The 72089-nt window shown below is 37.1% G+C and overlaps 2 protein-coding genes across 2 annotated transcripts; both read right to left on the bottom strand.

The window, feature by feature from the left end:
• Positions 1–1530: 1530 nt before the first annotated feature.
• On the bottom strand, positions 1531–7628 carry LUM (lumican; the record flags this gene model as incomplete). The annotated part of the gene is made up of 2 exons (XM_084275851.1): positions 1531–1685; positions 6752–7628. 2 exons carry the CDS (start codon positions 7626–7628, stop codon positions 1531–1533), a joined length of 1032 nt encoding a protein of 343 aa, XP_084131977.1.
• A 21102-nt stretch (positions 7629–28730) lies between these two features.
• DCN (decorin) lies at positions 28731–63836 on the bottom strand (the record flags this gene model as incomplete). Its single annotated transcript, XM_084261245.1, has 7 exons — positions 28731–30243; positions 31253–31391; positions 35432–35525; positions 36650–36763; positions 36948–37161; positions 47434–47546; positions 63632–63836. The coding sequence occupies 7 exons, from the start codon at positions 63834–63836 to the stop codon at positions 30049–30051; spliced, it is 1074 nt and encodes a 357-aa protein (XP_084117371.1). The 3' UTR covers positions 28731–30048.
• Between the last annotated feature and the right edge of the window lie 8253 nt (positions 63837–72089).

The following is a 72089-nucleotide window of genomic DNA, read 5'->3' as shown; positions in this document are numbered from 1 at the left end:
TCTAGCTTACCTGTAACAAAGGTTTCTTTCAATATTTTCTGTATGTGAGTAAAAAAAGCAACAACACTTATGGATTCCAAAATAACAAAAATGAAGACAGAAATATTTCTATTATCTCTTGCTCCTCACCCTTTTTTTTTCAGTCCCAGGTTTCTTTGTGAATTGTGTGATGGTCCTGAACATCTGGAATTGGCAATGTGCTGAATAAATGGCTTGGTGTGTGTGCTTATTTTTTCAGAGATGATATTTTCTGCTTTTGCTATAGAAACTAGAAGAGTTTCTGTTTGAGTATTTAATAGTCTAGTAACTGAAGGGGAAATAGTACCCGTGGGATGATCTGTTTGCAAGCAAACCATTTATGGCTCTTGGTTACTAACACATTTATTTTAGTGTGTTTTTCAGGATGCTGACAATATTTGTGCTATCCATTCCCAGATAGAATATACTACTACCTCTCTACTGTGAGTAGTTAGGGCTCCATTTTACTCATTGCCTGTGGCTTCTTTTGACAGCAATGAGAAATTAATTTGCACTGTTTCATAGTGTTGTGTCTCCTATACTGCAGACTCCATAAAGCATCAACTTAATGGCCAACACAAGTTCAGTGGAGTATGTTAAATAATGTTTACAAATATATTGAAACTTGAAAGTAGAGAAAAATGTTTATTTAACCTTACAATAAATTTTAATAATAATAGAATAGCTTAGAATGTCCTGTCTTAACCTGATTTTTTTTCAATTTATAAAAGACTGCAACTTAGTTGACAATGATATGGACACAAAAGTACTATTTGCTATGTTTTATTTTCTACTATCTGGTTAAAAGTGGCATGCAAATAATTGAATAAAAATATTTCTATATATATATGACTTATTTTGAAATAATTATTATACCAGCAAAGGATAAAAATCTTGTCATGAAAGTTTAAATGAAAGTATGACAAAAAAGAAGAGTAAACAATTTTTAACCTGAAATATTATTCTTACCCTGTTTTCTTTCACATATTCCATTAATTTAATAGTGTCATGGGCTCTGAAAACATAGTTTCATACATTTTTAAACTGTTCTTAGATTGATAAAACATTTTGTAATTGATAGCAATATGAAAAAGATAATTAGGACAGTTGGAATGGCTGGAGAGGAATCTCATATTTACACAGGCTAGCCCACACTGCTCAGCACTCTGATGAAACCTGCCTGACTTCATGTAAGCCTGGTACCAGCTGACATGTTTGGATGCATGGGCATAGGTTTCTATGAAGTTGAATGCTTTTTGTCATCTTATCTAGCCAGATGAAGGCACATTTTGCATCATATGTGGTCATTCTGGTCCTTTCTAAACACAACCATTTGTAAAAATATTCACACATTTCCTTAAGGTTGCCAAGTGCATGCTAAATATTAACAAACAGAATGGATAATATGCAGATTGACAATTTTTTAAAGGCGTATCCTAATTTTAAAGAGCTAACATGATGTAATTCCTGTAGCTACTGCCCCTAGAAGAGAACTGGATGCTCCCAGGTATCTCACTCCAGTGAAATCTCAGCAGCCACCCGAAGGCAGTTGTACATCTCCTGTGGCAGGTCAGCCCGAGTGAGATTGTTTCCATCCAGGCGCAAATGTGTGATCTTGGAATAGGTCATTGGCCCAACGACCTTACAGAAGCTGCTCAATGGGAACTCTGAAACAAAATGAACATGAATAAAAGAAAGCATGAATAATTAGGACAAATAGCACAAACCCATTCTTTTTCTGCTTTTTAAATTTTATTTTGAAATTGTGACCTTAAATTTATTCTACCATTTTTCAGTATTTTGCATATCCACTGATGTAATTCCTCATGAGTTTACTGGATCTTGAGGGGCTTATGTTAGGAGATGTTCTTTCCATTAGTTGTGAGAGGTTCAGAATTTCAAAGTGAGTTTTTGAAGGGGTATGTCCTCCCAGTACCCATTTGATTTTCAAGATTTGAGATATTATATATACATACATCTATACTATACATATAGTCTTAGATTTAGAAAAAAGGAAGAAAAAATTATGTCTGGTAAAACGAGATGCAGAGGGAGGAATCAATCATGCCAGGTACATTATGATGGAAGGATAAAGCAGTGCTACATAAGATATTGAAGGAAGTAAAAAGTTTTCTGGAGAAATTGAAACCATGACACAGTCTGAGAGGCTTGTTCATCTTTGGATCAGTGATATAAATTGCATTCACACAGATAATCTCCTTTAATGAACCATTTCACAACTATTCAGACAAATTTCCTATCTTCGTTGTTTTTATGTTGCAAAGGACTAGCTCTCATAATCTCTGAGAAATCAAGGAACTGTTCTCAATATTGGATGACATTTGAAGTACTAACTATAGGTCATTCATGAACTTTTGGAAACACAACTTTATATATCTTTTCTGCATGACTTTTTAACTCATCTAAGAAAATATGATCACTTACAGCATGTTGAAGTATAGTACTAAAGGAAGTGGAGGAAGTATCTGTGCTATCTCCACTTTAACCTCAATTGATTATTGTCTTTTGGAACTGACTTTACAATGATTTGTTATTATTGATGAAACATGGTTTGTGTAAAGTAGGTTTTAGCACTTAAGGTCCACTTTACTAAGTGTACACCCATGTGTACAGACAGCTCTTTAAAACGAGTAAAGATTTGTGTGTCTTTCATAAAATAAATTCTTTGGAGTAGGGATTGAGGAAAACTATTTCAAATGTTAGACTTGATCACCAGCTTGATTAAAGCAAATCCAAAAACTTTTCTAGATTTTGTATATTGCACAGCCTTCTTTTGCAAGGTTGGGAGATAAAATTCACCCTTAATGGTACTTTCATTGGGAAGTCCATTTTGCCATATAGTGTAATTTTAAGACTGCAAACCAATTCTCATAGTCTTTTGATTCAGAATGTAGCAGCTGAAGTGAACTAATGATTCTTATGTGTTACAATCATATAATATGAGAGATGTTTGTAAGATTAGACCTGTGTGGAATTTTTCTGAATCAAAACATAAGTTCCTGAGATTTCAAATTTATTTGGTTCACCACTAACTATTTACTTCCAGTTTTCCTCAAATAGTTTGGGTGTGATTTGTAAAGATTAAAATAAACAGTTGCTCTAATGTAGATTTTTTCTTTCATTTTCTTGTTCATTCCAGAACAACATGGTCAGTATATTTTTGCTGAAGGCAGACATTTTAAAACTTTCTGAATGGAATTATTTGGTTTTTCCATATTGTTATTTTTTAGCATAAATCCTAACATTTGGTTGCAAAACAGCATATGCTGATACAAGTTAGGTAGATGCTTAACTATGCAAAGGATGTAAACTTCATGCATGTAAACTACAAAATTTATCTGTGTTACATAACTCTCATTTGTGCTGACTGTTTATGAGACCACCTTGGAAGTAAGTGTATGTGGATCTAGTCATCACAGAATTCAAAGGAAGTTTGTCATGAACTTCAGTGCAATTTGGCTGCAATATTTGGTGCACACTGTTTCTACTTTGGTATTATTCTTTTTTAATATGTATTTCATATAATTTTCAGTTGTTAGAAGCATATTAAAAATATTTTTTTTTCTAATTGCAGTCTTCACTCACAGAAAATAAGTGTCTTTTGAATGCACTTGATATGCTGATACCTATATGATCTGTATGGGAACTATTATCAGTGAGCCTAGAGTACTGAAGCACAGTTGTGTAAAATATGTCAGTAGCTTCCTTGTCCCTCTATTACACTTATTAATGTTGAAGGTGTTAAAACATCTTCCTGAATTTATAATATTCAGGTTCAGAGGCAGTGCACTTGGAATTTTGCCACTAGTATGTCATTCATATTTTCCCAGCACAGAGTTCCAACATGAGCCAGACAATAAGAAAGATTGGGTGAAAAGTGGATTTTCATCTGAACGATTGTTTTCTCACTAAAATCATCTGCTATCAGAAGAATACCCGAATATTTGAAATATCTGGGATAAAAAATCAGTAACACACATCTCTCCTCTCTTGCCCTCTCCCCTCCTCTCCTACAACTTCAGAGCAAAGTGGGAGCATAAAACCAATTATTTTTTAGACAGAATTAATTATGTACTATACACTAGGTGAGAGTATATCCCTTGTACATCAAGACTGTAAGTGTTCTTTAGCTGGGAGAAAGTACAAGTACAAATGAAATATGGAGAAGCCCACCTTTGGACCCTCTTCTTGTGTCACTGAACCTCTTTGATTCCTGTACTTTTTTTCACCCTATAGAGATTCATTTTGCCTTAAGGAGTCTGTAAAACAAGTGTGTGTGTGTATTCGACATAACAGATCTGCTTTAATTTATTAGACAAAGATCAGAGGAGTTACTTGGAAATTGTCTACTTTGTACATAGCTCCTCACATCACAGATGAAGAAAGAACATAGTGAAGTGAAACCAATTCTGCTACAATTTTTCTTAAAATGTTTATATTTATCGATTCCTGTTTGAAAAGCTCAAAGTCACTCAAATGAGGGTATTTCTCAAATAGTTAATAATCTATGTATGGCTATCTATAAATATCCATGTCATGACTGTACCTCATCCTGGATGAAACTAATGGACAGCAATAGAGAGAAATATTTCCTTTCTTTCTGGCAATATCAAAAAGGTTGAAATCAGGTTACTCTTTTTTAGACAAATATAAATGTTAATTGCTTGTGTAAAAGTACCTGCAAGAAAAATGGAGACTGTAACAGATTAAGATCTCTGGAGAAACATATTTGTTTTAAATGTCAGTATAAGTAAAAACTTTAAGATATGTAATCATGATCTGAAAGATTTCACCTTTATCTATATTTTAGGCCAAATTATCATTGTCTGTAATACTGAAGTCTCTCTCTCTCACAGTATATATTCACCAAGGGCCACGGTATGGAAGAGAAGCTGGCCTTGCTTACAGTCATCCTTACATAAATCTATGGCAAATTATAATATTTTATACATAAAAAGAGTCTAGTAATTTGTTTGAGGCTCAAATTTTCAAAGGTCAATCGATTTTTCAAAAGACTAAGCACAGCTCTAGGTCAGGTGTAATGAGTAGTGAACAGCAAAGCTTTTGATCACCCTGTATCTGGTACTTCATTAAAATGAGATGTTTATTGCTAACTAAATTTTCTCCCTCATTGCCAATTAGCATCTTAGGAAACACAATATTATTCCTGGGAAATCAGACAGTCAAGAAAATTTATTATTGAAGTCTGCTAGATTTTATGGTCAGGCAAAACCCATTAAATCAGCGTCCACTTGCATCAGGCCATAGGGTAGCAATGACGTGTAGCAGAAGACAGTGAAGTCCCATTCCTCACACCATACCCCTCTGCTGCTGACCTGGGAGTAAAGCTTTCATTGAAAATTAAATTGGTTTTAAGTCTCCTTGACTCAGAAGTACTTGGAAATATGAATGGAAAGTATACGCAGTACCTGGGTATCTTGCAGAGGCTCAGAACAACCACTCTAGGAAGGATAAAATGCCTCATCTCATGAGAAATTAAACTTCATAATTGTTAGATCTTTTATGAGAGGGGGAGTATTTGATAGAGATCTACAGATATGTGGTCCCTCAAGTGGGAAACATTAACTCAGTGTTTCCCCTCATCAAAACAAGGAACTGAGATGTAATAGGAAAAATAAATCATAGCATTGAGGAAAATGTGAAGCAGAGTAAATACAAAACATTTCAAAAGGTCTTGACTGTATGGTAGGATCTACACTAAAATATTTGGTTTTAAATGCTACATCTGTGTGGAGTTAGCTAACACTGATACCCTAAGTCCCTGATGGATGCAAGCAGGCAAACAAAAGAGAGGATTTTACAGTTTAGTTTATGCCAGCTAGCAAGATGATGTAAGCCCTCCTGCAGAAACATTCATGTTTGATAGATATGCCTCTCCATCAGGGACCACTTCTGACAGAAGTGCAGCTGACATGATGATGAGGCCTCTCCGGCTCTCCAACACCTTCTTTTCCTCCCCAGGATTAGGACTGCCTTGTAAAAGCTGTCTCAGTAGAAACCTCCATGATCTCATGCAAGGTGTGACATTTATTGACTTCAAAAGGAAAACTTTTTCAGATCATGGCTCAGTGGAGACAAGCTCACCACCTGATACGGCACATCGGAATGAACAGGAGCAAACAACAGGAGCAGCTGTTGGGTTCGGAGAGATACCGCATGAGAAAGGAAAAAAGACAAAAAACCCCATATACATTGTTTATCTTTTCCACTCTTCCTTGTGCTTGATACCATAAAAATTTGTTTTCTTTTCCCTCTCTCCTCCATCCAGCACTTGCACTAACAGCCCCTCAATGGTTATGCATACCATTGTCAGATCCTCAGGTGATACCTGTCTCTTTTTGATGACTTATGAATTCTTCTATTCTGATCAAAATTTTTCCAGTGTTTTTCTTCTCAATTGTATAAGACTTTATGGAGTTACTCTAATTAACATGAGAAGAGAATTTGACTAATAATGCCTAATAATTTGACTAATAATTTGACTAATATATTAGTATGAAAGCAGAAAGTAATTATCAAATAAACATCTTCTAACTTTAATGTGGACAACAGTAAGAGAAATATAAGTATGCCAGCAGTCTAACCAGCACCATTTCTTCAGAGAGGTTAATCTACCCTTTCAGATACTTTCATTGACCATCAGTGTCTAAACTGTGGTAGACACTAATGAAAACATACAAATTTAACTCACTGTTAATTTTGTTGACTTGGAGGTAGAAATTTTCGAGGTTCTCACTGACAATTGGAATGCTCTTCAGCTGATTGAAGGAGAGATCCAACTCAACCAGTGATGTGATATTGAAGACATTGCCTGGTATTCCAGAATCTGTTAATTTATTGTGAGATAAACGTAAATATTGCAGCGTTTTAAAACCTTGGAAGTACTCGTCAGGAACATTGGAGATCTGGTTATTATCAAAGTACAGCATGAGCAAGGAATGAGGCAGTCCTGTTGGTAACTTTGTAAGTCGATTGAAGCTTAAGTCAAGATACAGAAGTGAATTCAGGCCTTTAAAAGCTCCGGAAATAGAATCTGCTTTCAGCTGGTTGTTCTGGAGGTGAATGACAGTCAGGTTCACCAACCCCTCAAGTGCACCAGGATTGACTTTTGTGATCTTGTTGTGACTTAATTGCAGGTCATCCAGAGTTTTGGGGAGTGGTCCAACAGCTTCTGTCAAATTGTTATAGTTAATGTGAAGTTTCTTCAGATTCTTTAGTTTAGAGAAGACTCTTCCCTTAATTTTTGAATTTTCCAAATGGTTGTGATCTAGGATCAGCCACTGTAGGTCTGTTACATTATCAAATGCGTTCTCTTCAATGCCCTCAATCATATTGTTCCGAAGATAAAGGTATTTTATTCCACTTGGTACAATTGGAATGGTTTTCAGTTTAAGATTGTCACAATACATGGCAGTAGGGTAGCTTAAAGGACAATTACATTCTGGGGCACAGACTGCTGAGGATGGCATAAAAGGATCATAACCATAATCATCTCCAGGACCATAGTCATACTGGCAAAAAATGCCACTAATCAATAACAGAAAGATGGGTAGGTAGTGTAGAGTCATCTTTGCAATGTGTCTTGTCCCTGCATGGTGAAAGGGAATAAAAAAGTTATAACATTTTTGTTCTCTCTTTCAGCAATATTTGAAACCACATAAAGATTATAATTAAAAAACGAATTCATTTAGGCTTCCTCTTTAAAGTTATCAGGAAAAAATATACATTAGTTTTTAGTATTGCATTGTTACAGTTCTGTCTTTTTATAGTGTACCTTTGTAATGCAAAAATGCAGGTCGTTCTGTTGTAAAACATTCCTTATATTTTCCTGTATTCATTCATTGTCACAAGAAAGATGATAAAGTCCAAGTTTTTTTAGCTTGTCACAGAAAAGTTTTAAGTTTTTCTAAAGGCCATGTTCAGAGCTAGTTCTGACATTTAAATTCCACCAAACATTCCTAATATACTGAATTGTCTCCTTTCTAAATAGCCTGTGGTAATTTGACATAAGCTTGAAAGAGCTGGAGAAGTTACAAACTGAGAGTAATGATCTGCTAGAGTGTTACAATGCCTGTGACTTCTCATGGGTCATATCCAGGAAAGCATGGTCCACTAAGTTTCATGTTCACCTAAAGAACGAACTAATTGAAATATATAGCATATTCTTCTGGGCACATATACAGTTCTACAGTGGATCTGAAATGGCTGAATTTCAGAAAGTGCAAATGTTCTTGCACATTCTATACATAAAAATAACTGTGTTGATTACATTCTAAGTGAACACTACAATAAAGCACTGGCTTCCCATAGTTGGACTTCCAGTTCACATACAGAAAAAGGACACTCAGTGTCCTTGGGGATGTTTTGCTGTGATCCAGTATGAGTGGTCTCATGTTCTAAGGGATTACCTTTCTCTTCAAATAATCCACAAGCTGCTCATCTGTGAATATTAGTGTCTTGTTTTTATTTCTTACAACCTAGATAGATGTTGTGTTGGAAAAATGGGTCTAGTATCACTGAAGTCAGTGAGTTTACTTTGATTTTACTCCAGTAAAAGACAAGGCTTGGTGTACTCAGCTACTGTTCTGAGAGTGAGATGATTAGGAAAATCATTAGAGCCTTCTTGTTCCAAGTAATTTTAGAAACTGTGCTGTAAACAGACCAGCAGACATTGATCTTGGATCTGGGCCATCTTCCAGCAGAGCATGTTAGTCTTGCTATTGGCATTCTTTAGTGTTACACAGACTATACAGTGTTAAAATGCAGGACCACAGCTGGAAAGTCTTCCCTAATTCCAAGTTTCCTTGTTTCTACTGTCTTGATAAAAGCCACATCACATTCTAGTCAGCCAATAATCAGCTAAAGCACCTCTAAGCAGTTAAAAAATATATTCTGATGTTATTTCCAGTCAATCACCTACAAATTCCCTCTGCTAGTTATTAAGCTGCTGTTCCTTGAATAAGGAGGGCAATTGCATATCTTTTCCATGGTGTTGGTGTACCTAACTACAGACTGCAGGATAGAGCAATCATTGTAATATGAGTTATCAGTGTAATTTCTTTTGTCTGTTCTCCATTTCTGCATGAGAACATGCAAACTCTACCTTCAGCCCCCAGCTGCTGTAAGTTCAGCTCCTCTGAAAGCAAAGACACTACAGTGACACAATTCAGCTCAAAGTCTGGTCCAATTTAAACATTAAAGATGGGGGAACTAACTGCTTCTCTGTTCCAAGTATGGCAGAGTGTATTGAACTTCTTGGACTACACTCTTTGGCCTTACAGTGACATTTTTACATATGTGCATCATTTTATAGTCTTACTGATAAAATAGCATAAGCATCCTATTTTAAATTCAAATTCTATTGTACTTCTAGTTTCAAATTATATTTGTAATGATAAGTTTTATTATTGGTATTATAGGCTGACAGTTCTTTTAAACAGTATACTGCTCTGCAGAACCTAAGAAGTAATTTTAAAAGTTATATACAAGTGTTTTGAATTAGTTTATTTTAAAATTTTGATGACAATTCCATAATGCAAGGACATATGAGCATATGTGAGACACGGTAAAGTACATTCATAGGGTAGTTACCTTGCTTTTTTCATTGATTTTTTGTTCATGTCTCTAAATGTTTCTTTATCAGAAGTGTAAAAGTTATATAGATAATGTGCACATGCTTGTTTGCTGCACTGGAATATATGAATCCGAAATATAAAATCAGAATAAATTCTTAAACATTTATCTCATAATATAAGCATGCTTTAAATAATTGCCTGTGTTTGTTCTAACCAGTTGTAAAATACCTGTGAAAATATTTGTTGCTCAGACAAGTTGCCAAATCATACTCAATGATAAATCCACAATTTCAGAAAAATGCTTACTACAGTAGACAAACTATTCAAACTGTTTTGGAGCTACTTAGATGCTACATTAATTCTAAAGATGTGACATGAAACAAATCAAATGCAAGCTTATCTTTCATTCAGGCTGAAAATAAATATACCTTAATTCTGCAGCATAACATCTTACACAGTTTGCAAAAGATTTAATTTATTAAAGTTTCAAAGGTATACTTAAAATGTGCTTTAAAATTAGCTATAAAATAAAAAAACAACTTCATCATTTTTACTTGATTAATTACTTAAATGTCAGGACACATTGTCTTTTTGTAAAATGAAGCAAAATTATTTCACAAATGGAATCTCTAGAGCTCTTACTAATAGGTTATGAATGAATAAGCAAGCAGTGAGTAGTCTTACAAATTTTGTTGTACTGTACATCAACTCTTACAACAAAACAGGCTGTAGAAAAGAGCAACACTGATGCACAAAATATGTGAGGTTGTTTTAAGGAAACTGAGAAAGCAAGTCCAGAAAGCAACCGTTGATTTGCGTTCAATTTACAAATTGGCAAACTTATCCTGACATGTTTTCACATTCCCAGTACAGTTACATTGAAATAGCCTAACATTACGGTTAAAACATGCAGCACTTACTTACCTTACTGCCTTGAAGCTACTTTCCTTAATTCCCAGAGCAGATGCAATAAGGGACTGTATCAACCAATATATGCTGTAAACAGTGTTAGGAGGTAAAACTCTGCCAGATCCTCTGTGTTACAAGAGAAAAAAAAAAAGGGGGGGGAAAAAAAGCCCTAGTCACGCTGTTCTCTGAAGCTGCTATGTCATCATGGTGATCTTGTGGTGTGGCATGTACAAAAATGCAGCTCTTTAATGAAGTGCAGGTGGATACCATATTTTGTGCAAGGACAACCCATCTATTATTCCTGAGGGATGAGGGAATGCTCGGTGTTTCACAAACCTGAGAAAGTTTAGCCCACTAGCCATAGCCTTATACAAGGAATTTCTGTATTTTAGAGGGAAAACATTTTAGATTGTAAAAGCAATTGCAAACAGACTTTTGTTTTCCAGCTTATTTTATACTGCTAGACATGAGCTAACAAATAGCACTCAGACCTCAATGCTGCTGTGCTTCTTCAGCCAAGTGACTCATTCATTTTTCTGCCTTTCTTTTTAACTATCTTATGTCCACAGTAAAATTAAAAAAAGCAAAAGCTTAAGGTTCGAAACCAAAGATGCAGGATTATCTTTGAATTATAACCTTTTCCACAACATGAAGTATCCAGCTCAAAATTTGTTCCAAACAGCATTGGAATTTATTTGGTCTGGAGATTAGGTCTGTATGTTTAATAAAAGCACATCCCAGGCATAGTTTTTCAGCAGTTACTGTAAACGCACTTTATATATTTGTTCATTTTTGTACTTACAGCTTTCTCCTGTTTTCAGAATCTGGAACTACTCAGCTTTACGTTGCCTGTTTCTTATTCCATGGATGTAGTTCAAGAATGCATCTTAAGGCTTGGATGAGATGTTATTTTCACCAAGCAATGCCAAAAAATAATGCACTAAGACAGTAACTGTTTAAAGTGGGTTTTAACATTTCCATAAGAACATTCCCTTATCTCTAAATTGTGGATGTCTTCCCTTTTTATGGGATGCAAGCTCTTTCTTACAAAGCTGGATGGAGACTAATGTGAAATGTGCATACAGAAAGCATGCACAAGCCATTTTGAAGTGCCTTGTGTATTTAATTGTATTTGACTGTAATTGTCATAGGTGCAGAGCAAGGGTGGGTTTGGACTTTAAAAAAAATTCTTTGCCATTATCAGCCAGCTATCTTTATGAAAAGTCGTGGTACAGGATATGTCTGGGCTGGAAAACCCTAGCAGCTTCCCGAAGAAGAGGAGTCTGGATGTGGGCTTCCCTCAAAATCTGCTTCTGATGCATCTGGGCCTCCATGCCAGTGCAGGTTGCTGGCAGCAGGGAAAGACACAGCATAATTCAGTGCTCCTCACCAACAACAGGAAAGGTGCCAAATGTTTACAAACATCTTTGCTTCCACAGTAACTTAATTAGGAAACAAATTTGCTCAAGACAGAGTGCCAAGTGCCACTGCAGCCCATAGGGCATGAATGTTATTCTTTTGATGTTCTGACATCATGCCTGTCACCCTGGTGTGGGAGAACCATTTACACCTTAGGAAACATGCTGATGACAGACCATAACTACATTACTATTTGCATGATGCAAATAAGTGAATGTGAAGCAGTGGGATTACAATAGTGAATTAAGTTAAGTAGGTGAAGTGTGCATGGCATCAAAACTAGAAAACTAGAAGTGGACAAAGCTGTTGTTGCTCTGCCTGTGGACAAACAGAGACCAGATGGGTTTTCTCATGCACAGTATGATACTTATCTGAAAATTACTTCATTATTTTCAGCAAACCAAGGAAAACCTAAAATGTAGCCTTGACTACAAATGGAGCAACAAACAGGAGCATTCAGCAAAAGATCAACTGAAATAAACTTGCCCTTAAAGGAAATGCTGAGGTTTCGTATACTCTGTGGAATAAGGCACATCCAGCTGAACAGTGAAGCATAATATTTGTAAAAAGAATTTCAAATTCACATGAAAGGCAATAATTGTGTCTTCTCTGATTAAGGATGAAAAACTCACATATTTAATATGTATTAAATAAATACGTATTTTGATCTTTTGAAAATAGATGTAGTTTTACATTTGCAGTATAATAGAATTTTACATTTGCTGGAAATACAGGATAGTTCAGACTTTTTTTTTTTTTTGGCTTATTTATATTTATGCATCAGATTATTACATTGATTTCTGTAAGTCCACCTTCTCATTCTATAAACAGAAATAAAAGGTATCTTTATAACTTGTAGAAAAATCATATGAAACAAATGTGCTGTTGTTTTGCAATTAACATATGGTAAAACCGTGGGTCACATAAAGTTCAGCTGAGATTTTTTCATTCATAGAGTTCCTGTCTGGCTTACTGGGTTAAATTAGCTTTATAAATCACACAGTTGAGATAAGAATCACATGCCTTCCAAAGCTAAGATGTAAAACTTTCCCTTTAATAAGATTTTTGCCACCCCTCCACTGTTACTTAATATTGTCCATTCAGCATTGTCCTGGTTTCAGCTGAGATGAACTTCTCTCTAGTAGCTGGCATGGTGCTATGCTTTGGATTTAGTATGAGAATAATGTTGACAACAAACTGATGCTTTCAGTAATTGCTAGGTAATTGTGTATGCAGTAAATTAAGGACTTTTCAGCTTCTCACACCCTGCCAGGTGCAGAAGAGTTGGGACAGTACAGCCAGGACACCTGGTCCAGGCTGGCCAAAGGGGTATTCCTTACCACTTAACATCATGCTATGTACATAACTGGGGAAGCAATATGAGAGGCGGGATCACTGCTCAGGAACAGAGTGGGTGTTGGATTGGTTTGTTCCCTTACACATGTGGTGACCAATTGCACTTGTGCATCACTTGAATTACTATTATTATTGTTGTTGTGGTGGCTGGTAGTTGTTGCTATTATTGTTCCCTTCCTTTGTTTTCCTATTAAAATGTTTTTAACTCAACCCATGAGTGTTTTTTCATTCTCATCCCCATCCCCTTGGGGTAGTAGGGGCAAGAGAGCGACTGCATAGCACTAAGCTGTTGGCTGCGGCAAAACAACATCATTTTATATGCTTTCCTAATCTTACTTTTCTTACTCATGAAGCACTCTACTTCATAAACATCAGTTTGGGAGAGCAGGTAGGGACCAAAGCCCAGCAAACTGAGGTATGGCTTCTTCTGCAGTGAACAGTGTGAAAGTGGGTTGGGGATTTCTTCTTTCTCTCCCTATTTTTGGGGTGGTGGTGGTAGTTTTTTGATAATCTAGTTAATTTTCAAGAAAATAATGTGTAAATTTACCTATGATACTTAAGTTGAAAAACAGTTACGAGTATGCAAAATTCTTGACAATATAGAATATTGATATTCCAGCTTTATAAAAACTATGCTCCTAATTAAGCCTTTTTTCTTCCTTATTTATTCATTTTTGTTTGGGGAAATGTGACCCCAGCTTATTCTCAACTAGTTTTCTTCAATTTGCGATATATGAACAGAAATATTCATTTAATTTGATTCAAAAGCCCTCTCTTGTTAATTCATATTTTCATGGCTAGAGATGGCCAAGATGCCTGAGAGGCTGTAGAGAAAGAAAACAAAAGCAGAGCACACTGCAAGTATATATTTTTGCAGTGGGTGAGATCTAGCCTTCAAATATTGTAAAATTACAGTGTCACTATTTTATATCTTAACTCTTCAGTAATATAATTTCTGCCTTTTCTCTCCTATTAAACTATTGTTTTGTACTTTTGATGCACTTCTACATAAGTGGAAACCCATCCCAATGTGCTTGCTTTTAATCTCCTTTTTTCCAAAAGACTAAAATTAGTAAAACCTAATATATATTATCTAAACCAACTGCTTCCTTTTAATCTTAAACCTGTGTACACATCTGATACACAGATATGAACTAACAGAAGCAAAACATTTGGATGCCCAAATTTAGGAGTAGGATAACTGGGTCATAGGAGCCTATAGCCCCAGAAAAATTGCTTGTGGAACTTTACCCTTTGCCATGTAAAATGACCAGTAAATTTTTACACTGATCAGTCATAATTTAAAATAAATGTTATTTTCAAGATTAAATGAAGGCTAGTTTATTTTAATTGGCTACCTGACAATTAAAGGCCATTCCATGGGCATCATATGGGAAGTTACCTAATAAAAAAGTAATGCAGTGTTAACGCATTGTTTTCCATGTCAATAAATAGTGAAAATATAGCATGTTAACCTATATACAATGATTTTACAAAAATACGATATTGACTCAGATCTCCAGTAATAATTAGTTAAATGTTTTTGTGAAGTCCTGCTTCATTTTGAAAATATTACTTAAGGCTGACTCATATCAAATGAGTTCCACTAAAAACAATTCAGTTCCAGATTCTGAAGACTGTAGGTGCTTATTATTTTTTCATCTGAAAACTTCCATTCCTCTAAATTGAAATTTTTGTTTGTTCAGACTCTACACCACACTTACATGTTAAATGGAAAGTGTTTGAGCACATAGTATAAGCATTACAAAATTTGTGGTGATCCAAATACATTTTTTCCTTTCTCCTAAAAAGGAAATAACAGTTTTGGATATTTACAAAAATGGTAATAGTGGTACAACATATTAGCAGACCGCAACAGATATTTTAGCTGAGCATAAATCTTTGTTTTTGTCATTCTGAAAAATTGCTCACTGTTTAGCTTCAAACTTGACAGTGTCTATATTCTAGTACAGCAAGCCTCCTCTCCGTTGCTTTTCAGACTGTTTTTGTACTAGATTGCACTTAGTTTGATTAAAAATATCAGTGGTAACATTCCTTTGAGTTGATTCAAAGCTTGACCAAACCTCTTTTATGAGAACTGACAGATGAAGGTGAGATGCTGCTTTGAAAACAGATTCATATGTGTATTTACATACTGTACTTGGTGCTGATTAAAATGTGCTGATCTATGTATAAAAGAAGGTAAGGTGGCCCTGGAAAATGAATCAATTCAAATGATTCCTAAGGCAAAGAAAGTATGAAGATCTTAAGGAATTGATGGATTTGTGGGAAAGTTGTGCTTACAGGTAAAACTAATGGTAACAGCTCTGTATTTTAAACAGTTTATAGAAGAAGAAGAGATTAATTTGGCAGACTTGGCAAGCTCACTGTCTGTTCTTTGTATATACTAGTGCTGTCTCAATGTAGACCTCCTTTAAAAACATTGGGAGCTAAACATCTTCCCTTAATCCAAGCATTAACAACCTCTTCCTGCTTTCAGATCACTTTTGTTTGAGGTTAGAAGGGATATTGCATTATCTACCCTGACCTGCTGTATAACACAAACCGTTATACTTCATCCTGTTGCTGCTGTACAAAGTTCAACAAAACACCTTTGCCTACTTACACTCCAGAAAACATATAACCAAGTTTAAGACATGAAAAGTTTGGGAGTTTTCTAGTTTGGTGCAAAAAATCTATTGATTTTTGCCCAGGCTGGTTTCAGGATCTGGCAGGTTATGACAGGCACTCAGCACTTTCCCATTCTTGGGTAGAGGGATACATCTTGGAGTAGCAGTCAACATAATTTAGACTGGCAGTTGAGTAAGGCTTATTGATCAGTTTTCATCCTTATGCCTGCTAATGTGTACTTGCAGGCAGCACCCAGAAGTAAAGAGCTGATTCCCAGGTTGATAGGAAGGAGGATCTGCTCAGCACAGACCCAGGGCATCCCCACTCAATATATTAGTCATCTTCTGTTTCTCCCTGACACAGAAACATGAGGAAACTTTACAGTTATGAACTCAACAGGGTTGCCATCTAGTACAGGAGCAGTAGTTTCCAGCTTGAAGGGTGTATGGTGAGACCATGGGGAGCTGGCTGCTTCTGTTTGTGCATGCACTTGCAGTGGGCAGCAGCTGCTGGGACTGTGCCCTACAAGACCTCGGCAGGAACAGGAACTGCACAGCTGGTTTACTGCATCATGCTGCTTTTCTATGAGACACTGTCTCCCAGGGAGTTGCTGCAACACTTTGCCTAAATTGATACACCACCATGGTGCTATAAGGTTTAGTTTTAGGTAGTCGTGTGAGGAGCAGAGAGTTGGACCCAAAGATACCTTCCAATTTGAGAGATTCTATGCTTCTGTGATTCTGTGCAGAAAGCAGCAATCTGGAGTGCAGTGACATACCCCTTAGCTTTGAGTGTGATATCCAGACAACAAGCACATAACATATGTAGAAAAATCTACTGCTACTACAGAAGATCTTGTTACTCAACAAGTTTATAACCTCATGAGCAAGTAAAGACTTGTATAATATCTGCTATATCATTAATTAACTGATAGTAACTTTTCTGACATTAAATGTCACTCCATTGATTACCAACTGAATGCTGTATCAGATTTTTACACTATCTTTCCTGGGACTGATGGCAGGTATAGCATCTACCTGTCCGTTGTTCACGAACAGCAACAACACACCAGTGTTCTGCTATGCCCAGGCTCATGAAAAGGGACTGTAAATCAACCAACAATCTCTTACATGGCTTCCTAAAATATTTAAGTAGAAATTAGCGTGACAATCCAATTTAAAAGTATTTATCACTAAAAAATGTTATTTAGGCTTTTTCTCTTTAGAAAGAATATATAAAATATATAATAAAAATATAATAAAATATATAATAAAAGTACACCATTCTGGCCAAAATGCATCAGTATACTCCTTTTTGAAAGCAGAGAAACAATGGTGACTCTTTTTTCTGTGCATATTTAATTTCAACCCATTGGCTTGTGTCTGTTTAGAATCTATTTTCCTCACCATAAATTTCATCTTCTTCCAACTATCTCCAGCCATGCTGGAGCTGTTACTGATAACTACAATTCAATTCAGGTCTATTTTTTCCTTATTACTAATATGTACAGAGATACTACTATATATGCTTTATATTTTCTCATTCTTCATGTCTCGTACTTTTTCCACTTGTAATTGTCTTACTTTTCTACAGCAAAAAAAGCAAGCATATGGTTAAAATTAGCACTTGTTTGTAAAATCAGGAGGGAAAGGTATTTGAGGACAATCTCTTAGAGTCTTTTTAAGTAGAAGCATTCTTATTTTTCTTCTAATTTTTTCCTTCCAGACAAATTTACTCATCCTTTTCCTATTTGGGATCATTGACCTTCTCTGTAACACTGGCTGGAAATATGCTTTTGACCATATTAAATGGTCAGCTTTGGCAACCACCAGATTCCAATCCAGTGATTAACTTGTCTTTATTCATCATAAAAAGGTCCAGAGTGGATTTTACCTCATGTCATATGCAATAATTTTTGCTTTGGTATTGAGAAACTCCACTAATGCTTTATTATGGTCTGTGTGGCACTGTTAGCAACATCTCACAACATAAAATTTCCCATTACAAAGCCAGGTATTTAATAAATTATTCCATCTTATAACTCATTAAGATTACCTTCACTTCTCTGTGAGATGCAGACCACCTTTTTTATTAATGGCCTCACATGTTGTATCTCACACTTTGGTCCTGAGAGATAGACACAGGTATCTGCATGTGTGCTAGGAGTCCAAGCATTCCTCAGTATCACTTACTGTTTAGTAAATAAGTATGGATCCTAAGGAGTGCTTCAGCTCTTTGACAGACACCATAACATTATTCCGTTACCTAAATATAGGGATCCAGTATCATCTGAGACTCTCCAAGCTATCTAGTTCATCTGTACAGGTTATGAGAAAGGACTTAAAGATCTGTCTCTTTTCCAAGTGTCAGCTGATGACAAAGCACAGTACTCCACAGTGCCTAATAATCAGGCATCTGCCTTTAGGCAGTTGCCTGTTGTCCAGAGCCTTCAGTCAGCTGGTGATGGCGAGGCATCTATGGCTGTCTGATATGCCCTGGACTGTACAACATATCTAAGTGAGGCTGGCTGCTACAGCTCAGGATCTTGAAGAGACCTGTCCTGTTCTGAAGTAGTGACAGAAGGCCAGGCACATCTAAGCAATCTAGAGTTATATTAGACACACATGTTTTGGTACTCTTGAAGATCCAGTACAGGAGATAGCCAGTCTCCCAAGTGAGGTAATATCCTCACTTTGTGTAAACTGTCTGCACAGTATTTTCTCCAACAATTTTCTGTCTACAGTTCTCTTAGGTAAATATTCAACACAATGTCTGCAAAGAAATATCACATAAATAAAGCCAAGCAAAATGAGATGCAGTAAGCCTGGACACAGTCATGACCTATTCCCCCACAGGTATTTTCCATTTTCTTGCCACCTTTAAAATAGTAATAATAATAATAAAAAGCAAAATAGGGCATTTTTTGAAAGGTCAAATAAAAATTTCAAATACAGTCCTCAGCTTCCATTAAATTGCCACCTGAGACCACATTGAACAGCTTTGTTTCAGTCAAGCAAAGCTTTTCCATAGATTTCATATATAACTCTATAAGTTATAGATGTTGGAAAGGACAGAAACAGTTTAAGAGGTTTTGTACCACAAGCGTTCACAGACTTACTTTGAATTGACATAAGAGTGCTTAACATCTGATCTGCTCTCCATCCAACCCAAGAAGGGACAAGCTGGAGCAAGATTTCCCTCATCCTGTGTTGATTAAGGAGAATATGTCACTTTCCAATTATTCTTGTTCACTTCACTTAGATCTTAGACCTCTGTCTACTTGCATGCCTCTTTGTTCTTTACCCCTTTGCATGTTCTTGGACTTCAGTAAACACTTGTATTTGAATAATTACATTTATACACATGTATGCCTGTTTGCTAAGTGGCAAACAGTCTTGACCAAAAAGTGGAGTCAACATATATCCCTTTAGCTTCCCAGCAGTCTTTTTCATGTTTTCTTTGTATTTAAAAATACTTTTGTTTATATAGATACATTATGCTACAAAACAGAATAGCATTTTCAGAGATACTGCACTTTTTTGGAATAGTGATATGAAAGTAACCTAGAAGGAATTTCTTTCCTTCACTTTTCAAATAGGTAGCAAGTAGGTAACAACACTGCCAAAATTTGGTTAGAGCAGTGCAAAATATTAATGTCACCACACAAAATTATTGTAAATAAGCAAATGGATGACTTACTTCTCCTTTAGGCTCCACCTATGCTAGTAAATCACATAGTGCCCTTGGCACTGCCAAGTAATTTTTTTACACTATTAATTTATCAGAACGAGTTTTTCCATGTTGCTAGCCTGAACTGAACATTTCTCAGCCACAATTTGTGACTTACCACTCTCCAAAGAGAATTTAACTAAAGACATCCTTTTTCATGGTATAAGACAGCCTTACAGTAGAGATGGGGCTAAGTCATGCTAGTTCATCCAGAGATGCAAAATGGCACGTTTCCACTTAAGAATACAGATGTGGCTTCAGTCTCTGGAATATAACCTAGGACATCAATAAGAAAATAGACATTCGGGTCCTAATGTCTGCTGACATTGGCTGACTGAATTTGACTTTTCTAAAATTACAATATCATTATTTTCACCACTTTCTCAAAATTTATCTGTCCTTGCATGTGTTCACATGTGCCTTTGTCACTCTTGCTTTACACTGAAATTTTGAAGAAGGTACATGAATTATTTTTAATTTTCTAAAGAGAAACAAGTATGTTGCAGAAATAAGATCTGATTCCAAGTTTTAGCAGAGTAATAATTTTGAAGTGGAAAATCTGGTTTGTTGTGCATAGAACTGCTGATGTGAACTTAGTTACAGCAGTACCGGTGAGCAACACTATAATTTAGATCATGTTCCTATACCATAGATAACTTAGATAGTATGGCTAGCCAGTTGTGGTATAGCAAAATCCATTGCTCCTGTTCCAACCTCATGAAAGCAGAATGAGAGACCTTCTTGTTTCCAGAGCTGAGCGTCACACATTTGTAATAACTTTGCTCATGAATGGAAAGGGATTACCTTGTATTTTAACAGTTAAATATTTGCATTTATTATGGAACTTGTAGCACAACATGACCTGAATAACCCTGAGAGTAGCTGGTGTCAGAAACCAATATAAACAGGGCAATTACATTGGAGAGACCCATATCTTCTGTAAAATAATTTTGGTGAGGCTTTTGTGCTTTTTTCTGTCATATTGAGGTTTAAACTTCCCCCTTCCTGAGACTCAGTAAGGTGGGGTTTTTTTGAGGCATGCAAATGTTGATGAATGAACAAGGTGGTTCTGAGCACATGCATGAGCCAGCATCATGTCCTTTGCATCCAGACCCACCAGATATTTGTGATGTCTCAGACCCAGGGAACCCACATGAGGGTCATTCTTTCAAGCAAGTGGAGAACAGATGTGCAGGTGACAGCCCGTGACATTTTGATTCAAAGCGTGGTGAAGAAAAGGTGTTTGCTTCACCAATGAGCATGATATCCTTCTCCTGAAAGCCACCATTAATAACTTTTTGCATTTCACATGACAAAATGTTTTCAGAAATGGGCCTCGCAAGGTCTTGGAAAACGATCCTAATTCACTCAGGTGATGTTGAACATTTTACTCCATGCCTTTGTGCCTCTCATCCTAGTAAAGGTCATCTTGTCTGTGTCTGAACTGCCTGTTAAGCTTGGAGCTGAGAGCATCCTCAGGGAAGAACTCAGCTATTTCTTATATTTCAAGCCTACAAGCAAGGTTCTTGGAGTGACTGGGAAATTTGCAAGCTCTATATGTAACAACTTATCACGTTCTTGGCCTAGAGTACACCAGCAGGCTCTGACTGTCTTGGCCAGCCTTATTCAAATTCTCCAGCCATACTGCCTCTACTCATTGGCCCAGCAGCTCAACCCCCAGTTCTGGTTGTGTTAGGAGTGTGCTATGCTTGGGATTGTACCTGGCATTATTTTATTGACTTGATTAACAAGCTTGAAATTTGTCACTGAATGGTTGGCCAGTCCTGGTCACAGTCATCAAACCAGCTCCACTCTTCTTCATTAGGTGCTGCAGGACTGTGTACCTTGGTCATGAGGTTGCTGCCCTGCCTTGTGTAACTGCTATCTCCCAGCTTTCCTTCCATTGCACAGTGCCCTCTCTTGTTGAACCTCAGCAATAAACTGAGGGAAAGGATAAAGACCTAATCTTAAACCGCAGCTCCTGACAATGAGTGGTACTCAGAGGCTCTGGAAGAGTACAGTCATGGCAGCAAAAGTCCCCTGGTGTACTGAGAGCCCTGGTAATGCATATGTAATCATAGAACGTTTTGGGTTGGAAGGGACCTTTAAAGACCATCTAGTCCAACCTCCCAGCTATGAACAGGGACATTTTTCACTACATCAGGTTGCTCAAAGCCCTCTCCAACATGGCCTTGAGCACTTCCAACAATGGGGCATCCACAGCTTCCTTTGACAACCCGTTCCAGTGCCTCACCACCCTTAATGTAAAGAAAGTTCTCCAAACAAACTCTACCCTCTTTCAGTTTAAAACCATTACCCCTTGTCCTGCTTCTACAGGTCCTAGTAAAAAGTTTCTCTCCGTCTTTCTTATAAGACTCCTTTACATATTGAAAGGCAATAGTAAGATTTCCCTAGAGTCTTCTCCAGGCTGAACAAACACAACTGTCTCAGCCTATCTTCATAAGAGAGGTGCTCCTGCCCCTGATCATTTTTATGGCCTTTCTCTGCATAGGCCCATGGCTTTCTTGTACTGGTGACCCCAGAGCTGGATATAGTACTCCAGGTGGGGTTTCATGAGAGCAGAGTAGAGGGTCAGAATCACCTCCCTTGTCCTGCTGTCCCACACTTCTTTTGATGCAGCCCAGGATTCAGTTGAGTTTCTGGATTGCAAGTGCACATTGTCAGCTCATACCAATTTTTAACAACCAGTATCCTAAAGTCTTTCTCCTCATGGATGCTCTCGATCCATCCAGCACCCAGTCTGTGCTGATACTGGGATTGATACTGGGACCATGTACTACCCCACATGTTTTTATACCAGCCCAGAATCTGTCCATGAGGCAGCTGAGTGGCTAGAAACTATTTTACCTCCTGTCTTGAACTGTGAGGTAGGGTGAAGGCAGGTGGGACACATCCTCAGCTTCCTCCTCTGAAGGGGAGACCTTCGGTAAATGGGACATGTCTTCTTCAGTTCCTGTTACCTCTCTCATTTTCCTTTTTCAGCTCTGCAGAACAATCTAAAATTGTTGGGCAGTTGTATTTCTTTATAGTGTGAGCACATTCCCACTGCCTAAGATTTAGGGAACAAAACAGACCTGTGGGTCAGAATTCTGACAATGAAGTTCAAAAGGAATATTACCATTTCCCAGTAATTTAGTCCCTTGACAGCAGTAAGGAGCCTAACTACTTAACTTCTTTTTCCATAACAATGCATTTATCTGCATCTGTTGAACTGAAATTCATACAGTTCTCTCTATCTCCCTGTAACCTACACATGCAGTGGCTCCTATTATATATCAGAAATGATTGGCATGCCTTGAAAGAATTTGGTGCTGGAAATGAGCAGTAAGGGATACAGGAGGGAAAAAAATACCCAATATGTTAATCTTTTTGTTTAATTTTGGTGATGGCATGATGAAATATTAAATCACCTGAGGTTTACAATCTCTCAATCGCTGTCCGTTAGCCAGCACTTCAAAGACAGTGCTTTGTTTAAAGACTCCATTGTGACATAATCACTTTCTCCTTCCACTTTAGAATGATGTGTATGGACAAATCTCTGAAGGATTATTCTCAGAGGAGAATAAGTCTTTTGAAGCATTTCAGTCATCTAGAGTTTCTAACACAGCCAAGCAATATTTAGAATGATTCTGTCTTTCATGTCAAGATTACTTTATGCATTTTGAAATTCCTTTTTTTTTCCCCCACTCTGGAATTTGGTTTATAATCTTTTGATTCCTGCAAATATGCAATACCTTGAAATTAAAAGATGAAAGGATTCATCAGCAGCATGATTAGCTTAATTGGTTTTGAGTCTTCCTGTTGAAAGGACTTTCTAATGTGCATTTAGTAGCAAACACATGGTCTCTATTTTCCATGCCTTTATATTGGCTTATGAACACTTTCAAAAAGTTACTATGTGGAGAAGCACTAACCTAATTCACCTCGATTAAAGACTTCATCTGGAAGCAATAATGTAACTTATCTAAACCTGAAGTTTGCAATAATAGTAAGAAAATCCTTAAGGCTTTTTCATTCAAATACAACATGTAGTTTAATATATTAGTTGAAAATTAATAATTTATTCTGAATTATATAGTTTAATGATGTTGAGTCAGTAACATAAAGAACTGGGGAAAAAGATCCCTGGAATTTTGTTTGATTTCATGATAGATATGAAAATATAAATTGTTGTAAAATGTAATAACTTCTACAAAATAATATATATTTTACTGTCCATTCCTTCAAAGGCTAGGAGCAACTAAAATTACTGACTAATATTTGCACATATAAGCAAAATATCATGCCATTTATCATTTGAAATCATAACTTGCAAGTATTTGACTTCTCTCCATCTGAGTGTGAGCCAAAGACAGTACCTGGGACAATTTTTTATTATTAAACTTTTCTGAATGGGGGTAGTTTACACAATTTTCTGTTTGCTTCTTTCTTTCTTCAAAAAAGACTTAGACTCTGGATGGCATCTTTTGTTTAATTTCCCTTCAAAACTGAGTGACCATCTGTAGGTGTCATTTCCTTTGACTGAAAGCATTAGAACTGTTCATGTGGGTAAACGTTTGCAGATGCAAGGCCTACAATATTTGTTATTTTCCACAAACTTCACTGCGTTGCTTGCTGTACCCATATATGTGGATTCCGAAACAGGACCATCACTGCTTCTCATCCCACTGCAGATTCCCTGATTTTTTTTATTAATTCCCTTCATTTATTTTTTCCAAAAATATTATGTTATAATCTAAAAGGCTGTATGCATATCTATCTATCTATCTATCTATCTATCTATCTATCTATCTATCTATCTATCTATTTATCTATAATCTATCTCTCTATGATTAAAACAATCCAGTTTTTCATAGTTTTGTCACTTCTTTCTCAGATCTAAGTCCCAGCTTAAGCAGACAGTAACAGACCATTAACATTTTTCTGGTCTGCTGACTTAAGACACCCACACAGAAGTAATCCCCAAAGCTTTCAAGCGGCATAATGTACACTAAGAGAACAGCCTGACAAAGCAGTTTTAAAGAAACCACATCTTTGTATCTCAGAAAGGAAAGTGGAGAGTTTAACAGGCAGGGTAAGCAGCCCTCTGTAGTGGCAGTGCCAGGGACTTCGGCACACTAACAGCCCTGAATTTCCAGAACAGGCAACCAACGGCAACTTCAGGTCACTCTAAATGTATCCATTGATGAGTCTAGCTGTTGAAATGTTGGTGTTGACTTTAATTCAAACACTAAAACAGTTCTTGTGCCTTTTCAGGAGATGCACAGATACTGACTATTTTTTTTGCAGCTGGAGATGCTGGACCACTCTTAGTGTAATGTTTTATGCTGAAAACTAAACTACTGTTATTTCCTCTATTTCAGTTTGAAGATGATGTACTTAATACTGAACATTTCACAACCCACATTTCTCCTTCAGTGCTGTGCAAACTTGTTGCTAACATGCTCCTTTTTTTTTTCTTTTTTGAATAAACTACTTCTGACTAAATTAGTACCAACTAAACCCATTTGGTGGTTTTATACTTGTAATGGAAAAAATCCCAACATCCTAGCAATAGCTTGGTAATGACCACAGAAAATAAGGCCACCTCTTATGAAAAAACCTACAGAGCTGTAGGTCAGATGTAGCAAAACTGACTTCAGAGTGATGTGTGCATTCAGAGAGAATGAGCAAAGACACGTCAGTGGGTAAAGCAAAGAGTATTTGACTATGGACATGCAAAAAGTCTTTTGATTTCACAGCTATGCAGAGGAAAGGAAAGAAGGAAAGGAAAGGAAAGGAAAGGAAAGGAAAGGAAAGGAAAGGAAAGGAAAGGAAAGGAAAGGAAAGGAAAGGAAAGGAAAGGAAAGGAAAGGAAAGGAAAGGAAAGGAAAGGAAAGGAAAGGAAAGGAAAGGAAAGGAAAGGAAAGGAAAGGAAAGGAAAGGAAAGGAAAGGAAAGGAAAGGAAAGGAAAGGAAAGGAAAGGAAAGGAAAGGAAAGGAAAGGAAAGGAAAGGAAAGGAAAGGAAAGGAAAGGAAAGGAAAGGAAAGGAAAGGAAAGGAAAGGAAAGGAAAGGAAAGGAAAGGAAAGGAAAGGAAAGGAAAGGAAAGGAAAGGAAAGGAAAGGAAAGGAAAGGAAAGGAAAGGAAAGGAAAGAAAAGAAAAGAAAAGAAAAGAAAAGAAAAGAAAAGAAAAGAAAAGAAAAGAAAAGAAAAGAAAAGAAAAGAAAAGAAAAGAAAAGAAAAGAAAAGAAAAGAAAAGAAAAGAAAAGAAAAGAAAAAGAAAAGAAAAGAAAAGAAAAGAAAAGAAAAGAAAAGAAAAGAAAAGAAAAGAAAGAAAAGATGATTTTGTGAATTTGTGTAGCACCATAAACTTCCTTATAAACTTATTTCCTCTTAGTTTTCACATAACTTTGTTATTGTCCCCCGGTGACACTAGATGGCACTTCAGAGTAGTGGTGAGATCGGAAAGTATTTTGTAACCTTTTCCAGTTATTTTGCATATGATGTTATAGATGCATGAAATCAGTGTTTGAATCGAACAAAAGCAATTTCTCAGCTTTCTGCTAATTTGTATGTATGACTTTGAGGTACATATTGTTGTTACAATACTCTTTTTACAAAGTAGCAAACATTAGCTGAACGAGATTAGAACAGAATGGTTCACTAACCAAAAAAAAAAAAAAAAAAACCAACCAAAACATTTATGGACCAAAGAACTGTTGCCAGACAGTGGGTTTAGAGGCTTTGAGAAGCAATTTGTGAAAGGAACCAAAAAATAAAAAATATATAGTTTGGAAATCAGAGCAACACATTGATGCCAAGGATTTAAGAGTCCATCCATTCCTGGAAATGAAATTTGTTTGTCATTTATACATCAGTAATCAAGTATATGATGACTGTCCATAACCTGGCACACTTTAGGAGAACCAGGCCAGCTCCCTTTTGGCCTTTAAAGACAAGCATATAAGAAGGAGCTAAGTGATTTGCAGCCAAGTTTTTTTGAAAAGCAACATACTGTATCATTACATGGTTTTGCTACGAAAACAAATGTGCATGTACTTTTGGAAAGCCTAAACCTGTGGGATATCATTATATTAAAAAAAAATAAGGATTCTACAAACACAAAATAGGGGTTACAGTATTGCCATCAAATTGTAGTAAAAACTTAAAGAAGGATTGCTTCTTCAAGTGTCTATGTCTATTTCCTGATAATATAGTGAAGTCACTAGAAAACGGAAGGGACTATTTTCTTTAGTTAAAAATCCTCTTAGAGGGATTTTAATTAACATGTGAGATTCATGACTAGGGTAAGAGAGATATCAAATTTAGATACCAAAAAGTAACAGAAAATATTGCCCATAATTCTGAAAGCTCTTTACACAAGCAAAAGGACTGTTTACTCAGCCATGTTCCCAAGTAATATGATGAATCATAGGCATTATTAATTGTCTCTTATTTTATTATTTCATCTTCTTTATGAGAAGATGGAATTTAAAAAATAATATTACAAATTTCTCTTTCTTTCTTTCTTTCTTTCTTTCTTTCTTTCTTTCTTTCTTTCTTTCTTTCTTTCTTTCTTTCTTTCTTTCTTTCTTTCTTTCTTTCTTTCTTTCTTTCTTTCTTTCTTTCTTTCTTTCTTTCTTTCTTTCTTTCTTTCTTCCTTTCTTTCTTTCTTTCTTCCTTTCTTTCTTCCTTTGTTTGTTTCTTTCATTCTCTCTCTCTCTCTCTCTCTCGTGCTGTCTTCTAAGTGGAAGAGCCATCTTTTCTGTATTTATATGAAAACCAGATTTAAAAACATAGGACTTCACACTGCATTGAAGTCTTTGCAGATGCTGTACATGGATAGGGCCCTATCAGACATTATAGGTATGGCTGCATAATTTATGGGAGAACAACACCGTGTTTACGTTTTGAATTTGTTATGATCTTGCTGAGGTCTCATGTTATAGGATTTGCTTACTCTGTTTTATCGTACAGGACTGGGAATCAGGAAAGACCTGTTGTTTTTGCAGCCCTTTGCTGTTAGCAGAGAACATATTTTATGAGGACTAGCTTGTGCTTTAGCACAGAGGCAGCAAGCTTGGTAGGAGACATACTATGGGTATTACAGAGGCTGACCAGACTCAGATATTTTCTTCTAGACTTAAAACTAGCTTCTGGTTTGAAAGAAAAGCCTTATTATGAAGGGATTTTTAACCATGGACCAATAAATGGGAAGATTGTGTCTACAATTATATTTGTGTTATTGATCTTATATTTATATATGTCTTCCTGTAAACTGTATCTGTATATTCTAATTTGTGCCTGTGGATTTGTTCATGCTAAGGCAATGCCTTTGTTCTCTACTGAAATGCCAGTGCTTAACTTTATACATGAAGTCTTTTTCTGAATAGTATCAGATATCCAGCCAAGAATTAAAGGGAAAAAAATCTAACGGCTGATGTTAGAATCATAGAAACACAGAATGCTTTGGGTTGGAAGGGACCTCAAAGATCATCTAGTTCTAAATCCCCTGCAATGGGCAGGGACACCCTCAAATTGCCCAAAACCCCATCCAGCCTGGCCTTAAACACCTCCATGGATGGGGCTTCCACAAGATCTCTGGGCAACCTGTTCCATATTCTCAAGGGTTTTCCCTACAGAAAGATACTACCTACTGCTAGTTTTATTTAAAAATACTGTTCAGAAAATACTGTTTAGAAACCTAGAAGAAAAAACATGCAAATGGGGAAAATGACTGTCTATTATATGAAGAGAGTTAATAAGAGTGAAAACATGTTTTTTTCTGTGTAATGGCTTTAGTGATTTGCAATTCTTCCCAATTATCTGCTATCTAAATAAATGACAGTTATAATGACAATATGTTAATTTCCTAGAAAAAGTACCTATGAGTGCTAGGTATGAAAAAATTTCTTGAAGGAAGAGTATTTCACAGACCTTGTTCCTACTTTCACCATGCCAAAGATCTTAAATTTTCAAGACTTAATCAAAAAGTTCTGACACACTCTGTTATGCTATCAAAACAGAAAATAAAAACAAACACTTTGGAGTTTGCCTGTATTACATTATTCTTTAATATAAATGACATATAAGTTTTACAAATTAGAGAGATTGACCTTGGAGTATTAAGAGGCTGCAGAAGATTCTTTTAAGGTGTCATTTTAATTGAGTATAAGTTTAGCTTTGTAGATTGACAGTAGAAATGTACAGCCTACCTTTGATGTGCCTGCTACCCACTGGTATGGGTTAAAGAGTCCCAATTTGCAGAGGGCTTCAAATCACTCTACGATACTTCTATAAATGATGTGCCAGAAATGTCCAGCTAGGCCTTGCAGTTACTTCACTTCATATTATGCTATACTTATGACTTTGCTTATAATCTAAATTCCAAAATTTCATCAGATGGAGAGCCTGCCTATCTCTACTTGACAATGAAAAACACTGTTTAAAAAAAAAAAACAGTAAAGGATGCTGACAAATGTACAATGCAGAACAAGTGAACGGTGAACTATTACTTTTGGATTAGATATATACATGGATCGATGCCAATCACTAAACCCTAATACCATACTCTGCAAGGCAGTCTTGCTGAAGTCATTAAAACTGCTCTTGTGACTAAGGTGAGAGGGATTTGCCCTAGAGAAATTTAGGCATTGAGCTCCAGACATAGGTTACAGGTTTTCTGCTGCAGACTACTCATAATTTTGTTCAATAGGATTATGTTAAGCTATTCCTGAATAGCATTGCTCTCTAAGAATGGCAAACTTTGAAGAACTATGTGTACAATATGATTTTTTTTATTTTTTTCCAAAAGAATGACATTAGCAACAACTTTATTTGCCTCTGCTGAATAGATACATTCAGAATTAGCTTAGTGTTATAGTGAATATTTTTAAACCTCCAGGGCTTGAAATAAATTTAAAGGAGATAACTCTCACCTTCTCAAGTTTCAAGATGATTGGAGAGTCTTTTTTTTATCTTCTACTATTTATTTTTATGTGTGTGTGGCTATAAAAATAACCTCAATCACTATCTTTTTTCTTTATATCATAGCTTGACAAATATTTACTCCGAATCTCATATACAATGGAATCTGAAAACCTGTAGCATTCAGCAAACTGAAAAACACCACAGAAAGCATGCTGGAAAAGAAGGCTGAAATAAGTCAGTTTAAAGCACAGTTGGCAATTCTTTTTGATGGTATGCCCGATCTTGTACATCTGTAATGATTCATTTATTCTACTTCAATGTTTCATCGCACTTTAAAGTTTCTCTTATATGGCACTAATTTTTAGCATCAATTTTTTGAACAGGCCTATTACAACAGGTACTTTAGCTGAAACCCAACCGAACCCCATCTTTAGACATCTATTTGTAATTTCCAATCTGTACTGCGGAGCGTTCATGGATACATCGGAAAGCAGAGGGCTGGATTTCCCAGTATTGCACAGGGTTGCTGAAGAGGCTCACGCCGGAATAACTAGCCTTTTTGGTGTTGTAGCCAAGAGGGCAAAAGTCGTTGATGCCAACGGAAGCAATTTTGTTGTTATGAAGATAGACCACCTGAAAAGCAGAGAAGCAGGGAAGTGAGACACAGAGCTACCGTGGAAATGAAGACAAAGGATTTCATGTCAAATACTTGGTATGTATTGTGTAGTGTCATACAGAGTAGCAACACATCCTTTCTTCCAAACAAACGCTTGATTCTGCTTACCTTTTGAAATATATAGACAATACCCAATTAGAAATAATTTCTACAGAAAGAGCAGAAACCTTGCGAAGCAATCTAATATTAGCATCATTTTATCATAATGCAAACAAAGCGGGAATCAAAGATGTTATTAATAGAGTTGTGGTTCATAGCACGTGCTGTATATAAAGCGTGTATCTGGTGCTAACTGGTTTCTCTCCAGCCAAAGTAATCACTAATGATGATTTAAAATAGCTGTTGAATATTACTTTGCAACAGTCAGCATTTCTGATTAATTTTCCCAAGCTACATGCACGTGGTGATATACATTCAGGAGTCTTCATCTTTAGGAGCTCTCTCTGCACTAAAATCTTAGTCGAAGTGAAGACAGATTTTAATTGGTTCTGAGGGGCCATATTTCTAGCTATCCAGCCACACAAACCTCAAAATACTGCTGATGTGAAATGCATATTGTGTCTCTTTGCCTTCTTGAAGGCAGAGCTTGGTGAGATACTGAAGGGAAGTTTCTTAGGAAAGGTTACAAAATCAACAGAAGAAATGTTATTGAAAGCATTTTTTGAGTGAAGAGGAAATCAAAGCACACAAATAATCCCATATTTGTTGCATACCCTCAGACACACAGAGATAATGAATACACACCTCCAGATCTGTACACCTCCATAGCCACATCCACACAAGAATCAGAGTAAGTCTTCCTGCTGTATGCAATTTTTCCATGCCTCTTCAACAGTTTATGAATCTTACATCAAGTTACCTTTTGCACAAATACTGTATAAGTTTCTGTTCAAGACTGAATAACCACACAAATACCATTTGGAATCTTTCAACTATTCTTCTCTGAGGGAATATGATAACCTTTACCTGGATATATTTGTGATCACCCAGCCCTCCAGGTACCCTGACAAGTTCATTGTTGTTTAAATGGAGCTCTCTCAGATGAGGTACATTGTTAAGAGAGCCATTTTCAACTGAAGAAATACTGTTGAAGCTGAGACCCAATCTGAAAACAGACAAAAAAAAAATATTACACTTGTCCACATAAGCAACTTTTTCTCATTTTGATGATATCTCCACACTATTGTTGTAGAACAAACCAGGCAAATTTTAAGAATCATGCATGACGTACAGTCATCACTGAGAACTACTTTAGATAAACATATTTAAATAAGTTTGACATCTGATGCCCAGTATCGTAATTATTATGATATCATTCACCTTATGCTCATGGTACTGCGTACTTTCATGAGCTATATGACTGTATCCCACTGTAAATAGATACCATGTACCTCCATAGGCACCCGTCTTGCTTTAAAAGCTGAATAACCTTCTCTTCCTAGTCTTCAGGAGCACTGGCTGTGTCTTTCTTTGACAAACTATCCAGCCCAGGGTGACCTGGACTCTTAAATTAGAGCCATGTTGTAGTTTGGAAACAGCAGATGAGTCATATGTAATGATCTGTTCAGCAGCACAGAGAAGCAGGATGAACACGGTTCTCCTAGGACCCATTGTAAAGCTTTCATCACAAAATCATCTTTCCTGCTTTATACATGAACAATCTGGGTTTACTAGCACAATCTATGCCCAATTTGGAAAATCTGATCCTATCTGTGTATTTCTGTGTTAATATTAATTTGGTTTGCAATTCCCAAACTACAGAGTTTTTCAAAAGACTCATAGGTTGCAGCACTCTGTGTTGCAATAAAGAATTCAGTGGTAATTCCACAGGAGTTGTCATTAGCAGGGGTGTTCCCCTTTGAGAAAATAATTTCTATAAAGGCTAAACCTACTTAATCTATTCAGCTTTATTTTTTTTAAGCAATCTTTTTTTTTTTAATTTGGGAGGGGAAATGCTCTGAGATTTATTAATTAGCAAATCAATTAAAGAATTTAATAAAGGTATTCAGAATCCTTGTGATAAAACGTTTTGTTACGGATGACTATTTTTAAAGAAAATCTTATTAACACTAATCTACCATTTGTATTTATTTGTCACTTGTGCCATCTTCAAAAGTCAGATTGGGCACCAATATATAATTTTCCTTTTAAAATGAAGAGTTAAACATCTTGTTGACTACTATGATATATATAATAAATAATATCATATTCATTTAAATATTGCAGTTATTTGAAACTATTAAACAACAAAGGAGAACTTAACGAGATCTCCCACTGGCATCACCAGGGATTTATTTCACACAGAAATACATTCACAACATCTTATATCTTTGCTAGAATTTGGTGAGGAGGAGTTTTCATTTAGAAGTTATTAGAACAAGATTCCTTTTGAGTAGAATACATCAGAATTGGGGATTTAATCCTACAAAGTAATTTGGTCTCAAGATCTACTGAATGTCTACAAAGGACTTTTGTGACAGACGCTCTTAGTGAATGTCTTTAAAACAGTTGGGGGGAAAAAAATTGGCAGAAGCTACAAATTCTTGGTTGACACATCTCTAAATATATGTTCACTACATATGCATGTCTACAAGCAGATGTGTCACACCTAGGGAGAGCAGCATGAACCAAAACCAAAAGCAGGTCTAACTTTCATATTGCTTTATTGAAGCAAAGGTAATCCTGTTACGCACCATAGGGATGGACAAGATCCAACTCTGCATTAGCTCATGCAAGGAGCCAGTAGAAATGTGGTTCTAACTCCCACGAGCAGTGAAATTATATGTAATTACATCTCAGTCACTTGGGACTATGTTTACCAATGAAATTAGTCAATACTAGTATGTAAAATACAAGGTGATTAAGTGTGTTAGGGAAAAATATGGTCTTCATTTCTCTTGTGTTTCCCATGGGGGAGAAAAAAGGAAGAATTCGAAAACTCCATCTTGCTTAATATATAGCCATATTACTTCCTTTTCTATTAGTGAATAGGTAACATTTTTGCCAGTGTTTTAGCTGATCTAGGCCAGTGTTCTAAAGCATCGAATAGTGCTATCAACAACATATCTATAACTTGAAGAAATTCTCAAGTAATTTTTCACTTTCTTCTGTCTCCAACACCCCTGATGGCCCATTTCCACTTTTTTTTTTTTTTTAATAAACTTCATGCTGCTAAATATTATCATTATTCTAGGCCACTGTATGGAGCTAGATCTTTTCAGTATACTTTCAAGGAGTATAGACACGAGTAACATCAGTTGTGTAATGTGTATATCCTCCTGTGGAACTCATTCCTGCATGTAACCAGTGAAGTGTTTGTTTGGTTTACAGTCAAGAGATTATTTTCTTTTTCCGCTGCAGCACTATACAAAGATACTTGAAAGATGTAAGTGTAATTTAACAAGGAAAACAAAAAGGACAAATATTGGTGGTCTGCTAGAACTCAAGAATTCAATAGAGTGGCCACTAGATCTACCCCAAGACCTTGCATGGAATATTTAGAGTTCAAAACACCTCAACACAGCCAGACTTGTTAGACTTGTTTCTCCAAGTCTAACTACGCTTTAGGGTAGCTATTTGACTTTTGAGCATGAGTTCACATGATCCAGAAAAAGAATGGTTTGACCATGTAGTGATGTTCCTGAAGACTGAAGTGTACAATTGACAGCTGTTTCTTGGTAGCTGGTTTCTGTGGCATAAGGACTGTGCTTCCCCTTAGATCTATCCCATACACTGTCCTGGAGCTCTCCATGCTTTCTTCAATTTTCTGCTCTGTTATGTCCAATGCACTCCTTTTTTGACAATCTGTATTCTGCCTTAGTTTTCAACTTTGCAGAACAAGATTTCCCACTATGCTTAGGTCACGTGCTTAAGTATAAACCAGATTCAGGTTTAAAACTTGGTGCCTGCTCTGAGCAGCTCCAAATTTGGACAGCATGATCAACAGAGTATTTTATTTCTCCGTAAAGTACAGTAAGAATAGAAGCAGTCCAAGGTTAGATATTTTTAGAAGTCCATCAGCACTTGCTGGATAAAACTTTTTTTCTTTTTTTTCCATTTTTTAGTGGAAGGACTTTCAACAATATTGTCCACACGATGTTGCCTCCCTCCTCCAGTAAAGGAAATTACTCTCTACCTGAATAGATACAATCCGGTTTTGATTTTGTATGTTTTCTTCATTATTTTCTGGAGGATGTTACATTTTATACTAAGCCTCTATGATAAACAATAACTAGCTGCTTCATAGTCCCCTAATCCATAATTATGGTTTAGTTGGGATTTGTTTTGTTTTGTTTTTGTTTTAATCCAGGAACAGACTTTTTTGAGCAGGAATGAATCTGTGATCAAAGATGAACATTGAATATGTGTTGAAATATCTTACAAGCTCTGAAAAGTTATTCTGATTTATCACTTAAAATTGCCACACTCGTAATACTGCATATTTCACTGCACTAAATTGCTGCCCAAGCTACTATAAACAGTGGCAAACTTAAACCTTGCTTTTATTTCTTTTTTCTGCCTTCAAGCAGAATGACTAAGATGAAGATCCAAGAATTAGAAGCAGTAATCTGATTAACAGTCTTTTAGATCAATTACACTTCCATTTTCATTAAAAAGTTTTGAAGTATCTTAGTACTAAAATGCCTTGGAGAAATGGCTCATTATACTATTTTACCTAATGTGAACTAATCCCCAAATAATTCTGTATGTCTATAAATTCTCTTTTGGAGATTTCCACACATTTTTCTACAATTAGAGAAACTTATTCAACAACATGGTTACAGATTCATATTTATATATTTATATATATTAAAAAAAATATATCTTTTTATATATATGATTTTTTTTTCTGTCATGTTCCTGGATTCATTGCAGACTTGCTTCTCTTAACAAAGGAAACATTATTACAAGCAGTTTTAGTTCCCATGTTCTTTTTCCCTCCAAAATTGCATGAGCATTGCAGTGTCCCAGGAAAAAAAAGGCTTTTTTCTCTCCCTAAGTCAGTACAGAAGTCTTTGGAAGCTTTTATTGCTAAGTTATGTACTGTTTCAATGATGATAATGCTCATGATTTATGTTTTCTATTCATATACATGGTTACTATTTCAACTAAAATGTTATGTGAATAGAAGAAAGGAAATCTTACTTCGCCAGGTTGGTGAGTCCAGAAAGACCTTCAGCATCAATTTTGCTGATTTTGTTGCCGTCAAGGTGAAGTTCAGTAAGGGATGGGGGAAGGCCTGAAAGAGAGAACTCCATCAAATTACTTTTGATTCAGCTGCGTTATTATCTTTTTAAAAGGGACTTATTTTATACTGAGGCTCTTTTACAGTAATGAAAGATTTCTATTTGATATCGTCAAGAACAAGTCACTGAGTAAAAGCAGGAACTTTCACAATCAGGGAAAATGAAAACATCTACTAACAATTTAATTGGTGTGAAGTAAGACCTAGGTTCCTAAGGTCATAATAGAACAGTTAATTAGTTAAAAAAATAGCTAAATTAAATTCTTCTTAGAAATGAATTCTAGTCTTGATGATTATATAAATGGGACATATGTAACAGAGTAAGGGAAAGAGACTTCATTTTAGTCAAACTACCCACATACATAAATCTACATACATTTTGCACCTAGATATTTAAAGAAAAACAGCAACAGAAAATGAAATTATAAAGATGAGGTAGAATACTTTTAATGTTGTTTTAGGTAGGGCACATACTAGTTTTCAAATTCTGTTTATCAGAAAAAAAAATATTTTAACTACCTGAGGTCTCTCAAAAGAACATCCAAAACAGGAAATGTGGGAAGAAAGAAATAACAGCTAGTTTTAACATTCAAAAAGTTTTCAGCCATTTCAAACCAATCTGCTGGATGAAACATGAGTAAATTGAATATAATTTCCTCTGGATCGGAACCATTCTGGGTTTTTGTTTTGTTTTTATAGGTTATATTGAAGTTGTTCTTATTTTGTAGCAATTTGCAGTGAAGTACTTTTAAAAATAGCAGATGTTTCTGCTTTGTGTGGGAATAGTATTTTTTAATTCAAACCCACGGACTTGTAGAGAGCTGATTTTATGCTCATAGAACTTCAGTCAATTACACGAGTTTAGTTCTGTGTAATGTTGATCAGGCTCACCAACGGTTTACTTTTGACAGTGCACCTCTTGTGGAGCTTCTCATAAGCACAAAAGCATATAAACCCCAAATTCTCCAAACCAGTAAGTCAGCTAGCCAAAAAAATGAAGTAGCCAAGTAATGAGCTAAGCTCAAAAGGCTTCCATAATGATTTTTTTTTTCCCAGCTATCTAGAAGTCACTATATTTTTCCTTTGCAAGTATCTGAAATATTACTTGAATTTCTTACCTTTTGGGATGCTAGTAATGTTGGTGTCTGCGATACGGATGTAGGAGAGCCTCTTCATCCCCTGAAAAGCTCCATTTTCAATGCCTGAACTCTTGATTGGATTGGTGCCTAGTTCTGCCAACAAAACATGGTCATGAGCTGTGCTGCAGTGTAGATACCTATATCCTTCAGGTCAAAGCTAACATGGAGGTACAATTTATTGGAGCATTTCTTGCCTTTCTACATAACATCACTGAACTAAGAATAACATCATGAAAAAACACTGAGTTGATTCTGTTATAATTTCTCATGCTCGTACCTAAGACAATCACTTGATTCAGTCCATTAAAGACAGCTTTCCTCAACTTGGAGATCTCATTCTCATGAGCTCGTATCTCCTGAAGAGACTTCGGCATGTTTTCTGGGAGTTCCTTCAGGTTGTTCTTGGACAGATAAAGTCTTTCCAGTTTCTTCAGAGGAGCAAAGGCTAATGGGCTTATTTTGCTGATTTTGTTGTTAACGAGGATCAATGCCTGTGAAATAATGATGAGAGAGATCTCAGATGATCACTAGGGAAATTATTTTATGAACAAAACATTTTAAAATAATTATTCTTTTCTCATGTCTGTTAATGTCTTTTGAGAGCTAATCTAGGAAACTGAAGAAAACTCAATGCAGTACTAAACCAAAAGAACTTTTGAAACAGTGAAAGATAAGTGAGACCTACATAACAAATACAAGTGTTATTTGATTGCTGAGGTATATGAATCTTCTGTTAACATCCATAATTTAAACCCAAGTACAGCCCTTCCATTTGAAAGCTGTAAAAAGCAAGACATTCACATGAAACTAGCATTATCAGGTTTATTTCCTATTTTTTCTGATTTCTTTATTCGAAGGATACCTTTATAACTTATCCATCATCACACAACCTTCTTAATCAGATTTTCCCAAACAGAAAATTCTATTACTCAATACAGCAAAGGCACAGTATAGCTTAATAGAAATATGCATATCATCACCTCTTTCCTGCTAGTCTTTGGCAGGGTGGTTGGACCCAATGATCTCTCAAGGTCCCTTCCAACCCCTACAATTCTATGATTCTATGATTCTTACAGGCTGTACTTATTATATTTCTGTCTGATAATAGCTTCATTTTTACAGAGTTACAAGGTAATTTTTTGTAAGTGTAACAGTATGGAAGGGGAGCAATTTGAAGCATCATACTCCAAGTCCTGCAGTTAGGGATCATGGACCATATTCATTCTACCTACTATGTAGATTCCTAATCTAGTTGTCACAATTGTGATACCTAGACTAAGCAAATTAATCAGAGGAGAAAGGCCTCCATGGGAGCTGTTACCTGTAATAGGTGGTCTTCCTATGCCTCTGAAATTTTAAATTACTGTTAACTTCCTTATTGATTAATGACCATGACATAAAAATGAAAGTCCTATTACTGTCAGAACAGTAATAGAGCTAATAGAAAGATTTCAGATATGATAAATATCAGAATGAAGCTTATCATTCCATCTGTTTGCTTTCAACTTCTTTTCAACTTAGAGTGCTCCACGTTTCTGCAGTGAATTAGGTAGAATGGGATGTATAAATATAGATATAATATCTATTTTTGCCAGAAAATAGCTATAGAGCATCCTTGTTCACCAACTCCACTATGCTGTTTTCAGAAACAGAAGACAACAGTTATTGCTGAATCACGATTTTTTCTATTGCATATACTATAGTTAACATTCAGTGCATTTTCATACACTTAATATTTTCAGAATGACACTTAAATCCGTTTCTTGGAGGAAAACTGAGAATTCAACTCTTTCCACAATCATTAAATGTTAAAACAGCATCCATGACAGTTCTTCTTCATCATGAAAACCGAAAGAATGATGAGAAGATAGTTTAAAATTATATTTGATGTGTGTTTTGTTCCATAATGGGCTCCTCTTGCAGGTCACCCTGAGACACGCAGCAAGCAGTGTGTTCTGTACATGGTTTCACTGAGAACACGTAAAACTGAGCGTATCTGGTTTTAATTTTGTATGCTAGCTAGCAATAACACGTTTGCAAGAGGAGGTAGAAAAGGTCACTCACAGTTCAGCAGAGTATTACCCTAACAATCAGCCTCTCCCAAAATAAATACATTGGTCAGTGGAAGCCATGGCCCCAACTCCTTTTTATTTGAGTCCAAGTTATAAGAGCTGCCATGCCACCCCCTGGGGTGGGGTCTTCTGAGTCATCATTGCCAGAATAGTGATACAGATGTAGATTCTGCATGTTGTGTAATACAGCTACCTGCACAACATTAGGACATGGGAAACATTCCAGTTATTATGAGGGGTACAGCTTGAATTATGCAGATGAGCCTCACTGTTTTTACTGTAACAACTGAAGAACCAAATGTGCTACTGCTAATCCTTTCTTTATTTTTCCCTTCTTATTTTTACCATGGATTTCTTTTCCATTTTCTAAGTCAACATTGAATGAGTTTAGACTCATCAGCACTTGATTTTATTTTTCTCTTCCTCCTGCTTTGTACTGTTTGGTCATTTATTTCAGCTAAACATCTGCTTTATCTTTTTTTCTATTTGATTTGTTTCAGCTTTGTTGCCTTTAGATAAAAAGTGTTTGGACTATGATTATCACAGCTGATGATCTGATGTGAGGTATTTCTTGCTGCAAACCACAGAATCATAGAATGGTCTGGGTTGGAAGGGACCCCGAATTCCAAGCCCCCTGCCACAGGCAGGGCCACCAACCTCCAGACATGATCTAGACAAGGTTGCCCAGGGCCCCATCCAACCTGGCCTTGAACACCTCCAGGGATGGGACATCCACCACCTCTCTGGGCTGTCCATTCCAGCACCTCACCACTCTCTCTGTAAAGAACTTTCCCCTAATATCTAATCTAAACCTTCTCTCCTTTAGCTTCAATCCATTCCCCCTTGTCCTGCCATTGCCTACCCTTTTAAAAAGGTGATTCCCCTCCTGTTTATATGCTTCCTTCAGGTATATTCACCTGAGTACACAATGTAATTATTCTCTGAGCAGTTGATGCTAAAAGGATTGTTACAGGTCCTCAGAGCAGAACTGCTAGCCCTGACCAAAACCATAAATTATCTAGGTATCTAGGATTAATCTGTTCTGCTTTGCCAATGCTTTCTCCTGAATATGATCATATTATCTTGGGGAAACACAGAAAACTGTTACTTTATTCAAGCATTCAGAAAGTCTCTCACTTACAGTTGACAGTATCTGTCAAAGGTATGATCAAAAACCACTGATGTCACAGAGGGAATGTAGGTATGGTGGTGTAAGGTGGGAAGGTATCAAAAGTGTGTAGTTTTCAACTTCTTTGCACCAGAATATCCTTTCCCATTTTCCCACTCTGCAAGGCCCTGTTCCTGGCATTTTAAGCCTGCATTATTTTTCCACACTGTTGTGCCATTGTAAAGGGGAAAAACTAAACCCCCTACATCAGAATTTGCAAGACAAGTTTTACTGTCTCCCAGAGCAACAGAAAATGATGAGGATAACACACAAGCATAGCACCTGGCAAGCCATACCCCTGGGTTCCTTTCCCACTTCACAATAACTCTATTATATGCAGGCCTTAAAGAACTAAGTTATTAGCCTTGGAGCAATGCTGTTTACTCTCCTCAAAATGTGCCCCGTATGGTTTGCGTGTAACAAAAGTTAAAACAAAACAAAATAAAATTGAAAACTCAGGGGAATTTAGAGGTCAGTGAAAACAGGAACTAGAGAAGAAAAACCTAGGGAAAACATCTGCAGGCACTGCCTTTGCGGAAGGGATCTTGGGCAAAAACATACCACATGGACTAGCTATCCTGAATAAATCCCAGATGGCATGATGGGGCATTATATTCATCCTGTTAAAGGTCACTTAAAAATTTTGTACAGGGCAGGTACTTGGAGGGAAAAATAAGGGTCAGCCTGAAAGTGCTGAAAGTGCTGGAGCCCCTGGCCAAAGATATCTGCAAGTATGAGATGATTTGGCAGAAATCTGACAGCCTACAACAGAGCCACAAGAATTTGTGCTTTTATTCAAAAATATATCTTCTTCCATGCTTGCATTTTTAGTGAAGGGAAAAAAGATATTTCTTTTAAAATAAATATATTCCCAAATATAAAAAAGAAGAAAAAAGAAAAAGGAAAGAAAAAAAAAAGAGTTGAAGCATGGTGCCAATTCATAATACATAAGGCTGAGGATGTGAATGTGCAGCTTTCAGCATAACCTGGTATGAGAGCAAAGATATTTAGATATAGACAATAAAAATGGCAAGACAGAAAGAAAATGAACAGGCACAAATGAATCAAGTATTAAAGATGTCACTTAGGTTAAGAGGGTTCATAGCAATTTCCTATGGAGAAGAAGAAAAATTAGCTCATATCCTCCTTTTCCTGAGATAAAGCCTTTTTCCCTTGTCATATATGGCACGTAAACATCTCAGGGTAAACAGTGACTGGTTTAATATTGGCCTGTGGTAATACCTACTGACCATCTTATCATGACCAGCAGTTTTAAATGGTGCTCAGAAAGGAAAAAAAAAATCCAAGCTTTGCTCCAAAGATGACTTACTTTTTACTGAAACACCTCTGGTATTAGCGTAGTCAGGAAAAAAACCCCAACACTGTATGACAGGAATAGATACTGGCTCTGTCGAAGTCAGTGGGAGTCTGGCCATTTAGCTCACTCTGGCCTGGTTTCTACCTCAAATATTTATTCCCAAAACAAAAAGGAGGATTCACAATTCAGGAAAATTTTGGAACAGTAGTTGGCAAGCTTTTGTCAAATTACACCCTGACAAACTGCAGAGGAAGCATAGGGTTGTTCTTCTTGGGGTTACCAAACCTTGCAATTTTTGCCCTGTGCTGAGGTGGGGAGCAGGGAATTGTATTTTTTTTGCTGTAGATTCATTATATGAGAATCTTGGGGGATTGTTCTGACAGGTTTTCATCCCTACTTCTGTCCTTCTTAGTTTAGAATAGTTTGAAGCAATAGCTTTGCTAAAATCAGAAGTGAACTATAAAATGACCAGCAAATTGTTATCATCCATAATACACGGTGATACATCTGTTTTGCCAGCTGGGGATGGTACTATTACCTAACATCAAATCTTCAATGATGTATGCGTCCTTCAGGGTTTAAACTGAAAAGTCAATCCGCTGACCCAATGGAATTTCTTTAATTTCCTGGGTTATGTATTACATTATTACCTGTTTTTTATTACAGTTCTGCTAGGAACAGTAATGCCTTAAGAACTGTAAGCTCAGCAGTCAGGCATCTGAATAAAAATAACAATGAATTTTGGTTCTTATTGTTTGCCTTATGTTTTGAGTTGTTCAGTCATACTCATAACCTGGACATATAGTCAAGCTTTTCTGCCAAATTATTAGGAATGGATGTATGCTTATGAAAAAAGAAACACAACAAAACAAAACAACAAAGAACATCCAAAACCTACAAAACAGAACTTGACTTTCATCTGTAATTGTGTTATGCCAGGGGACAGAACTCTATGAAACAAATATTCATTGTAAAACTCATTTCAAGAATCATAAACATTGGTAAATTTGAAGAAACTGATAGCCCTTGATTCTAAGGAGGTCACTGAACAGAATTCCAGTTGTTATATCTCCTGAAAGGCCCATGGTCTACAGCTAGGACAGGAAAAAAAAAAAAGGTGTGAAAAAGCATGATGGTGCAATTATTCTTTATTTTTTGTTACTTAAGTTCTTTAGCAGGGTTTGATAGTAGGCCTGCAAAACCTAGAACCAAGTGGACATAGCTAAGTAAGGCAAGGAAAAAGGGATGGGAAAAAGGAGGGAAGACATGAATGTGCTGTGAGGAAATGGGATTGCGAGGCGTTGAAGCAACAGCCTGACAGTATAAAGGAAAGAACACTATGGAAAGGAGTTTGATCGCATCCACCAGTACCTTGTTGAATAACTTCACAAAACCAGGGATCCTGCTGCAGATCCACTTTTCATGGTATTTGAGCTCTCAGTGATCTGTCTTGTATAACATGACTTACATAAATGACCAGGGAGCAGCTGACTCTACATTTTCCTGCTCCAATAAAAAATAATCCTAATGCTTTGAAGTTCTAGAGGATCTTTCAACCCTGTCCTTGTCCACTGAGGCATGCATTTCGGTGATTTATTTTATCATGATTCACTTGTTTATTTTACTGTTGTATTCTATAAAATTTCCTTTTTTTCAATTAGCTTAGTAAACTCTCTCCAGAATTTTAAGGACATCAAAGCATTTTCTTCTGTTGTTTTTCCTCACACAAAAAGATATTTACCATTAAATGCCTACTGCGCGCATTTGGTGCGTTGCACACTTGTTGCAGCAGAAAACCTCACCGTACATTAAGCAAAGGAGAGTCTGAGGAAATGGCAGCTCTCTAAGGGAGTGCTACATTTCAGAAAGACTGTTTTTTTTTCTTTTTCCTCAGAACATTTGTTAGAAATGTGCAGCTGTACCATGTGGAAAAATAAATAAAAAAGGTATCTCTCAGTCCTGTGGAGAATGTCTGCCACTGATGGTAGTGGGAATTGAGTTCTGAGGGAGAAACTGAACAGAGATATCTGGGTTTGGTTTTTTTACAGCATGCCAGTAGTTCTTGATTCTTCATTCCGTGATTTGCAGAGCATTATGTTTGCTTAACTTCTCTTTTAATTATGCCAGCAAAAGGGGAGCTGAAGCTGTTATGAGTCATCAGAAGACTGTGTTCTTTCATTAATGTTTTTTGATCTCTTAGGAGCTTTTCTGTATCCCTGGAAGATGTTCTTAGACTTTTCTTCAGTTAAATCTGGGCTATTTTCCTTCCACAGGGAGCCTTCTTTTGATTAAAAAAGGAAAAAAAAACCATGTGCACGAAACATTTCTAATGCAATGCATTATTTTTTCTACTTGATGCTGCTACAAAGAGTGTTTCAATTTATGTGCTCATACGTTTAGTGTTGATAATCCCTTAGTGTGGATGTGGTCATAACCTTAAGTCCCAAGTTTAAATCTTTTATCTCTTTCATGCAGGTCTTTTCTTTCAGTGTAAATACAACTGTTTTTAGCGCTGTTGTATGCACAACTGTGGCTTTGCATAGTTCTGCCAGCTTAAATTAAGCAATGTTCTATTTGATTTTGGGCCAATAGCACATTTGTCTTCTTTTGCTGTCTTCTTTTGCTGTACTAACACTGTACCATTGAAAAATTCCTGTTGGAAAAGCATGCAGTCACTATTCTGTTGTTTGTGCTGTTCTTACAGCGATCTAATAACGAGCAGTTTCTTTTACTTCTTTTTTTCCAAGTGCCAGGCGTTGTGCTGTTTTGCTTTGGCTTTGCCACACAGGATGCAACTCCATGTGCTGTTTTTGTAGACTCCTCCTTCACTCTGCATGAGGGCTTACTCATGTAGTATTTTGGATTCTTTATTGTGTCCGTGGGGTCAAAGTGCTGTACTCTATCCAGAAGTGTCAGTCTGCCTGGAAAATCCTGACAGTTTCATAGAAGACTTTTTTCCTGGCTTTTCCAATAGTGCCTCTCTGATTGTTTTGCCACAGCTTTAAATCATAAGCAAGTTTTTTACATCACATCAGACAGTTCTGTCAAACCACAAAACTTGATCCTCAGCCCTTCAAAAAGACTGTCTTCACTATTTTCCCTATTCTCCTCAATCATCTGGTAAAAAATACCTCTTATCTTTCATTTTTAAATAGCATGAAGTCTCACTGTGTTCTTACTGTACAACATTAATGGTTTAGCAACCTTTTTCCTGGATAAATTTAAAACTACAGAAATATTGAGTGCACCAAAACTGTTGACTCCTGTGTTTTCTGGCAGGCATCAATTATTTGCATTTAAGTATTCCCTTAGACGCACCCTTTTTATAATTACTTGATATATTTCCACAGCTGCAAATTTTAACTGCTCTTGTACCTACTCAGGAAAAATTTCCAATATGGAGAATATTTTTCTACGTACTAAATTCTCTTTCATTTCTATTTCCATGTGTTATGAAATCAGAGCATAAGGTATTATGCTTGTACTAAAAGAGAAGTCGTGGTTAAGTCACAGGTAGATCCTTTCTTTTCTCCTTATTTAATCTGGTTTTAGTAGAAGTTGAACTTCAAATTCAACCCAATTTATCCATGCAAATCTCTTCTAAAACTACTGCACCTATATCTGGTGATGTCTATAGGAATTAGGAAGGAGTTTAAAAGGAATATGCAAAATGAATAAACTGAATGTACTGTTCAATTTTTTTCAAGATCTATGAAAACAGGGCTTTAAGGAATTGTTCCTTAAGTGATCACGTCATGCAAGTGATCACTTGCAAGTATCATGCATTTGCTGATAACTTTAGATTTTGGAACAGCAGTCCTGATACTTTATGTAAATCTTCCTGGTTTAGTAGAGTATAAGAAGGCTTGGTAAAGTCTAAGAAGTCTAGAAACTTTTGAACATCACACTGTCAAGTGTAATGTTAATACAAGCCATGTTTATAAAGGAACAGGATTAAAAAACATCTACACACACATTCACACATGTGTCCTTAAAAGTGACAGTAGAGCTCTGCCAACAGCAAATTTTTTGAGTGATATTTATCTAAAAACAATATATCCCCTTTCACTATGACTGTGAAGAATATTTAATTGCGAGGTGGGGAATGGGAATAGTTCCCATATATTATGCAAGAAGAATGATGCCTGCTGAGAACAAAAATGGTGACTAGTTACATAAATGTCCTGCATGACTAAATTATTATTTTGGGGAGACTTAAGAGGATCATTTTTTGTTCTTGAGTAAATCCAGGAAAACGGCATTGTTTCGAAGTTAAGTGTGTTGCTCTTGTCACTCTTCTGTATGACTTCCGCTGGTCCCTAAACATATACCAGGTACTTTTGGGAGTAAGACAATCAAATAATCTCTTCCCTAAAGAGCTTACCTATTTAATTCACTATTAAATTATATCAGCTGCAATAGAAGGAAAGAAATCCATAGAGTTAACCTCAGGGAGATGACAATAACATAATGAGTTCACAATAACTTAAATCACATCAGGATATATAACAGAGTCCCAAGCTGAGTGCCAAGCAGATGGAAGACAGTGGGAGCAGTGCTTTTCACCTGCAATACCATGCTCTAACTCATTTCATGCAGAGTTATGAAGAAGGATTGTGAAAAGTTCAATTCAGAGACAAAATTCTCTTTTTTAGCACCTTGCAGACGATCTTCACTGAAAACACAGTTCCATCTTTTCTCCAAGGTGGAAGAAAACCAAAACAAATGGTGGGGTTTATGGTGTTGAATCTGTGCAGTAATCAAGCAGTGGAATTGGGAAAAAAATCTGAGACACAAGTCATCTCTTTCTAAAACCAAGTAACGTGAAATGTGGTGTAGAAGCACATACTTCTTTTTGCTGACTGTAGAGGTTATCTATGTAACCAGCGGAGGTATAGACATCTATACTAAAATCACAGGAACTGTATCATGATTTATTTGCTCATGCAACTCCCTCCACTTTGGAAGACTGGCATTGTGCCTATTCCTAGAATTTTTAAAAACTTCTATTCTTGATGTGGTCTTAAAACAAAAGTTTAAGTGGGAATTTGGAAGTAATTAAGGATATAAATATTTATAGGGGTTGTTTTTTTTTTTCCAAGTATGAGTGGCTGAATGAAGATTCTTGTTTGAAACAGTGCTTGTTTGAGTGATGGCATTGGCATCATGAATGGATAAAAAGTGGGAGTTGGCTCCTTGGTTGTGAATAAAAACAATAGAGTAGAAAGAGACTGTGGAGAGCCAGGAAAGCAAAGCCAAGTAGTTTATACTAGTTATAATCTAAAAGGATCAAATAGAATAACACACAGAATAAATTGATTTGGTGAAAGGCTAGAAAAATAATATTTTCAGAAATATGCCTAAGTTGGGGTATTACTTTCAAAGGCAGAGAAGTAATAGCCTTTTTCTGAACTGGAAAGAAAGATATTTCAACAAAACTGAGGCAAGACTATGAGGTATGAATTTTAAGATGTTGATAAAAAAGTATAGAAATAAGGGAGGAGAACCTCAGACAGAGAAACAGAAATTTGGAAGCAGAGGAAGGTAGCTGTCTGATGGAAACTTGGAAAAGAAGAGATGAACTAGAAAAAAAGAGCAGTCACAGAAACCAGGGAAGGAAAATATTTCAGCAAAGAGGAAAACAGAGATCAGTGTTGGAAGAGATTGACAGGTAACGGAGGATGAGGATGGAGGTTATTGCAAAAATGAAATGTAGTTCTAGTGCAAGGGGCAGAAGGTTGATTTGAAAAGATTCTTGGACTAAAATACTTGACTGCTGACAAACGGTGTATACAAATTTCTGCAAGCTCAGGGGTAAGAGGGGAAGGAATACATTAAGTGAGCTAGGAGGCAGGGTTTAGATGGATCTGCTTTTTAGATAGAAATAACCCAAAAGGTTATTTCAGCCAAAGGGACTGAAAACATGAGTAAATAGGTGAGAGAAGTTATGATGGTGATCAGGAGACTGAATGGACAGGAGACAGGTATGAGGAGCTAAAAAGAAATTAGAAACTTATGTGGTATGAGAAGAGAGCTTGCAGGAGAGGAATGGGAAAAGAAATAGACTGGGCTGGCAGAGGGATATCATAGAATATTTAATCATTTTTCCTAAAAACCTGAGTACCCATCCAAAACCACATTTTCTTTCCCCCTCCCCGCATTTTTTTTTTTTTTTTGGCAAATGCTGATTCGTTTATACACTTACATGAAGATTCTTTAAGTTCTTGAAATCTCCTTCTTTGATTTCAGTGATTTTGTTGTTCTGTAAGTCCAGCAGAGTTGTGTCAGGAGGAAGGTCTTTTGGCACTTTTTCCAGACCTAGGGACAGTGAAAAGAATAAAGAATTTACTTTAAAAGAAACTTTAAATAAGAGTCAGTACTTCTCTTAGCAGTGTTTACCTTTCAGTAAACAACATTTCTAGAACTCATTTCCTGAATAAGCTTATGAAGACTTATCTGAAAGTATTTCTGTCTCCAGCCAGTCAAAGGGAGTTTTATTTTCCTATGTCAAATCAAAATTTATTTATTCACATTTCCAATATGCCCTTTTCTGAGAATGCATCTGAGTTATAGCTTGAAGCAAGGGATTGAGTTTGGGAAAGTTATTTCTTACATGTTTAATTCCACTGAGTTGTGTGAATTAAAATTGCCTTCAGAAAGAGGTATGGTATTTATTAATTTCACCATGTGTCAGCTTTTGTGTACAAAGAACACTTCCTGCTCTTTAAAAGGTAGTAGGTTTTTTGAACTAAGTTTGATAGTTAATTATAATAATTTCCAGAAAAAATACTGTTTGTTTGACAGTAACCGAATAACTTGCAGTAAAGTCCACCTTAAAAAACCCGGAGCCACCTCCCCCCTTTTCTTTCATCTGAAATTATGTCCAAGTTTTCTGGAGAACAAATCTCTTGGTTTCACTACAACTGCCAAAAGAACATCAGACAGTTTAAATTAAAGACTCTCTTTGGGACTATTTTCTGAATAGCTGATATGTAAGTCCGATGAAGTCATGGAAATGAAATTATTTAGTGTTAAATAATGTTAAAAGTTAAATAACACTTGCTTTACCCAGCTTTCTTTTCACACTGTGACTTGGAATAGAGCAAGTCTTCTATAGTCATTGAGATTTACTACAAAATTAAAATGTTCTTTCCTAATTAGTCTTTAAAAAAAACAACCAAACAAAAAACAACAAAATGCAAAATGTTAAAAGAATGGTTGGTTGGAAAATTTTATAGACACTAATAAAGTCTCTATATGGTCACCTAACAGAAGTGGATTTCTCTGGATACAATGGTCATTTTTACCAGTAAAGCTGTTAACAAATGTTTCTGAAGCTGTATTTGAAGTCTTCTGTGTAAAATCTCTCTGGAAGTATCACCAGTATCTCCCCAGTATGATGATAGACTGCATGATTTCATTCTTAGATGAAAGATATATACCTATGAACATTATGATTTTTGACCTACATATTTTAATCTAGAGCATAGCATTGCAAACACTGCGAGATATGCTTGCCCAGAGATAAGATGTGCTTTGTCCACAAAGGTTGTGGAGTCTCCATTCTTGGAGATATTAAAAAGTTGACAGGATGTAGCCCCAAGCATCCTGATGTAGCTGACCTTGCTTTAGTAGGGGGGGTGGACACTAGACAATCTCAAGACATGACCTCCAAACTACTAATTCTGTGATTCTGTGATGTTTAACATTCATTGCAAATGTGTTTTTATACCTGGAATGTAGGTACCTCTGTCAAAATCCAATGTTAAGCAAAACCCCTTCTTGCTCAATCCTTTTTAGAATATATATACATACGTGTGTGTCTGTGTGTGTGTAGAGTAAAAAAAAATTTGGCTCTTATTTGGAAGGATTATGGCAAACCTCCAAAACCAGCACGATTCTATAGTTACTACTATATATCTTTACCATAGACTCTAGAGAGGTGTATGAGAGACTAGAGACTCTAGTGATGTGTACTAGAGGTATTTGACTACAATTAGTGATGGACTAAGAATTCACTGTAGACTTGGCCATATTCTTAAAAATATTTGCTTGTAGATGAGGCCTCCAAGTTATCTTTAGGTTCCTGTTGTAAACCTTCCACAGTGCCAAGCATCTTACAGATCCCACTGGTGTCTCTTACTGCTGTTCAGTGCTGGGTTTTTTTAGTTATCTATATATGGGTGGAAAAGACCTAAAATTTTGAAAAGTGTTTTCTTCTTTTAATCTTACTTTAAAATTGATAATATTAGTTTGTATAGAGCATATTCCATTGTCCTACCATTACAAAAGTTTGGTTTCTGAATTTAAAAAACATCCTAGACACTCTTCATAAATTATTTGCCCAAATATGTTTGGACAAAAATTTCTAACATTAGTTTAAAACATATTAAAGTAGTTGGATTCAATATTTATTAAAACTAAGTATAATATAGATTAATCTGGGTGAGTTTCTATCACACCAGCATTCAAATTCTTTAAAAAGCACAATCATACAGCCTGGGATGAATTAGCAACAGCTTCTACCATATGTAAAATGGTAAGAGCCAAAGCTCAGATCTCACACTATTTACCTTACTGATATTCAGTGCATGAATATATGATGATGATTAAGGCTCTTCATGTTACTAAAATAACCTTTCCTCATCCAGGCGTGGACTTCATTTTTACTGAAGGCACATGCAAAACCCTCATTACTTTCAGAAGTGTAGGACTAGAGTTCCAAATATATAAAAGTGTGCTACCATATAATTTGCATGTTGGTTGTCTTTGGAAAGTTTCTGTCCTCAGTGGACAGGAATGATGTCAGCAACTAAAAATTATTACCCAACTTTTTCAGGATTGTAATTTCTGGAGAAGAGGTTCTTACAGTCTAGTAACTTGTATAACATGTTTCACATATAAATACAGGAAAAGGGCTAATTAATTGTATTTGAAGTAATATTATTATGTTTTGGTTGTCAGTAGACTTGTATTAGTAGACTGGTAGTAAGAGTTTATGACAGAACCCATGGCATGTGAGAGCTATACAGCTGTCCTATATGTGATGTCCTTAGAAGATACTTTGTAAAAACACTAGGATTGCCACTGAAGGAGTAATTTGCCAGAGACTAAACTTCAAACTAAATTTCCAACTGTACATTTCAAACTTCATATGTCAGTTTCTAAAAACTCAAGCATTATCCCTGAATAAGGTGCAACTGATAATTTCTCATAGCATTGAAGTTAAAATTTAAATATTTCATACTATTAGAAGAAGAAAAATTTAATAATCAGATATTCATTTGTGAAAAGTTATTTATAAAAGCTTTCTTTTTTGTACTAGAAACTAGAAAGTTGTACAATGATTAATTTTGCATGGAAAGTGTACATTCTGTTATACATTTCCTGAAGCTGTTTTTAAAAATATTTCACAAAAAAAGTTATAGAAATTTAATTTGATTTTTTCTTGACTTCTCTGAATTTTAAAGATCAAACCACAGAGGAGTACAGCATGCACACTGGGGACTGGCAAGACATTGCATTACCATTAAGTGGTTTAGTACATCTTCTAGCTGAAAGCTACATCCCCTGGAGCTCTCCAGTGAAGGAAGAGTTTATAAATGGGTAGATGTGGACACTGCCTTCTAAAGTCAGCAGCTAAATAATTCAGGACTAAACAATGTTTGAGGTGTGGACTGGATCCAAGTGTTTCACCACTTGTCACATACACATTGGCTTCAAGAGCTGTGTTTCAGCTTGCAGGTCCAGGTTTCTGTATTGGTAGCTGTATACTCAGGTAGAAACATGCAGGAAGAGCATTGGTGTAATGCAAACTACTCCCTGTGCTGGAGATTCCCTGCCTGGAGAGGAAGCCTTCAAACCTTTCTCATCAGGACAGGTCAATAGACAGCCAGTTCAGATGAACGGAGAGCCTGAACTAACACGTCAGAATGACAGAATTGGAACCCAATCGAGAAAATGGTAATCCCACTAGAAGCTGGAATGTGTCTTGGCTCCTGGGATAGAGTTATTATTTCCCAGTAGAGTTTTTGATTCATCCGTCTGGGAGACTGAGACATTTGGAGGGGAAATGCGGTCTGTCCTTACTACTCATTTCTGACAAACTCAATTGATGCCCATATACTTCTGGAACCATGATGTACAATATGACAGCGTGTCCACCTACAAATGCCTTCCAGTGGAATTTATGTAATACCACCTGAATGGGGAACTGGTGTTGAAAATGTCAACTGAGTCACCTCTCAATCATTTTAAGAACAGTTTACACAAGTATTCCAGCTCTTGGCTGTGATTTCTTATACATTAAAGTTTGCTTCTTGAAAAGCCAAATGAAAATCTCTCATAGCAGTCTTTATGTGAATAATCAGTGCTACACAGTTTGGTATTCAGTTCCCTGGAAGTATCTCAGGCCTCTGGTTCCTAAGATTAACTTAGAACTAATTAAAGGCTTAGATTAGAACTAAAGGTTCCCATTGTATGTTAAATAGAAAATGCATAGGTCTTTATTCTGGTTAAATAAATCTGTCAGTTATTATTCAAATTGGTAAGTATATTTCTTTAAAATTCTACTTATTCACAAGTAAAGGTATAGCTTCACCCTTGCAAAATTCTTATTTACACTGAAATTAAGAGACTAAAGATTTTGGAAATACAGGGGATTTAATAAACAAGTTCCTATATCTTTAGTCATGAAGATCATTTCTATTTGCAATTTTCTATTTCTTCTTAGGAGAAACCATGACTTCCTTATAGAAGCACAGGTCAGATCTGTATTTATTCTCTGATGATCTCTGTAAGTAGAAATTTTGTTCTGTCCCACATTAATGAACTGTAGCACTCAACTATTTCCATTAATGCACATGTATGTGTGTAAAGATGCATGCATATGAAAATGCATAAAGAACAGAATATTCCACAGGACTACAAAGTGGGGGGAAAAACTGTGCAAGTAAGCTTGAAATATTTCCCTTTGTTAGTCAGGATCAGCTGAACTTTTATTATCCCTGGCAGAAGTTTTCCTAACTTTTTCTTACACTAGCCACTACACCACAGATTTTTGGAATAACAAACACAATCAAAATATATTCATCAAAATCCAGCAGAACTGGAGCTTCAACAGATTTCTTTCACGCAGACGACAAGGGCCTGCACTCACTACTGGAATCGCTGAAAGGCTCATCTACAGTCACCTAGAAGATGCTTGGTGGGGAGAGGTTAGCAGGATCAGGAATCACTCCTTAGTGGGAGAATGGAGAAGAGGGTATCTTTGCAGAAATCCGACTTGTCTCCATGGGATGCTATCTATGTGGGGTGTAGTTTTTTGTCATAATTTCTTGAGGAAATTACAGTGCCTGGCTCTTTAGATGTAATTGCCTCACCTCCTGGAAAGGACAGAAGGCTGATGGGTCTGGAGATTTTATGAGACCAGAAATAAGGCACCGAGCCAAGGCTGGTATAATTCAGCCCTTATCCAGCCCCTGAGAGAACAGCAATCAGCAGCTAGGCATCACCTGTGTAGCACTGCACCAGCCCAACTAGCACATATTGCCTTTTATCCAGCCAAACAGGTGTAGGAGATGTAACAAGGACTTGGGAATAGAGTGAGGACTAAAGGAGGTTAGGGGTTTTGGTATATAAGATGGGCTTTATTACTTCTGCAGCTGAGGAAATAACCTGCGTGTCTGCAGGAGCTCTGATCAAGCGACCATGGGATTAACTCACAAAAAGAGAAGGGTGGCTTTTGAGCAATCCTTGCTATGAAGAGATTTCAGTCTACTGCTCCAGTTTCTCAGAAACGAGAGCCACAAGTTAGTCTGCAACTTGGCATGGAGTCACAATTCTGTTGAAGCCATACGACTATGCAGAAAAGGAATGCAAGATTTATGGGGCCAGAGAGGGAGACTAAGCAAATGGGAGTCTGAGCCTGTAGACCAGAGATGAAGACACTTCCCTGAGAATTGCATCCTTGCAACACTGAGACCACATAGTCAAAATAACAAGTATGTGAACAGTCCCAGTTATAAACTTTAACCATGCATCAGAGCTTGCAGTTTGATCTTTTTCTCTGTTTGTGGTATTTGTTTGGGGTTTTTTTTCCACCTATGCATTTTACAACAAGTAGGGATGGGGCTTATTCCTCTCAAATAAACCTTCCCCAGATGAAGAAAAGGGGCCAAAACGCAGAGACATCTGAACACTGTAGCTCAGATACACGTGTTATTACATTGCAACACTCACGATTATTATCACAGGGGCCATAAAATGGGGGTCTTTTCAAGACTCCTTCAGTTTCCACAAACAGCTGCTGCCAGCTGAGGAATTTGGGCCGAGTTACATGTTATTCCCAACTGTGATCATCAGCATCTGCTCTCCCAGTGGAGGCAGCCTCTCCAGCAGCTGCCTTTGCTGCTTGTGCACACTGCTGTGTGCTCTCCCTGCTCCAAGTCCAGCTCTGTCACATCCCACTAATGGGTAGCAACCCTACTGGGGTGAATGCCCTTAGTGATGCTCTGAGTGGACTCTGGGATAAATGAGGTGAATGGCAAGCTTACGGGGTCAGGATGCTTAGTTATGGAAAATAACAGGACTCAAGTACAGCTTTCTGGAGGGATGGCAAGGACCTTACACAGCTTTGAATGCTTTGAGTTGGAAGCGTTTTCCTGAGCAATATACTTCAGTATTTACTGGAAATTTGTTTTCTACTGTGTGGGATTTGCAAATGGGAGTAATTTGATTATTTGCACCCTACCATCCATAAAATAAGAAATAATTGTCTCTCTTTACAGACAGGTATCTACAGCCTCCTTCTCTCTCCCACTTACAAAGTAGAAGTTTGTTCTCCACCTTCCCTTCACTTGCTATGAAATCAGCAGTAATCATTCAAAAATATATATAAGAATTAAAAAGTAGAGAATTACTTATCTCAAGTGATTTTTCTAAGAGATAAAAGAGCAGTTTCCACTGGAATGCATCTTTCTAAAGGTATTCACAACCACTTTTCAGACTTATTTTCTGTTCTATATTCTATAAGTCCTGTTTGATTAAGGTAGATTTTGCACTTTTTTTTAATTGCAGATCTTTTATTTTTGTATTCTTCTGAGCCTTCCCATAGGAAAAAACAAGAAACTGAACTCCATCCCCTTCTGAGGTGGCCTCTCAAAAAGTTAGACCTACTGACATGTTACTAGTCTGGGTTTTTTTCCAAGCATTTACAACATTGCTTCCAAGCACAGAGTGAGTAACACAGGAAAACAGAAACAAATACACACATTATAATCAAATGCACAGCTCCCCATTATGATTGTACTAAGAATTATAAAAGCCCTAGTAAAGGTTTGAAAATGAATTCTTTGCTCTAACTGCTCTTTTCCATTTCCACCCACCCTGTGTAGGGAACACATATTTGAAAGTATAATGGATATTGCAAGCTACAGATGTTATGAATTATTTTTCAGTGCTAGTCACATTTTTGGTACAAATAGATTCAGCCTCATGGCTCCAAAAGTTAATACCTAAGACTAATGAGACATTGTTGAAAGTAAAAATCAAACAATATACATTTCTGTGTTCTTGCTAATTGATTTTTAATTGCAAAGGTCTAAAAGCTATATGTTTTCTTGAGAAGCACAGAATTATTTTAGAAAGGCAGGAAAATATAATTAAATATTCACGACTCTTCAGGGATTAGGACATTAAGTAAAGAAACCAAATATGAGTTTTGTGAACTCCTAGACTTGCCAGCTTTACATTCCCCACTGTCATGGTTACGGACATAAAACATCCTGTCAGAGACCAGCAACTGTCCTGTGAGGTTCGTGTGATCTGCCAGCACCATGTGCGTAATGGCTTTAGTCAACGTGGATGCACTGCAGATGTTCTATCTGTGAGTACCTGTGCACTAAGGTGAAACATTTCTTTCTTAGAAGCATTTACACTACTCAGAAGAGAGCATTGCAGTGCCCCATGAAAGTGAGCACTATCTAACAAATCACATTTCCAATGATTGTTTGGAGTAATATAATTTGATGTTTGCCTGGTTGTCAGTTTAAGCAGCAGGCAACAGATGCCAATTTAAGGATAACTCCCTCAATCTTTACTTTGGGATTGACCGGAATTAGCAGTAACATAACAGAGTAGTCATAAAGTCTCATTTGGGGTCAAAACTTCCCTTCCTTCAAGTAAACTCACCCTTTCCTTTTCTGACCACATAGTCATTGCACAGCCTTAGTTTTATTATGACCCCAGGGCAAAGATATGTACCTGGTTATTCTGAGTACTTCTAAACATAAAATGACCATTTTTCATAAATGTTGTAGAATTTTTTTCAGCCTACTTTCATCCAAGCCAACATCAGAGGGCCACTGTGACTGTGTATGAACATAGAGAGTAATATTCAAATACATGTTGAAAGAAAATTTCCTGACTAAATCAGGAAGTTGGCAGTCCTGCTAGTTCCTTCTTTCTACTAGATGATGTTGCATATATACTTGTAACTCTTTCATATTTTGGCTTTGTTAGTTATTTATTTTTTTAGTCATTTAGTAGTAGACCTTCCCCCAAGTCAGCTATCAATGCAACAGTCATGTCCTCCACGCTCTCCACCACAGAGTGAGAGAATAAAGAAACAAAAATAAATTTTGCCTCCTAACCCTGAAAATAAAAAAAAAAATTGATTAAATTATTAAGTTCTTCCTGCATCTGAAACTTTCTGTACATCTCTTCTAATATTCTTCTTATAGCTTTCCTTGAAAAAAACAAGATTTTCCCTTCCATGTTCATACTATCCCTTCCTTTCTCAAAAGTGTTCCTATCATGTCTGCCTTCCTGGTTTTCTTCCATTGGCTTCCTCCTCTTTAATTTTTCTTCTAGTATCTGCTCAGTATCTACTATCTGCCTGTTTATTTGTCTTCTAGGCTGCTGCTACTATACAAACCTTATTAGCCCTGTTCACATTTCTTTTCTCATTCTTACTTCCCAATTTGAAGGTACAAATCAAAGCTGAAGAACTAATTGAACTTGGGGGGAAGGGGGGGAGCTTACATTGGAGCTGAGTGATAACATCACTGTTTTAGTCCTTTTGGCTAACTCACTTATGTCTTTGCTGCTACACCTCTCAGGTAGATATATTCAACAGAGTTTGGTTATTACACCACTCTTTCATGTCACCCTAATACATGAATTCCTTAAGGGCCTCTTTAGTTTCTGAGGCCTACACTGGAGCAGTAGAAAGGAAAACGTGCACTCCAGAATAGAAATGGAGGTCATCTGAGGTTTTCACATTTCAGATGCAGCAGAAGATGTAGCAGAAACTGTTTTTGACATGACCTATCACCCTATCACACGATTCTGTTGTGCTAATTGCATATCACAGAATCAGACTGTAACCCAGTTTACACTTGCACATGTTTGAAAGGCTGTAGCATTTCTAGAAATAATCTGTCCATTTGTGGTTTTGCCATTAAATCCCCAAAGTTGCCATGAAATTACATGGGCAGAAAAGCTTTCTTGGTTTTACTTTTTTTTTTTTTTCAAATAGGAGTATTTATTGCATTCCTTTTCTAACTTAAATTAAAACTGCAAGCATCCTCCTCTTAACAGATTCTTGTAGCAACTCAAAACACTCCAAATAGATCCCAGGAAACAAACACAAAGCTGGTATGGGATGCTCTCTTGGATGCCCTGTCACTTAAGAGTGTGCATGCAGAGAGCACACAAATTCTTTTAATTCTGCTTTTGACCTATTTTATTCCCTGTTGTCTGCCTAAGAAGTTTGCAGTAGAATTGCCAATATAGCAAATGTAACCCTGCTAACTACAGGGTCATTTGTAGAGAGCTGTTCAAGTTCCATAATTGGTCCCATAAGTTGAGAACTGCAACTCAACCCCCTCAACCCTCCAAAAAAAAACAAACAACCTGTGCAGGCATGGTCCTTGGTCTTAAGGTCCCTTTGTGTCTTTGTCATTGTTTCCATCTCTTTCCTTGCAGAGAAGCCAATGAGCAAATTTTACTACATCTACTTTGCTTTCATAGTGTAAAGGACAGTAATAAAGGACAGTGTGAATGAGCCCTTAAAATATACTACAAACAGAGAGACCTAGAATTCCAGCATTTGTCAATGTTGTTTGTCAGAGCAGGCATGTAAAACAGGAGAAATAGGGGTTTGCAAAAAAAATTGTAATATAATTTGAAGGATACATCCTTAGACTTGAACTTTAGGAAAAGATAAAACCCCTATTCAGAGAAATCATCTTTTTTTTCTGTAACCCTATTGCATTCTTTTGGCCCAATGCCTTTTATTCACATGGCAGATCCACGACATGAGTATAGTACATACAGACCACTGAGTTAAAAGTTGATAAAGCGGGGACACTCAAACCTGGGCTAGACAGAGGTATTTTGAAAGTTTTTTCTAATTACCATGGTAACTGGACTGTGCAAGCAGAGTTTTCCTGAGTAGCTGCTGTTCCTTGCTGTTATCATTGGTGACTTCACATAGGACCCAAATTCCTAGGTTTACTCCATGTTTTCAGTAGGTTCTCAGTGGACACTGGGAGAGACTGGCCTCTTTAGCTCTTCCTAAGACCTGTCTGGGAGCCTTTTGCAGTTGAATAGCACAGATTGCACAGGCTTGTGAAAACATGGACAGTTTTTAAGCAGTTACATATCCCATCAAGTAATACACCTTATTATGTTAAGAAAACAATACACAGGCTACAGATGTTCATAAGACTAGTAGGTGTCAGCAGTGACTGTTTTGTATGTTTTAAGCACTGTAACCACTGACTCACATTTTACTAGCTATCAGCTATTTGTTTGTGCATTGGGAAATTTTAAGGATGAACCCTTACCACAGTGAAAAACAGAAAAGGGTCACTTTTTGTATCACTTGGACTTTGCACTCAGGATTTCCATTCCTGACACTTAAATGGCTTTCTTAAATGAGATTTAGTCTGAAGCAAACAAACAGAGCTAAAAGAAAACAACAACCCAAACAAAAACAGGAAAAAAACACCCACACACAGAGTTGGTAATGGTTACTTTGGAGTAAGCAGCTAATAAAGAAGGGATGTATTTAGAGTGGATTAATTTTCACCTAGAATCATGTTTATCAACTGGAACTGAAACATCAGGAATTCAGGTTGAGATGCAACAAGGCCTTCTTTTTACTGTTACACTGGCAAACTCTAATGGCTTTTTGTTAATATAAAGCAGTCTACATCCAGGAAAATTTTATTTATTTATTTTTTTCTTGACAACTTTTCAAAAGTGTTTTCTAATTATTAAGTTCTTGACTTCAAAAGTACATTTTCAGGATGTACTAAGTACAGGGCTTTAATTCATGCTTCTTTAACTTCCAAAGCATCCCCAAAAATGTACTTAAGTAGAAAAGATATAAAAAATTTAATAGACCATGGCAAATGCCAAAATGCTGGCAACCCCAGTTTATATTTTCCATGCTTTAATTTTATCACACATAACTTCATTAATCTAGAAGTAGGTTTTATAGCCTTGAGTGATCATTAAGGCTGTGTGTTAGCAGTTTAATTCTCAAAAAATGGTGTTTCATTTCTGCCACCAACAACCACGTTAGAAAGGATGAACTGCCCCATGGGGTGGCTGCCTGACTCTCCCCATGCCTGTGGAATGGGGAGCTCAGATGACTCTTAGATAGCAAATATAACCTGAGATCACTCCAATATTACAGATAACACCTGTAATACTTCATATAGATCCTCCAGTTTTATCTTCAACATGTTACGAGTATCACAATTCACCTGGCTAACAAGTGGAAAGCACAATGACCAGTGTTTGATGACAACAGAAGTTAACGCTTGGCTAAAGACTGTTGTCCAAGAAGACATTTAGTCTTCACTTTTAAGGCAATGGTATCGTGATACAGAATATAAGGCAATAGTATCACGATGCCACAAAGTATAAGTGACAATATACTCTCTCAGATGTTATGGTTCCATTTATATTGATAGTATTTTTTGTTAAATGATCCAGTCCATGAAGTCAGGGGATTTCATGGGAGTCTCAGCTTCCATTAAAATGCAGAAGGAATGAGTCTCTAGTCTTTACTGATAGAAGGAAAAAAAAAAAGCATAAAACACAGAATAACTTATCCTGAAGGCTCAGCAATTACTATTTAAATTAATGAAAAACTTCTTTTAAAGCTAAGTACACAATCGCTAGAATCCTATGTTTCCTTGAACTCATGACTGATAAAATCATCAATGAGGTATGTACTATTTTTCCATTTAAAAGGGTTTATGTTGACAACAGAAGTTCAAATCAAGGTATATCCCAAAGGAGATAATTTCCTTTGTAATAAGAGATGAAGTTCCCAAATGATCAGAAAATGGATGTTCATATGTTTCTGGAAGATTTTATACAATGAGATAAGTCATCTTTTGTCAACAAATAAATTAACCTTGATCTAGTTATCATGGTTCAGGTGCTGAAGAGCCATCAGTTAATACAGTTCAGATGCTGATTGTGCTCAGATAAACTAACCTATGTTACTAGATCCCTGGAATAATACTTTACATATCTAAGCTTTTCACCCACTGATCCCGAAGTGCTTTTTAAATGCACACATCAACACCCTTGCTGAGCTTTAACATACCCTTCTTTACTTTACAGCTGGAGAAAACCTGCATTTCTGAGCTGTGAGTAAAATTCCAATTTAAGCTGTAATACTGCTTGAACTTTGATTACTGACATCCATCTCACACACCTTTTGGAGACCACACCACCCCTATGTATATTCACTGCAAGTGGGCTTGGAGGGACTACCCTACATCCTGTGAAGTCCCCAAGGAAGGCGATCTCATTGCATCCTGCAGAGTACAGACACTGCTCACTTTGTAAGGACCTGCCAGACTTATCTGAAGGTGAAATAAAGCTCTGGCCACCACCTCTGAATGCAGTCAAGGAGCGTTCTGCTTACAGTGCAGGGCTGAATAATCACACAGACATCCTCCTGCCTACCAGCGCACTCTGGGAGGAACCTTTTCTTGAGACTCCCTTTGGGAGGATGAGACTTTAAATCCTTGCTAGGGTTTTTACGAGGTACATTTGTCCAGCCAACTGACTGCCCATCTTCCCTGTATTTATTATTTTCAAACATGAAGAGTTGCCTCTGATCAGCTCTATCAGCTACTCCCCAACCATAGTGTGTGCTAATAGGAAAGATGTTTGTGATTGCTAATGAAAGCTTGGCTATGACATAATAATAAATTTCAATAATAAATTTAATCATGCCTTATACTGAGGCATGATTTAAAACTGAACCCATAGCTCCCTTTTAGCAGCAGCGAGCAGATTCAGAAGTGGCAGCGCTTTTATAAAGACACCTTGATGAGATCCATGAGCCTGTTACACAAAGGTAATATATCTCATGTAAGGAAGGCACATGGGGCTCTGCTCTCCATCTGTCAGTAACCGCAGCTGAGAGAGAATTCTTCTTCAGGGTGTGAGAGGATGGCGTTCTCCTGCCTGCTAGCTCAGCTCTTGGCTTGGAGGCAAAATAAATGAATTTGGAGGGTATGTGCTTAGGAAGATGTGACTGAAGCGTAAAAGTAAAGGAATGCAAAAATTCAGCTGACAAGAGTGTAATTGGACCACAGGACATTTTTTTCACTGTTTTTCTTGAATTTGGATGTTATTTTTTTATTATTCCCATGCAGTGCTCATGAGACAAGGGGCAAACTTGATCTCTGGACCCTGGATGTGATAGTTCTCCTGTGGTTTATTCACATAACTCTGTGACAGACAGTTGGCTTTTTCCTTAAAAAGCAAGAGTTTACTAATAACAAATGTCATCCTGGGCACAAAAAGAAGCATGCTGAGGAAGAGGACACTTCTCCATAAAAAGTTCATGTTGGGGTCCTCCAAGTGCCTTGCTCTGACATGGCCTCTGTACCGAGGGGCTCATGGATGCAAAGAGCCCTCCTTCCATGCCAGAGAGCAAGTGGAAGAAAGTATCCTGATCCTTTCAGCTTTCCTTTACGCAACTTAATTTAGTAACCTCTTAATATATCCCTGGGAAGAGTCTTGTCATTGTCTTCAGGTTTTCTTCAATTAGTGCCCATGGGACCAGATGAGTAAATTTGATAATTCTGTGAGAGGGAGGTAGCTAATTTGGTTGGGTTGGAAACACCCAGAGCTGAGGGAAAAATGAGTCCAGGAGCAGTGGTTTGCAGGAAGGTGGAACTGTTGTTGCTTGTTCATGGCACCCATATACACATTGCCTTCCTGACCACTGTGCTCCAAGCATCCATCATCCCACAGCCCAGGAGCATGCTATGTCATCCTGTCAGGACCTCCACCATTTGCAACAAATTTTTTAGCTCTTGGTGCCAGCTCCTGGCTTTCCTCAAGTCAGTAGGTAAATCTGACCTTGTCCGAGTATGAGCCACACAGAAACAGATTGAAGACCAGACAAGAGGAGAGCAGATTTACCTGTGAGCAGGCAGCACACACAGTTGTCCTGTCACTGCTCGCAGAGGTGGCCAGTGGACCTATGCCCTGCTGAACCTCCCACTTGGGCCACGACCCATCAGGGGCTGGCATGTAACAAGGATGGATGAAACTTAATGCCAAAGCTGGGGAGCTCTGAATGATTATTACTTCCTTTAGTTCTGCCAGGGAAATATTATTTATTTTTCAGGGCTGCATATTTTAAGCCCAGGGAGATCTCGCTTCCTTCTTGCCCAGAGGCTGGATGTTATCAGTCCAGCCTCTTTAAAAGCACAATCTTTTCCTTGCAGTATCTGCAGCATATGGGTTTAAACCAAGATCAAAATATATCTCTTTCTTATCATCCCTCTTGAAATTATCTGGGAAACACAGACCTGGGGCCTTAATTCTGAGTCTCCTTGTCAGCATGGGACTCTATTAACCCAGAAGCATCTGTAGGCGGTGGACTGTAGTGCAGCCCCTTGGAAGCTGTGTGTGTGAAGGAGAACTGAAAGAACATGGGAGCAAGTACAGCAACAAAGGGTCTCTGTGTGAATATCTCTGCTTTTTTACCAAGTGAAAGCTCCTTAAATTCAACAGAATTGAAGCAGACAGGGAACAAGTTCTCAAAATAATTTAAATTCCATCAGCATTAGCCAGAGTAATAATAATAAAACCTAAGACCTTCATTTGGGCAACCTTCTCCCCACCCCATGTTTGCTACTATCTGGCATATAAATGGTAAAAAAAAAAAAAAAAGACAGTATCTTTCAACAGGGACAGTAGTATAAAAGTTTTATGAATGCACGGCTAGGTTAGTCTGTGCTCATTTGTGCAACTTGGCTTGTATTGTTCACTGGGTCTTTGCCAAATGTATCTATTGCGTAATTATGTGGCTTGTTTTAATAAATTCCCAGAAGTTTCTAGGGATGTAACTGTTTCCCCCTCCTTTCTGTAATTATATGACACCCACCACAGTGAGACACAGGTCCTAATTGGAGGATTTGGGCCACATTTTATCAAAGACAATGCTATAAAATAGAAACACCCGGCTACACTTTTAAACCTTATAAAATCATAAGAGAAGTTATTTGTCTGCCCACTGAGTACATTGCCTAGTTTTCTTATGAGCAAAACCGGCTTTAATTGATTTTCCGCACTGCACGCTGACTTAGACCAAATAATGCTGGCTTAAACCAAGAGCAGACTCACTGAAGTCAGCTTCATTACTTGAGATTTCTGCATGGGAAAGCCAAATACAGCAGTGACAGGTATGGCTTCACAAACTCCTGGTCTGACTGTGCAGACAAGCCCTTGTGCATGGGGGAGTTAGGGGAGTTTGTAAGGAAGGTTCTCATGGTTTCAGCTTGTCTAAGAAAGATATTTAATGAGGACCTCCAAAAATGTGTTCATTGTTTTGGAATGTTTCCAAGCTCTTTCCTCCCAAGAGCTGGTTCCAGCATATATGATTCAGGGTTGGTTATTCTATGCTCATGTATTCCAATGGAAATGGGGTGATTTCTATGTTGAGGTACTAGACAGTATGATTAAAGGTGTTGGAGCTTGGACCATGCAATTTAAAACCTTTTTAAATGTTTCCATTCCCGCAACTGACCTCACTGAAATAATTTAATATGCATTTGAAAGAACAGCCTTGAAAAGTTATTTTCTCTGCCACAGAAATCTCTGGTCTTTCAAAGAATAAATGAAATGTACATAAACAAAATGTATGTTAAAAAATTCTTCACTGTCACAACAAATGTTCTTCCTGTCAGGGTTTAATGGCCTGTTTCATATAGTACATTCTAGTTAAGAGTAGCTGTAGCATATTTCTTTGACAAAATCCCAGTTACAGAGCAGCACCTTACAGCAGATTCAGCTGCAAACCCATGGCTGGAATGTAAGTATATACCCTATGAAGGTACTCTTAGACTTACCTAGGTCAGAGCACTGCACCACGCGAAGATGGCACTGGCAGCGGAACGGGCACACTGGTCCAAATCCAGATATGACGGGATCATCTGTTGGAGCCATGTCAGCCGACCCTTCATCCTCCAGCATAAAGTCAAAGAGGCCCTGCTGGTGGAACGGCTTGGCCAAGCATGCTGGCAGCAGTAGGACAAAAAGAAGAGCCAGCCTCATGGCTTAGTTCATCGACTCCGGGCACAACCTAGGGATCAAAGCAGGAGATTTACAACAGCAGCAGCAGTTTCCCATAGCTGTACAGTTCCTGCTGAAGGAGGTCCAGCGTATCCACCAATTGCATAACTGTTCCTTTCAATAAATGAAAACTGAACTGTGAAAATAGGACAGTTATGTGATAGGAGTCTGGTAACTGCTTGTCAATAGGCTTTCTTTTTTTTCTTTTTTTTTTTTTACAAAGAATTTTAAAGGACTCTGTAAACACATCTGGTTGCATATTTAGAGTAATATTTATTAGGAACAGGCAGCGCCGTCAACTTTGTTATGCAAAACAGTCAACACAATAAGCCACATTTTCCATGTGTCTGTTTTCTGCCAACCTAACAGTCTATTTGATTTCATTAGCATTTGTTTCATAGCAATGAGTTTGTTCCCTGGGGACGAACCTGAGGTTCCCAAACTCACTGTAATGCGTTATTTCATGTCTTGAGAAATACGTTTTTAAAGTGCCAGTTTGCTGTGTGTTTTAAATTATAGCCCAGTAAAACTGACTGAGAAAGGGTAGGATCTAGTGACAGGGCAGAAAGAGACAGGAAGATCTTTAGTTGTTTAAATGAGCTATACTTCTTTCCCAGTTTAAACAGCAAAGTAAAATGGAATACAATGTTGTGTTATATTGGATATTCTTGGCTTTGTTTCCAAATTTTTGGCTAGGAGATTTTACGGTATCAACAATGGACCCTGAAACTCCTCTGCTCTGCACTGCATAAGCATTTGGATCGATGCTTGTAGTATTGTCAGCCCACTTTTTAATTGGGCTTCTGGGCCTTGTTCCTCTGACTGTCATGCTCAGGAGCAGCTTTACATATCTATGTATTGACATATATATATATTAAGAAGGAAAACTGCTTAAATGCAGTTTTTCCATGACCCAAGCCTAAATACATTTCCATTAACTGTACATCGTGTGACTTGTATGGTTGTGCACTAAAGAGAAATTACAAAACAGCTGTTTGCAGGTTTTGTATCACAGCTGTATAGATCAACTAATTTTCTGAAACATATTTGCTTTTATTATTTATTTTATATAAGCATGCTTATCTTCTATAAACCTTTATGGGTCAAAAAAAACCCCACCAGATAAAAAAATTATGAAGAAACCTGCCTTCAAGTTGCCAAATGATGGAAAAGCAAACTTAAAATGGATGGGATAGTCCCAACTAAAGATGTTGCTCCTTGTAACAAAAGCAAAATGTTCACTTCAGGTCAATAACTTCCAAAATGCCTTGTTTGGGCGCTAGATGGGATTAGTCTTTTTAGCAGAAATTATCTAACCATTCAGGGCGTGGTAAGGAATTTCTCAGCTCCATAGTGTCTAATGGTAAGATAAAAAACCTGGGAGGAGGCAGAGGAGGAGGATATTCTTCCTCTCTACATTGACATGGAAGCTACCAGATAGGTGACCAACAATGGCATTTGATGTTAGGGGACAGTGGTAAACTGAGGCCTCTCTTTCTGGAATACGCCATCCAGGTACTCTAACAGGAGTGTTTAGTATAAAATAAATAAATAACACCAGCCTTGTATTAGATACAACCTATTTTGTGGCTGGGTTCATTTGCCTTTATGAATTTCTACCTACAAAAGCCAATAACTCAATCCGGCAGAAAACTTTGGGGCTCAGTCTTGAGAGGAAGGTAAGGTTACCTTATAAACTATGCTAGTGTTTTAAAATCATAGCTTACATTTCTGCCATCTACCTGACTGGACGACAGGTATCTAACATCTTCAGATGTCCCAAAAAATTCAAAATTAATTGAGATAAAGCACTGCTTCCATTGCCTCTTTAAGAGACATAGCTGGTTTCTTAGTTGGACCTGTTCCTGGAGCAGACATGTTACCCACTGCGTGCACCAAGGGGCTCCACAGACCCCAAGGTCTACTCCTAAGTCAGAGCATTTTAGCATATCCGGTTAGCCCAACTCAGTGCTGTGTGAACTCATACCCGTGCAGCAGGGACAGGCTGTGTCCCCACCTGGGACATCCTCCTGCGCTCCCTCCAACCCTGGCCTCCCACCGACACTGGGGCCGTGTCCCTTCCCCAGCAAAACCCCCATGATGCATGCAGAGTGCACATGGATAAGTAAGGATGTCAAAGCAAAGTGTTAATACATGGTGGTGAGTTCTTACCATGGTTTAATCTAAAACAATATTTCTGAAATAATAGTTATTACGCATGAATTATTGTGTAATAGCAATGCAATTTATTAATAGTCTGAAACAGGAAGACAGATTTGCTAATTCATCACCATTCATCATTACAAACTGCCTTGTGAAAATGATCAATAAAACATTACTCCAGCACAAATTATTTTTCAGAATGTATATTAGCATCAATTAGCACTGGGAATGTTGCAAAGCAACCCTGGCACAGCACTGGCAGTCAGTATTTTTTAAAGAGCTTCCCCAGCTGCTTCTTTTTTTTTTTAACATATTTTTTGTATTTTAAAGGTATTTAAAAATATTTAAAACTGCTTGTATCCCTCCCACCTCCAGGGTCACTGCAGGAGCACAGTCCATCCCAAGAAGGGAGTTAAATTACTACCCCTCAAAAAAAATAAAACCCCACAAAATAAAAGAAAACAAAACAAATCCCAAACAATCCAAAGGCACTTTGGAAGTGTTTTCACACTTTAATTCTTAGTCACATTAACATTGATTAAATCACTTCTCTCAGTTAAACCCTGAAGTAGGCCTTTTCCTTTGGTCCCTGTTTTGTCAAAACTATAATAAAATCAACAAAAGCTGTGTACAAAGGAAAACTGTAGGACAACAAAGGATATCTAGGGTCTAATCTGAGCAGAGAAAACAGCACTCACAAGCTACATATTAATCAGGAAATAGGAACAGATATGTGTCTGCCTATCCTTATTCATATGTGTACTCATATTGCAGACACACATATCTGTTCCTATTATTTTCATGTATAACTGAAGATAAACAGTTAGAGACAATAATATATACAAAACTGCACTAGTAAGAAATGTTTACATTTCACTTACAAAAAAAGTAGAGAGGGAGGGGGAAAATCTGAATTCTTAAAGTTCTGTGACACAATATTTATGTCTGCAGGACAAAGCTGTTTAAATTTGCTTTAATTATGTGTTTACAGTGAGGAAGACTTTTCCACAAACAGAGGAAACTATACCATAGACTTGGCCACATTTCAGTTTAAAATACCTCTGGAAATATGCTTCATCAGTTCACGTCACCACTGTATTGGTGGTCTTCTTGTCAGATTACCTTAATAGTAAGTTTTAAATGTTAGTTCACCTAGTGTTAGAGATCTCTCAAAATGCCACAAAACACAAATTTTAAAATATGTGCAGTTTCAAAAAAAAACACCAAAATCCCCTGTCTTGTATGTTTTACCCATTTTTGTGTAATAAAGTTTAGATGTGCAAACATAAGAGTTGGAAGTTTTAAAGAGATTAAAACTCTCTTAACAGGAGTTTCAAGTACAAGAATTTTCTTTTCTACTCTTTCATTCATAGGAACGTTCTTTAAATCTGAGTCCCTTGTTTGTATATTGTAACATAGCACTTTCTAACATTACAAAGGCATACGCTTAGCCCGGTTAACTAACAACAAAGTTAACTTTTTTTTTTCTCTGAAATTCAACATATATTCATTAATGCCTGGAACATATATGAAGAAATCCCAATGAAAAAGAAAACACAGACAGCAGTTTAAAACAGAAAAGTAAGAACTCACACATTTTTTACACTCACTACATCACCGATTCTAAACGCTGGATTGCAAACAGAGAATATACTGCTGCAAAAGTTTACAGTAAGGAAACAAGAAAGGACTATAGCAGTGCTTATACAAATCAAAACAAGAGACAGAACAGTCAAATAAACAGTAGGAAATCTGCACAGTCCTTGAGAATGCGTTCTCATGTTCCCAAGAAACAAAAGTGCTGGATACAAAACTTAACCTCGCTAAACATTTAGTAGGACTTTTTTTTCCTGCTTCTCTTAAAATTCAACTAGTTCTTGCCGTAGACTTGCCTGAAGTTTTATTAGTGCAGCATAGTTCAGGAGAATTACTGAAAACCGTACCTTTTAATCCAGGGATTTGCAACAGGAGCTCTCAAAGCTGAGATGTAATTAAACTAAATATTCAACCCAGGCAAAAGGCTTTGCAGGTGTGGAAAGGAGGAGGGGGTAAGTTCAGCTCAGTGACTGTCACTTGGTGGAAAACCCTCCTGCTTCTATTCCATAGCACAGTTAAAAAATAAGGTTTCTCTCAATGAACACAATCCAGGCTGACACCCACATTAGATCATATGGTAATGATATGTCTCCTGTATTGTAGCCAGAAACTTTATCAGCTCTTTTGCTTTCTTTTCCTCCTTTTTCTTTTTCGTTTGCTTTACTTTTTTTTTTCTTTCTTCATCTGTTTAGAATCTCAGACTACTTGTACATTGTAAGACAGATGCTTAGCTGTAATTCTTCATACTTATTTTATTTATGTGCCTACAACATATATTTAGGAAGGTTTTCATGGTTTTAACAATATTTTTTTTCTGACTCATTACTGAGAAAAATATTTGGCTGTTCCTCTTGTTTATAGTATTTGTAATTCAAGGAAATGATATAAAATTAATCTTGGAGTTAGTCAAAGTGCAGATTAATATCAGAAAAAAAGGGGTAGCTTTAGGTAAAACTATTTAAACAGATACCAACCTGCCTTTGCTTGTGACACATTGTCAAACCAAGTAGTATATGGTGTAATATACTATTATCCTGCCTAATAATAGGGTTTTTATGTATTTCTTCAAACTACAGCATGTTTTTGATATATATGAAAATCATGTTTTCATTAGTAGAACGACTAACATTTGTGGTTAGAACTGCTTTATATAAACTTTGCTTTTTTTTACTGCTTTCTCACCAGGACAGCAAAGCAGAGGGGAAATTAACTTTAACTGGTGTTTCTGGGGGTGGGTTTTTTGTTTTTTTTTTAAGAGACGGTGGAGATTTTACATTTTTCCTTTCATGCTTTGAATCTGACTCATTGTTCAGATTCACATTTTATTTCAGTAATTTCTGTTTCATGCAAGTATCAATGGAAGATAAAATGCATTTTTTCTGTTCCTGCACAATTTTAAAAGTCTAGCAAGCTGCAAGGAGAGAAAATACAATAATTACTATTTATTTAGTAATCGAAACACATTGTGAACATGTGTAGTTTTCCTGTGCTGTTAGCTGTCCTATCTAAATACTGGAGCCTTGTGTCTCTGTGTTTTGACTTGTATCCTTTTATTTCTGCCCCTAGGCTAAGACCAGGTGCAAATGTGAAATTAAAGCCTGGAAAATGTGAAATGATGTTTGAAAGAAGTCTGAATTTTTAGAAACACAATGAAGTCTTGAAATTTCAGCTATTCTCTTCATTTAATTTCAAGAAGAGCCATTAAAGCAGCTCTTACAACTGTTCTTCCCTGGCGGAAGAAAACATGGTGGAATAGCTGACCACTCATTTTGGTCAGCGCAGCACAAAGGTGTCATCAGACATCTTACATTACAACTTCTTTATTTCATCCACTCTAAAAGTTAAGGATCATTTAGTGACCCCTAGTCCTTGAGCTAACTTCTTTACCCTGCCTTTCTAACTGGATTCAAGACTGCTAATGATTTTTGTTCTGACATTTTTCTACATATGATTAGTGGCATTCCATGCTCTTTCATGCTCACAACAAAGCCTTATCTTTATCCAGAAGTGTCGCCATGAGGCTTGCTGAAATCTTGGCTTCATCTTAGTAATGTCAATTATTTGAACCTTGGTCACCAGCTGCAGCTGGTGTTTAAAAACATTTCAAAGCAAGATTTTGATGAGGAACAGGTCAGGGTAAACTTGTTGTCAGTTTGCTTCACAAAACCCATTCATATCCTTTCCCAGTAAAATCGTAATACATTTGTCCTGATGTCTGTTATGGGGTTGAAAGGTGTTATAATTTAATAGCTTTGTCATCTCTTTGAGCGCACAGGAGGGGATGGGCAGCCACCTCTCCTTTTTTTGGTCTTGGGCAGTAGGGGAAGTCAAACAAAAATGTGAAGATGGAGGTGGGAACAGGTGGAGCACAGGGTGCCTGCCAGCTGGACTGGGGGGCTCCCAAGCTGCCTTGAAGGGAACTGCTGCCCACAGAGGGAGAATTTCCCTACTTTTTTGCAATGAAGTCCATCCCAAGAACCTCAGAGGGGAAAGGATGTTTCCACCTTTAGGAATTATGAAAACGCTTATGCTGCCTGTTGATATCCCGAGTTAGAATGTGTTAGGCATCCAAGCCCTCTTGAAATCAAACCTGAAGTTTGTGGAGGACTCAGCAATCTAATGGAGAGGAGTTAAGATGCTGAGTATTGGTGCAGCACCCTGTTAATTGTTTTGAGTCGTTTGTATGCTTTTATGGGAACATGGGATCCTTTCTGATACAAGTATTACTTTAACCCCAGACTTTTCCCCTTGCTATTCACTCAGAAAATAAACAACTTTTAAAAGAACCACAGCCCAACAGCAGCATTAAGTCATTGTGTAATTTTAAGGTTCGTGACCATACATAGGGTCTAGCATTGATAAGTTCTCCTTGTCAGCCTGACCTACTTTGACTACAGTTTAGTCAATATAAAAAAAATCACGATTAGAAAAAATCTTAGTTTCTATATGATTTTATTTCTCCAATTTAACAAATTTATAGGGCTACATGCTGCTCCAAATGCTGATTCCCAGAAAGTTACAGGCAACTGCATGTTAATGTTATTTATATAACAGCATTTTTATTAAATTTTGATGAATAGCATCTGCTTCATTTGCTCACAGCTTATTTTGTGGACCTTTCAAAGGGCAGTGGTGGGAGAGAAGACAGGAAGCCTGCCTGCCTGCTGTTGACTGCTCTGCCTGGATCTAGTGGAAGCCTCTGCAAGAAGGAGATGAGCAGCTGCCCTGTCAGGAGCAAACATACCCTTAGGGAAGAGCTCCTGGAGCACAGGGCTGGGCTGGGCTGTGAGAGAGGCACATCCAGCAGGCGCCCAGCACTGCCAGCACAGGTTGAAGACTCCTCAGAAGAATGAGGAGTTGACATAATCTGCCCTGGAGTAGAAAGAAAGGGACTTTTTGATTTACCTTTTTTTTTTTTTTTAGGGAACCTTGGAAAAAGAGGGTAGCATTTATTGCAATCCAGAATTTTACTGGAGTAAAACCAAAGCAGGAGGACAGGATCTGTGCTGCAGGACCGTGGTGTCCCAGAGATTCAGGTTCTACCTCATTCTAAGTTTCCACTACAGAAAAAAAAAGGCATTTTTCTTGGTCTGCCTTCTAATAGATCCCAGCTTTGATGATCAAAGACTGGTTAGCGTTGTTGTGGTTGTTGTGGTAAGGAAGAGAGGCAGGCAAATCTGCCTCAAATCCTCATGAACCAGCTAGGTAAGTGCCAATCCCATCAGGAAGGGGTGAAACCAGATCCCCTGTTTGGCTACATCTCAGGGGCCCTCTCCACCTCTTCTATCTTTATGTCTCATGCCTAGGCTTTACAAGCTCCCTAGCATGGCACCCTCCACTTTCTCTAATATACTACTGCCTGTCTCATCTCCCCTTTCTACACTATGCTTAATAATCTCTTCCAATCCCCCATAGTAAACTGTTCTTTACCATAGCAATGGAGTTCCTCTACTAAAAATATGAATAAATATTGACCTAAGCTAAGTAAACATTGATCCAGGTAAATATTGACCCAGGCACAGCCTGACAAGGTAGCTAAAGAGACAGAAATGTAATTTCTGGATATTCTGAGTATCAAAGTTTCCTTCAGCACTCTGTGACCTCAGAAATGATAGTCCTGAACTTCTTGACATTTCTACAGATCAAAAGGACCAATGTATCAAATTTTGGATGTGTGCTACCATTAGGCAGCTGTGAAAGCACTTCTTGTGTAGGTGTTTGAACAAAATAGAACACAACCTCAAAAGAGAGAGGCTTCCTTTGGAGGAATAGTCTTTTCTGTCACTGTCTTTCTTCCCTTCATTCCCTTTCCCATTCTGCAAGACCACGTATTGTGTACCTCTCATGGTCATCTCCCTGTTCACTTCTGAAGGGAATCTGTGGGGTCACAGGTCACTCTAGGAAACAAATTCAAAATGTCATCAGCGGAAGTATCCAAGGTGTGATCATATCCTTTACTTTGGTCTCTTGTCTTTG

The sequence above is a fragment of the Gallinula chloropus genome (assembly GCF_964237585.1).
Source record: "Gallinula chloropus genome assembly, chromosome: 1".
NCBI lineage: Eukaryota > Metazoa > Chordata > Aves > Gruiformes > Rallidae > Gallinula > Gallinula chloropus.
Note: the sequence above shows the minus strand (reverse complement) of the source record. Positions and strands in the feature narration are given on the sequence as shown.